The sequence below is a fragment of the Pipistrellus hanaki genome, assembly GCF_964339955.1.
Source record: "Pipistrellus hanaki genome assembly, chromosome: 15".
NCBI classification, from domain to species: Eukaryota; Metazoa; Chordata; class Mammalia; order Chiroptera; family Vespertilionidae; genus Pipistrellus; species Pipistrellus hanaki.
This window is the reverse complement of record NC_140517.1, coordinates 25,214,831-25,284,622: the sequence shown is the minus strand read 5'-3', so window position 1 is coordinate 25,284,622 and position 69,792 is coordinate 25,214,831. Positions and strand designations below refer to the sequence as shown.

Here is a 69,792-nt window from a genome sequence, read left to right as displayed (position 1 = left end):
GGAGAGGAGGAGATGGACCCCGAAAGATTTACGAGCCAAATGCTGAAGTTCCCAGGACCCTGTGTTTTCTTCCCTTCCACATGGGATCTTCACTTCTTGCTGACAGGGAAGGGGAGAGGGGATAACGGAGGACCCAGGGCAGGAGCCCCAGCGGCGGGGAGGGAAAGTGCGGGCTGCCCCGATGCCCTGGCACTCACCTGGTCAGGCTACAGAGGAGCAGACCCAGGCCAGGGCGGAGCCGCCTCTTCACACAGCGGCGAGATGTGGCCTTCTGGTTCCTAGCCCAGCGCTCCCGCTTCCAGGATGGATGTCAACACTGATTTTGGTTACGGTGAAAGGCCTTTTGAACCAGGGCAGGGAGGTCCAGCCAGCCATACACCCCAGTCTGGCCTTGGAGAGAGGTCAGGAGGGCGGTGGTGGCACACCAGCAGCCCTTCCTCCCTGAGAGGCGAGGTTGGGCATCTCTCCACGTCTTACGTGCGAAGCAGAGGCTTCTCCAGCTGCCGCTTCTCTGGACCTGGGAGCGATCGGGGTGCTCAGAGGCCTCAGGGTCTCTCCAGGCTGCCCATGTCTGTCTAAACTGCTCAGAGACACGGTCCAGTGAGAGACACGGGGTCAACTTCCAGGGAAATGGTTTCTGCCATGGTCTTGGGGTTGCTTCCTTGTTATCCGCAGTATCTTTGAGACCTGCAGGACTGTATCTTATTAGGTCACGAAGGAACACAAATGCCAGCATGGCTTTATGCAGACTGCGTTCTGGTGAACCACAGAGGCCCACCAGCCTGCACAGACTTTCAGGCCCTTCCACCCTGTATTTCCTTCCCCCTTCCCGGACAGGCCCTGGGCTTTGGGAGGACCGAGGACCGACTGGCTGAAGGAAAGGGCAACAAGTGGATCTGAGAAGCAGACAGCCTGCGGGCCCAGCACTCAGTCTGTGTGCCTGGGCAGTAGACGTGCAGGGAGCTGGGAAGTCACCAAAAGGCAGTCCCGCTGATGCTTGGATGCCTGCTGCTCGAGGTGTCCTGCTCCTGCTCCAGGATCTTCCTACTCCGCCAGCCCGGGAGAAACAGGCTCCCCGAGGCCCCAGGTCCACATCGTGGCTGTAAGGGCTGAGCTGAGCCAGCTCTGAGCTCAGCGCCCAGCACATGGGCCAGCCCTCTGGCACCCACACCTTGCTTGGCTCCTAGGGCTTCCGACTGAGGGATCCCCAGGTGACCCTCCACACCCCAGCCCTCCACACGAAATGCGATCCCCCAAGTTGCCCATGTTCCCAGGGGAATGAGGAGCCCCTCACTATGTCATGCACCCAATTGGGGGAAACTTTCTGGAGAGCTATCCCCACAATGGGGACTTCAGATGCTTTCCTGAATGTAGAAGATCCAGGGCGTATAGAGGCTGAGCTGGGACTCTCGCCTAACCCCATCCCCTTTCTCTGTCTTGTATTCTCTGCGTGTCTCTCAGAGCTGCTCTGATTGCCAAAACTTAAGATGAGGGTAATCTTTTGGGAGGACTCTTTGAAACACCTGGGGAAGGGAGAAAGCCAGCTAGAATACTCTGGCTTCTCCTGCGGCAACAGCATAAAAGAAACAGGAGCAAAACGAAACCAGCGAAACCAGCCTGCCAGAGCTGGGCAAGGAGCCGGGCTGCCTCTTTCTCTGCAGCTCAGAGAGGGGGCTCTCTCTCTCTCTCTCTCTCTCTCTCTCTCTCTCTCTCTCTCTCTCTCTCTCACACACACACACACACACCTCTCCCCACCCCGTAGCTAGCTAGTCCAAAGCACTGTGGCCTGGGGGCCTGCCCAAGGCAAGCCTGGAGCACTGGGGCTCCCGTCCCTGCACATTATGAAAAGGAATAGAAGGCAGCGTTTTAACCACATGCCATCTCTGGGGCCACAGACTGAAAGAATCTGGGTCACATATACGGGGGAAATTGTTATGATCAAACTTTTCCTAATTCTATCTCAGCACGACCTAGAGACAGAATGCCATGTTTAAAACAACAATACAGCACCCAGGTTATATCTCACGTAGTCGCTGCATCCAGGAAAATCACCTTTTGGGAAATCATCCTGGCTCATAATGTCCCTTTCACGTGGAGTTTGGCCCTGGGGGAGGCACAGCTCACCTGCTGGCATGGGAAACATCCCCCTATTTGGAGCTCCAGCCTCAACATTCAGGCACAGGGACGGACCAGCAGGGGAGTTGGCGGGTTTGGGCCAGTGAAATCGATAACAAAACCGTGTCCCCTTTGGCCACATCTCACCAAATTTGTGTTGCTATTAAAAATAAAAATATGAGATATCAACATTGAAAAAAGAAATAACCTCGTTACTTAAAGTCTGAAAAGGTGGATAAATGTAGAACCCAAGCCCTGGAAATTGTTTTTTGAAGAGCAAGGAAGCTTTATGATTTTTCACTGCAGTAGGGTAAGGATTTGGAAATCAAGTAGAGGTCTGAAATGCACCTCTGAACAGGCCATTTTTGGGATGGTCACTACACGCTACAGACTCGGTCCCCTCTGGTCGTTCACTGGCCCAGTGCAAACTCGTCTCCAAAAAGCCACTGAAGTGGGTGAGTAAGCCCGCATTTTAGGAAATCCAGGCGAAGCTGGACTCCTCCTGGTTTGCAGTTCGCTAACAGAAGACGCGTCTCCTTCCCCACCTAAATCGGGGAAGGGTGGGCATTCACGTGGAATGGCACTGCATGTCTGGACAATTGGCCTGTTTTTCTGCCTTTAGCAAAATGCATGACAGCAAATGACATTCCAGCATGCAGTCCTTCTGGCAGTTGCGTCTAAGCGGGACCGTCCATGGTCTGGTCCGCCTCAACCAGGTTGAAATTCCAAATTAATAGAAAGCCTTTTCAATCATGAAGACAACAAGAGGGAAGGATCCCCCTTGTTCTGTGATCACCTAGATGTGTCTGTCTACACACTTACCCGCCTGTGTAACAGAAATAACCTACGCAGGTGGATTTGCACACCCACCGCGACTTTGTTTTAAATGCGAGAACACAAACACACTGTGCTGGGGGCAGAAAAACAACATGGGTTTATTTTAAGGTACGTACAACAATGAAGACCACGTAAGACAGACACAGGTGACGTTAAATTTTTTAAGGTTTTTTTTTTCTTTTCTTTTAGGAATGCTCAAGGAGAAATCTACTATACAAAACCATCACACTTTGTAAATAAAAAGTATCAGATACTTGACTTCTTTTTTAGGCCAACAGCAACAAAAAAAATAAATTATGTTCTTGTTTTGCAAAAGACCTACAACTGGGGAAAGAATTATATCTGGTAATTGTCCAAGGGGGAAACCCCACATAAGGTTTTATGAATTTTCGACTTGGCAGTTAGAATGGTTGGGCAAGATGAAAATTATCCAGTGAACTCAACTTTAAATATTATATTAATGGCTCTGAACAACAACAACAACAACAACAACAACAACAACAAAAATAGCCTGATTACAAATCCACACGTTTGTACAGCACGGTTAGAGAAATTTAAAATTACACACAGCACATACACAAATCTATAGAGATCCCCATAAGCCTATGGAAGTCTCTACAGAGAGTCATTTACTGGGTCGCTATGGGATTTGGTCCATAATTTAATTTTGGAAACCTCCCCCGAGTGGAGCGGAGAGCACAGCCATCCTGGTAGGGGAGGGGGATTTTAATATTCATTTCGTTGGGCTACGTCCCTTCACCGGGGAGGGCGCTTCGCAAGAACCTCAGAAACGGGGCGGCGAATGTAAGTTACCTGCAGCTTCCCGCTCTGCTCCCGGGTTTGAGAAAAAAAGCTGGCGGTCGCGTTTGGGTTCTTTTCTTCGTCTCTGCAAGGCTGGACTGTCCGAGAGGGTCAGGTCTGCGAGGCGAAGCCGGGACTGTCCGAGAGGGTCAGTATTTGGTGCAGTCGTAGGAGTAGGGGGCGGCGTGGCGGTACAGGGACGGCGTGGATCTGTAGGGCAGCTGACAGCTGGCGTTCCCGCTCACCTGGGGTTCCCCGAGGCTCGAGTTCTCGATCCCCAGCCGGTGGGAGTTGAACATCTCCCTGACGTTGGGGAAAGTCTGCTGCTGGGCCGCGAACGTGTGGCCAGGAAGGTGGTTCAGGTCCCCGCTGTGGTTGAGATACCAGGAGGCCGCCTGGGCCGCGGCGGCCGCGGGCTGCGGCGGCGCCGACTGGGGCGGCTGGGGGGCCGGCGGGGGCGGCGGCGCCTGCGGGTGGTGGTGGCCGTGGTGCGGGTGGTGGTGGCCCGCGGCGGCGGCGGCGGCCAGCGCGCCCTCCTGGCCCGCGGCGGCGAGGTTGAGGGCGCTCAGGGGCGACGTGGGGCCGCCCGGGTGGTCCGAGAGGGCCTCGTCCAGCGCGGGCGGCACGCACATGTGCGCGGGCCGCTCGGCGCCCGTGTACAGGCTCATGGCGCGCATGCTGCACTGGTAGCCGCCGGCCGCGCCCGCCTCCAGGCCCTGCGCGCACGGCTGCCCATAGGCGGCGGGCGGCGCAGCGGCCGCGTAGGGCAGCGCCAGCGGCGGCACCACCAGGCCCGCGCGCCCCGCCGCCGCCGGGCTCAGCTCGCCGCCCGGCGGCGACGTTCGCAGCGTCATGATGTTCTCCACGCTGAAGCCCGGCAGCCCGTTGGGCGGCGGCGCGCCCGCGTGGTGCTCGGGCAGCGAGCCGTCGTCGGGGGAGCCGGCGGGCGTGGAGGCCGCGCTGCGCGGGCTGCCCTGCAGCGCGCTCTCGGGGCTCAAGGTCTCCACCTTGGTGATGACCGGCAGGGCGGGCGACGCGGCCTCGCTCTTGATCACCACCACCACCTTCTTCTCGGTCTCCTTGGGGGCGTCCGCCAGCCCCGGGGGGCCGGCCGGGGCGCCCTTGGCCGCCGCCGCCGTCGGGGGCGGCTCCTTGAGGTGGGCCCGCTCCTCCTTCTCCTTGGGCACGTCCTTCTTCTTGAAGCGCCGCCGGCGCCGCAGGAAGCTGCCGTTCTCGAACATGTTGTAGGAGTCCGGGTCCAGGGTCCAGTAGCTGCCCTTGCCGGGCTTCTTGTCGTCGCGGGGCACCTTGACGAAGCACTCGTTGAGCGACAGGTTGTGGCGGATGCTGTTCTGCCAGCCCTGCTTGTTCTCCCGGTAGAAGGGGAAGCGGTCCATGATGAACTGGTAGATGCCGTTCAAGGTGATCTTCTTCTCGGGCGCGTTCTGGATCGCCATGGTGATGAGCGCGATGTAGCTGTAGGGCGGCTTCACCAGGTCCTTGGGCGCCGCGGGCTGGTGGTGGTGGTGGGGGTGGTAGGGCGCGTAGGAGCGGCCCATGCCCGCGCCGCCGTACTGCTCCGGGTGGCCCGAGTAGACGCCCATGGGGCTGGCCATGCCGCCGTAGCCGCCCGCCGCCGCCGCCGCCCGGTAGTAGTTCTGCTCGCTCAAGTAGGGCACCACTCCCAGCGCGTTGGGGTCGGACACGGAGTAGCGCGCCTGCATGCTGTGTCCGAGACAGGCTCGCCGCCCCTGTGCTGAGCGCACGGACCGCGAGGAAGGCCCTGCGAGAGCGAGAGAGCGAGCGGGAGTGAGAGAGCGAGAGAGGGAGGGAGCCGGCCGGGCGGGGGGAGCCCCGGGTGCTTGGAAGCCTCGGGGACGAGGTTGGAGGAGGCGCCGGCGCTTGGCTCCCGCCTTCGGACGGAGAAGGGGCGCGCTCGCTTCAGCGGACCGGAGGGATCAGCATCCTGGAGGGCGCGACCCGGGCGAGCTCAGCGCCGGCCCCTGCTCGCTGGCTCCCTCGCTCGCTCGCTGGCTCTCGGGACCCGGCGGGTGGCAGCTCCGGCGGGCGGCTGGGGACCCAGCGGGGACGCCGCGCGCGCAGCGGACCGAGGCTGGCCCCCTGGTCGGTGCCAGGAGGGGTATGGCGGCTCTCGGAGCCTCCCGGCAAACCGGTAGCCCTGGGGGTCAGCGAGCCGGGGTCCAGACGGGCTGCCCTGCCGCCGAGCCCGGAAAAAAGAAGTAAAGTCCCTTTTAGGGATTGGGAAAAGTTTCAAAAGTCTTCTTGCTGAAAGCGAGTTTTTACTTTCCTCCGGCCACGCCCCCTCCGGGAACTTTGCACCAATGGCTCCGCGGCTGCGGGGAGTTGGCACCCAATCAGGGCGCGGGGAATCCGTCGGCGCTAAGACCCAGCCGCGCGGAGCCAGGCTTGAACACTGCTCAGTCTCAACGTGAAAAGATTTTTTTTTCAAGAAAAAGAGTTATATCTTATTAAGTTTTATTTTATTATCAAATTTTGGTTCGTGGGCCCACGTGCGCAGAGGGGGGAAAAAGATGCTCCTTTGCAAAAAAAAAAGTTAGTTTGAAAAATAAAAGCGAATTGATTCATGTAGTCAAATCTCTCTCTCTCCCAAAAACCTTATACGTACCAAAGACCCAGGGACTATTTTTCTTATTAATGAGTGATGAGGAGAATAATTAGATTTCCTAATTGCCGGGGCCCAGGTGTAATGGATTCGAAGCAAACGTGCTGGCTTGGCCTGGAAGGGGCCTCGCCTGGATGTTATTATTGAAGCCAATATTTAATAATCAACAGGGAGTTTCCAGGTTCGGGGCCGTCAAGAATAACCTAGGAAGGTTTTTGGGGTGCATTACAGAAATGGAGTGCCCCTTGCCCCCACCTGAGGAGGTGGGCCGCGGTATCTATATGGGGACATGAGGGGAGGGATAGTAATATCTTGGTCCTTTAATCCTGTACACTCGCAGGAGGATTCGGTAATTCGCCGCGTCCGTGTGAGCAGTTTTGTGGAATTTGGGGAATTACGGTGAAACAACTCCGTTCAGCTCCCCCTTCCCCTCCCGCATAGACGCCTGCAGCCCACAACTCCGGCTCCCTTTTCCCGGAGAGAAATGCCCTTGGAACGCGCTCCGAGCGCCGGGAACAAAGCAGCGGGTCCCCGGCGGGCAGAGCCCGGCCCCGCGGCCCGAGTGGAGGGCCGGCGGCTTCCCGCGGGGCCCTCTCCCCGCGACGCGCGCCCCCCGCGCGGGCTCCCTACCTGGCCTGCGCCCCGACCGACCGCCGACCCGGGCCGCGGCTCCTCTCCGCGCCACCGGCAAAGCCCCTCTGGCGCTCTCCAAAAGGATTTTTGTTTTCTCGGTGGGGTTTGGCGGGGTGGTGTTGGATAGGTGGTTCGGGCACCGGGGCTCCGTGGTAGGTAAGTAAGCGGACTGCAAACGGTTTCAGACACCCCCCCAGAGAAGCTGTTCTTGGGGATCAGGACTTGGAACGTAGGGGTCCTCGCCCTTCCAAGTTTTCTTTTTCTCTCTAGGAATCCTGGAAAGTTTGTTTATTTGTGGACGGAATATTTATCCCGTCAACACCTCGGATCGGCGGGCCCCCCTTTGCCCGCTTCCCCTGAAGGGGCGGGATCCCCCTTCCCCCCAAGAAGGGCTAAATGCTGGTCAGAATTCTCCTGGAAGTTGTCCATCCGGTTGGGTGGGGAAGAAGACCAGATACAACATTTGTTTCAGGTTTCCTTTTCCCCTCCTCACCCTCATCAGATAGATTCCCAGGGAAAAGGCGAGAATCTACCATCACACTTGGCTTTTGGGAGGTGAATAGAAGGCATGGGGGGGCTTCTCATTCATTTTCAATAAAAGGGCAAAAGAAAATACATGTACGTGCATGATCGACAAATGATATTATCTCGTGAAAAACTCAGAATCAAAGAGAAAGTGCAGAACAGGTTCCTATTACCTTGACTAGCCTGCTTCTGAAACACTATTTTTTTATGGCTGCTCTGAGTTCTTGTTCTAATTTGATTTTTTTTTTTTTCCCCAACGAAGTAACATAAAGCTTCCCAGACCTTAGCTCACAGGTGAATGGTTTGAGAGTTCTCTCACCCCACCCCCTCAATTCCCACTACGACTTTATTATTTTTTAATACCTCTCTAGTATGTTCACATCCATCTTTTTTTCTTTTTTTTTTAAGTACTCTGGCGAAAAGTGCCTTTCTCGGGGAGCGTGTGACAGGCACTCAGAGCTGCTCACAGTTTTACTGGAAATGCTGACTATTGGTCAAGAAACACTCCTCGGTCTGCAGGCTTCCTGGAGAAATAGTATTTACCCTGCTTTTACGAGGTGCTTTCTTAAAAGCTTTATCACAGGGATAGGCGAAAACCCAAAATAGCCAAGGACCATGGAAAATACATTCAAAAATATCAGTTTCTGCAGAAGTTTGCACTTACCAGGCTGTCCAGGTTTAAACCAATGTCATCTGAAAAGCACTAAGTTGAGTTGCCAAAATTAGTACTCCCCTTTTCCCCCTCCCCTAAAAAAAAAGGTGGGAGTTGGAGGAAAGAAATCCTTATAATCAAGACAGAAAAGGTGAGAGAGACATTTTCCTTTGCCCCTGGAATTAGGTTTCTTCTCCGCTCAGTAGGACTCTGGGAGAAATGTTTGTTCAGGTTATTAAAACAACACCTTCCACACACCTGGGCTTTGCAAAAACCATATTTCCGATCTTTTCTGTAACCTGCTCGGGTATTTTGGACTGGGGGGCTGCTCTCATTTCTTGCTGATTTCTTCCTTTCCTGACCTCGTTATCCATGAGCTGAAAGCAGAATCCAGTCCCAGGAGGCCCTGTGTCCTTCTAGAATAATAAGCGACGGTAAAGACAAAAGATATTCAAGTCACCCAGACACACACCACCACCACCATCGCTACCACCCCATTGCATTCTCTCCTCCGAGCCACCAGCTCAGGCACCTGGAGTCGGCTCGGGTGACCTGGAGTGTTGGCACCCCCTTGAGGCCAACGGAAAAACTACTCTTAAAAAAAGGAGAAGAAAAAAATCAGATCCTCTGGCTACAATGAAGGTGCTGACATCTTATGGATGCAACTTAACATTGCATGGCAGAAATAAAGCCTTCAAAATCAGAAGTAAATAAACTGTGTGCCGTGCGTGGTTTAAAAAACACACAAGTAACACATAACATTTGCCATAGCTTTGCAATGTGTCAAGAACACCATCTGTTGGAAAACAGAAATGTCTTTGAAACTGCTAGGAGAGCATGAAATCCTCTCTAGGGAGATTCTCTTGTGTTTTAAGCAAATAAAATCTGTGCCTCTTAGGTGGCTAAGTCTTTTCTTTCTTTTTCTTTCTTTCTTTCCTCCCTTTCTCTTTCCTTCCTTCCTTCCTTCCTTCCTTCCTTCCTTCCTTCCTTCCTTCCTTCCTTCCTTCCTTCCTTCGTTTCTTGTTCCAGGGCTGTTGAACAAATTGCTCCACCAGGTCTTCCCAGGCAGCTGTTTTTCTGCCCTGCACGAGTTTCAGGGAATTCATCAGAAAAAAAATGTGTGTACTTGATGTGTATGTGGCATTGGATTTAACTTGAAGGAGATTTTTTTAAACGTGTCTGCAGCAGCATCTGTGTTTTGTTTGGCTTTTTATTTATTTATTTAAAATATATTTTATTTCTTTTTTACAGAGAGGAAGGGAGAGAGATAGAGAGCTAGAAACATCGATGAGAGAGAAACATCAACCAGCTGCCTCTTGCACACCCCCCAACGGGAATGTGCCAGCAACCAACGTACATGCCCTTGATCGGAATCGAACCTGGGACCTTTCAGTCCGCAGACTGACACTCTACCACTGAGCCAAACCGGTTTCGGCTGGCTTTTTATTTCTTTAAAAAAATTAATAAAGGATAGGTTCGAGAGTACCTGGGGAAATTTGAAAATGGAGTGCATATTAGATAATTATTTTGTATCAAGGTTAAAATTCTTGCGTGTGATAATTATGTGGCCAAGTAAGAACATGTTCTTGTTTTTAAAAAGTGCATGTCAAAATATTTAGCACTGACAATCATCATCTCTGCCACTTTTAAAAGATTCTGCCAAAGGTGAGGAGTAGGGGAACTGATGGAGGAGGAGAGAGAAGGGTATCTGAAATATAGTAAAATGAGAACAATTGCTGACTTGTGGGTATTCACTGGGTACTCTTCTTGCAATTTTTCTGTAAGTTTAAAAATTTTCAAAATTAAAAAAAAATTGGAGGAAAATACCTTTGCTACTCTGAACATTTAAAAAGGGATGTGACACAAAGTAGACATCTTTCTACAGAATTGCAAACCCTAATATGGGGACCCAACTTGACCTCTGTGTTCCCTCTCCTTGGGCTCTGGAAGTTTCTAAAAAAAAAAAAAAAAAAAAAAAAAAAAAAACAGCCACGGAATTTATCACAATAAGTTGTGGTTGTCAAAGAAAAGAAAAAAAAGAAGCTGGTTTCCTTTTTCATTTATTTATTTATTTATTTATTTATTTATTATTTTTTTAAATCAATCTTTATTGTTCATATTATTACAAAGGTTCCTCATTTCTTCCCCCCTCCACCAGGTTCCCACCCCACCCTCGGCCCCCTTCCCATCCCCCATTGTCTAAATCCATAGGTGCACAGTTTATGTTCAGTCTCTTCCTCCCTCCCTTTCCCTGATAGTAAATCCCTTTTCAGATAGTAAATCAGTTACTTAGCATTTTCTCATATCAATAATACCTCCACATGCCCAAAGATACACTTCATACAAAAGACATTTCCAAATAGGTCAACCAACCTCATCTAGGCCCCACACAAGGCACTCACAGATCAACACCCCAGCGCTATACTAACTCAACACATCCAGATCTAAGCCTTCATCACTTAATTCAGCAGACCCTCAAGTTCCCGCAAAAGTTTCCAGCCATGTCTGAGAGGCAGCCGTGGGGCGGGGGCGGGCAAGGAGCGAGCTGTTCCAGGCCTGGCTGCTCCGGGCCTGGCCTCTGTTGCTCTGGTCTATTCCACAACCAGCTGCTCCGGGTCTGGCCACTGCCGCTCCCGACCTGGTTGCTCTGGGCTTGGCTGCTGCTGCTCCGGGCCTGGCCGCTCCCAGCCTGGCAGCTGCTGCTCCTGGCCTGGCCGCACCCGACCTGGCTGCTCTGGGCCCGGCTGCTCCGGGCCCGGCAGCTCCGGGCCTGGCAGCTGAAAAGCTGTTTTTCTTAAAAGCATATCTATCTTATAATTCAAGCATCGTCACAATTAATACAGTCAAAGATGCAAGAAACCCAAGACTGCTGTATATGTTTTCAAAGGAGAATATTAAAGATATGCATGTTTTTTCTTAAATAGAGTTCATGACATGCTTCTCTGTGCTGCCCATTTCATACAAGTCTTATAGACTTTATGCATATTGCTATAATTGATTTGCTAACATGGTATAACAGTCAGTTAAGGCTGGTGTATGCATAGTAACAAACACCCCCAGTCTCATGATTTGATCTTTTTTATTATAAGATCATTAAATAACGTCATTTATTGTTGATGTTATTACAGATGTCCCCCATAATCCCCCTCCTTGTCCACCTCCACCTAGATCTCATCTTCCCCTCCCTCTGGCCCTCACCATGCTATTGTCTTATCCATGGGCTATGTACACATGTTCTTTGGTTAATCTCTTCACCTTCTTTCATCCAGTACCACCTAACTCCCCTCTAACATATGTCAGGCTGTACCTTGTATCCACGTCTCTGGTCCTATTTTGTCCATCAGTTTACTTTGTTCATCAGACTCCACATATAAGTGAGATCATATGGTATTGGTCTTTCTCTGACTGGCTTATTTCATTTAGCATAATAATTCCAGGTCCATGCTGTTGTAAAAGGTAAGAATTCATTCTTTTTTTACAGCCTCAGAGTATTCCATTGTGTGAATGTACCATAGATTTTTTATCCACTCATCTACTGATGGGCATTCAGCTGTTTCCAGATCTTGGCTAATATAAACAATGCTGCATGAACATAAGGGTGCATATATTGTTTCTGGTTGATGTTTCGGGATTCTTAGGATATGTTTCCAGAAGTGAGTTTGCTGGGTCAAAAGACAGCTTCATTTTTAATTTTTTGAGGAAACCTCATACTGCTCTCCACAGTGGCTGCACCAGTCTACATCCGCACCAGCAGTGCACGAGGGTTCCCTTTTCTCCACATCCTCGCCAGCACTTGTTGTTTGTTGGTAGCCATTCTGGCAGGTATGAGGTGATATCTCATTGAGGTTTTCATTTGCATTTCTCTGTTAATTCGTGACATTGAGCATTCTTTTCATGTCTATTGGCCATCTGTCTGTCTTCTTTGGAGAAGTGTTTATTCAGATCTTTGCTCATTTTTTTGTTTTGTTTTGTTTTGAATATATTTTTATTTATTTCAGAGAGGAAGAGAGAAGGAGAGAGAGATAGAAACTTCAATGATGAGAGAGAATCATCGATTGGCTGCCTCCTGCACGCCCCCCTACTGGGGATTGAGCCTGCAGCTCAGGCATGTGCCCTTGACCAGAATTGAACCCAGGACCCGTCAGTCCGCAGGCCAATGTTCTATCCACTGAGCCAAACAAGCTAGGGCTTTGCTCGTTTTTTATTTTTTAAATATATTTTATTGATTTTTTACAGAGAGGAATAGAGAGTTAGAAACATCGATGAGAGAGAAACATTGATCAGCTGCTTCCTGCACATCTCCTACTGGGGATGTGCCCACAACCCAGGTACATGACCTTGACCAGAATTGAACCTGGGACCTCTCAATCCGTAGGCTGACGAAACCAGTTAGGGCTTTGAACCAAACCGGTTAGGGCTTTGCTCATTTTTTAACTGAGTTGTTTGTTTTCCTAGTGTTGAGTTGTATAAGTTTTTTTTTTTTAAATACATTTTTATTGATTTCAGAGAAGAAGGGAGAGGGAGAGAGAGATAGACACATCAATGATAAGAGAGAATCATTTATCAGCTTCCTTCTACACACTCTGCACTGGAAATCAAGCCCATAACCTGGGCATGTACCTTGACTGGGAATCGAACCTGGGGCCTCCTGGCTCATAGGTGGACACTTAACCCCTGAGCCACCTGACTGGGCTGTATAAGTTCTTTATATTTTTTGGAAATTAACCCCTTATCAGATGTATCATTGGCAAATATGTTCTCCCATACAGTGGGTTCCCTTTTCATTTTGTTGATGGTTAATTCTGCTATGCAGAAACTATTTAGTTTGATGTAGTCCCATTTGTTTATTTTTTTTCTTTTGTTTTGGTGAAAATACTGCTAACCCCAGATCAGAGAGGGCTCTGCCCATCAGAATCACTCTGGAGCCTGCGTGTTCCAAGTTTTCCTCTCCTGTCATCTTGTCAGGGACAAGCCAGGGACATTCTGCCCTGGGAATTGTGCTCCTGCCTGGAAGTGACATGTATCATTTCCATTCCCAGCTCATTGGCCAGAGCTGGTCACATGGGCCCAACACACCCAGGGACAGGGAGTTCAGTCTCCCTGTGCCCAGACACCAGGCTACCTGACATTTGTTTAGCTGCCTACATCTGCCACCCATGCCCTGGGCAGGCGGTGACTCGGCCTTGTTCCCCTCTGCAGTCCCTCTGCCTTGCCTGATACCTTGGCAATAATAGTTGAATAAACGTGTGACTTTTCCAAGATTTCCCTCATATATGAAAAAACGTGATGTGTGCATACTGTGTGCCACGCCCTCTGCTAAATGTTCTGTCTGTGCTTCTTTGGGGGGGAGGAGGGGTGTACTATTCACGTCACTGTTGAAAGGGTGAGGAAACTGAGGTTTGACGATCTGAAATACCGAACTCATTACTTTGCTGTCCCTTTGAAATTAGGGTTAGGGCCTTGGAAATTAGAGGAGACTTAAAAAGTCAAACGAGAAACTTCTGTATAACTAAAACGTCTGTATGGAAACATACCTCCATATAATTTTCTAATGATAAATGCGCAGTCAATAGTGTATTCATGGAGGCATGACTGCTGAACACACGTGACTCAAGGTCTATGAAGCTTCGGCTTTTTACGTTCCCAACACGAAGCCCTGTAATTAACCCTGTAGGGTCCGTGACTCATTATCGGAGCCTGTGAGGCAGGCTGCTCCTTGCGGGGTGTGGGCAGGGCTGGGATAGTCGGGCAAGGCCACGGGGAGAAAGAGGTGAGGTGGCCTGTTTTTCACCCAATTTACAGCGGGTGTGGCGGGTGCTCTGAGCCCTAGGGAATAAGCAGTCACGGTCAGGAGCAGCTTGGGCTGGTGCCTCAGCGTGGCTGCCAGGTCTCTGGGTGGCAGGAGCTGCGACAGGCTCCAGAGGGACCCATCCAGGACAGAATGAAGTCAGCAGCAGCGGCTCTGCCCTGCTGGCACTGGCTGCTCTTCACCTTCAGGAATCCCCAGAAAGCCAAGGCCGTTCGTTCTCCCACTGGCCCCAGCCTGTGCCATGCATGTGCACCCTCTCTCTATAGGGCCTCTGCACGCGCCCTGCCCTTTGCCTGGGTCTCTCGGTTCCTTCCTGCCTTGCCACTTCCTCTGAGGCCTCCCCTTAACACCCACCTACTTCCTCCTCCCCCCCTTACCCACCCCTCACCCTGATTAATTCCACCCTGTCTCATGGGATCTGGCTGCTCCTCTGTTGGTGATCTGCGCCCCACCCTCGCCCGCCTCAGGTTGTAAAGGGCAGGAAGGCAGGCCTTGCGCACCCCACTGCCCCCAGCACCCGGCTCTGCTCGGCATGACTCCATGCTCTGAAATTATAAACTGAACTAAGGGTGTCCCCTGGGGGGCTACAGAGACACCCCTCTTCCTGCCATAACCACAGGCACGGTCTGCTGTTTAGCAGTTCAGACCCAGACTCCAACCCAGACACAAGCTGGCATTTATTTTCTGCACATGGCCCAGTGCTCCCTGGTTCCCAGCTTGGCAGGCGCACCTGCTGCAACTTTAACTTTAGCAAAGGGCGCCCTCACCAGGAAGGCACTGTTCTCCTGACCAGCACCGAGAGGAGCTGCCAGCCGGCCCTCTGCCCCTCCTGTGGGTGCAGGAAGACTCGTTCCTGAGAGCTCCGGGTGCTGTCCCATCTGTGGCCGCCATGCACCGAGAAGGGGGAGGCTGGGGCAGGGGGCAGGGCTGAGCAAACCAAGAGTCAGAAAAGGGAGAAAGAGCCCAAACCGGTTTGGCTCAGTGGTAGAGCATCGGTCTGCGGACTGAAGGGCCCCAGGTTCGATTCCGGTCAAGGGTATGTACCTTGGTTGACCGGTCAAGGGTATGTACCTTGGTTGTGGGCACATCCCCAGTAGGGGGGATGCAAGAGGCAACTGGTCGATGTTTCTCTCTCATCGACATTTCTGGCTCTCTATCTCTCTCCCTTCCTCTCTGTAAAAAAATCAATAAAACATTTTTAAAAAAGAAAAAGAAAAGGGAGATCGAGGAGAGCTTGGAGAAGTGGGCAGTGACGACACGTTGGGCCGTGAGGAAATGGCCTTCCTTTTCCTTGACATTGGAAGTTGTCAGATTTGGTGAGAAAAATGCAGATGCCCGCATTGTGCATCAGACCCACCCATTGTTTCTCTGAAGCCAAATGAACAGGAACCCTGTATTTCATCTGGTAAACCTGCCTTGGGGAAAAAGACTTTCTTCCAGCAGCCTTGGGTTGTGTTCGAGCTTATTAAGCAATCTCACATTTATGAAGTATTAGATGCCGCTCTGAACAACTCTATCAAGAACTGTTGCAATTCAGGAGTCGCCACTCGGCTCCGTTACTGTGCAGGAGACAGCAGTGACCGCCTGCAGCGGGAGCTGGGGGAGAATCACACCGACTTCAAATGAGCATCGTACTAGCCCAGTAGTCTGCAAACTGCAGCTCCTGAGCCACATGCGACTCTTTGGCCCCTTGGGTGTGGCTCTTCCGCAAAATACCATGGCCTGGGCGAGTCTATTTTGAATGAGTGGCCTTGGAAGAAGTTTAAGTTTAAAAAATTTGGCTCTCTAAAGAAATTTCAATCGTTGTACTGTTGATATTTGGCTCTGCTGACTAATGAGTTTGCCGACCACTGTGCTACGTAGCACATCGCCTGGTTAAAACCCTGAGTAGAAAGTCAAAAAAATGACAGGAGCATCTGCTCACCACCCTCTCCCTCTCACAGGACCGTTAGCGCCTGTCACTGTTTCTTCTGGCAGGTGCCCGTGCTTCTGGAAAAAAATAGACTTCGCTGCTATTTCTTTTCTTGGTGACAGTTTCTATGATCCTCTGCCTTCCTGCCCTGTGTTTAAAGATGGTAATAAGTTTACTTAGAAGAAATTGGCTGGTTCCTGTGGGGGGGGACGGGTGGGGCGGGGCAGGGCGGGGGTGGGAAGTGGCCTTTGAAAACATGACCCACGTGATTCCAGTGATGCCGGCTGGGAAGTGTGAATTTACAAGAACGCTTGGGTTCACCTGAGGATGCCAGCGCCCTGGCTCCGCCCGCCCGCACAGCTTCCCTGAGGGCTGTCTGTTCGCTCCTCGGTTCCTGTTGTGCCTGTAAGTAAAGCGTCTTCGCCTTCACTGCTCCCTCCCGCAGCTGTCACGTGTTTGTGGATTCCCTGCTTCCTTAGAGGAGTTTGTTGGTGCCCCACCCTTCCCTCCTAATAGTCCTCAGGCCAACTTGGGGCGGGCTTTCTGACCTGTGAAAACTGGGATGGGGCAGGGCGGCATCTCTGGGGTGGAAAAAACATGAACAAACCCCAGCAGGAGGGGAAGGGCAGGGTGGGGTTGAGAGGGTGTTGTTTGGCTGAGAGAGGAGGTGTGCACCCCAGTTGGCAGTCAAGCAGGGCCTTGCTTGTCCGGGTGAGGGGTGTGTGCTTTGCCAGGTGGAGGCAGTATCGAGCCAGGGTCACAACTGGAAGAATTCAGGTACATGGAGGGTGAGAAAGGGGAAGCAGGGGAGTAGGAAGAGAGAGAGGAGGAAGATAATGAGGAAAAGGAGGAGGAGGAGGAGAAGGAGGCAGGCCCAGAGGGAGGGACATCTTTGGCCTGGGTGGTGCAGTAGGAATGGCAAGGCATCACTGTGACACTTCAGGCATCCTCGTCTTGCCAAAGTACAGTCTCCCACCAGCTGCCACCCACTGACGAACAGGCCTCAGCTGATCCCGGGAGGGGAGAGGGCGCGCAGCACAGAGCAGAGCAGCTGGCAGAGGAATGCCTGAAAGTGGAAGGGCATCTTCGAGCTTCTCAGGAGCAGCCTTTGTTACAGAATCATTCACTTGTTGTTTTTGTGATAGCGCGAGGAGTTGCGTTTGCGAATATGATGCAGAGAGCTGAAAGCTGAATCTGACGTTTCGTGTTTTACGCCCATCCTGTGACGCGTGGGGGGCTGGAAACGCGGGCATTTCAGAAGCCCACGTGGGGAGAGGTTGAGCTCTCAGCACCCAGCACCTTAGGTGCTGGACTTCATCTCTCAACACCGGCACCTCCCGTGCACCTGAGAGGATTGTATGGAAAAAGCAAAGCTGACATTTCTAGCGTGCTCGCGGAGGGCTGGGCAGGTACCAGCCACTCCATCCTCTGGCTGGCTCCGTCCTCTCGCTGACTCTGTCCTCTCACTGACTCCAGTGGAGGCAGCACTCCCCGACATTTTGCAGAAGAGGGAGCTGGACCTCAGAGAGGTGGTGTTAATTAACCTCAGTCACACAGCACTCCATGGCCGAGCTTTTTGCCCACTTACCTTCTTCTTCCAGCCAGCTTCTAACAGGCTGGTGAGAGTTCCTAAGGGCATGCCTAGGACAAGCTTTAAAATCCTCAAGTACACTCGAACACAAATGTTTATAGCAGCTTCATTCCCAATGGCCCAAACTTGGAAGCTAGCACGATGTCCTGTAGCGGGTGCAGAGATTAAACTGGGCCATTGTACCCAGTGCTGCAAGCACATGCAGGAAACGTAAGGGCTCCTACATTACCATCCCAGGTGAAAGAAGCCGATCTGGAAAGGCTGCATGCTGTACGATGCCAGCCCTATGACATTCTGGAAAGGGCAGCACCGTGGAGACAGTGGAAAGATCGGTGTTTGCCCGGGGTCAGAAGGAGTAGATGGAAGGGAGGATTTTTAGGGCAGGGAAAGTACTCTGTATAAACTGTAATAGTGGCTACATGTCATTATACCTTTGTCCACACCCACAGAGGGTACAACACCAAGAGCGAACCCTAATGTGAACGGTGGACTTGGTTGTGTCTAAGCTGGGGCTGCCATAACAAAAATACAGCAGATTGGGCGGCTTAATCACTTAACATTTATTTCCCACATTTTGGGAGGCAACGCAAGGGCCCTCTTCCTGGTGCACAGACAGCCTTCTTCTCGCCATGTCCTCAAAGGTGATAGGGACTGGGAAGCTCTGTGGAGTCCCTTTTATAAAGGCTCTGCCTTCATGACCTAGTCAACTCCCGCTGGCCCCACCTCCTACCGCCATCACACTGGGGATTAGATTTCAGCATATGAACTGGGGGGACACAAACTTTCAGTTAATGGTGATCATTTGTGTTAGTGTAGATTCATCCATTTCAGTCATGTACCTCTGTGACGGGGGTGTTCATAGAGGGGGAAGTTGTGTGAGGAGGAACGGGCTATGTGGGAACTCTCTGTACCATCTAAATTTGCTATGAACTGAAAACTGCTCTAAACAGTAAAGTCTATTTTAAAAAATCCTCAAGTGACCAAATGCAAATTTATATATATAACCAAACTTCAAGCATTTGAGTTAAAGTTCTAGAATATCTTTTTACAAGAGAGCCAGCTAATTTCTTCTAAGATGTCTCTTTTTAAATTATTTTTTAAAAAATATATTTTTTATTGACTTCAGAAAGAAAGGAAGAGAGTGAAAAAGATAGAACATGAATGATGAGAGAGAATCATTGATCGGCTGCCTCCTGCATGCCCCGACTGGGGATGGAACTTGAAACCCGGGCATGTGCCCTGGCTGGGAATCCTGGTTCATTGAGGTAGACACTCAACCGCTGAGCCATGCCAGCCTTGTCCTCTTATAATTATTTATTCTTTTAAGTGCCTGGAGTTTGGGGGTACTTCGAACTTGAAATGTGGGTGTAAAAGAACTAAATGGAATGCCCTTTCCTCTGGCACCACCTGCTTTCTAAATTCGCCCCTGGGGGAGATTGTCCTCGGTGTTTCCTTCCATCTGGGGCACGTGCCAGCCTGGCCACCTGCGGGACTAGGTTATCAGCCTGGCCTCTGCTCTGAGCACCCCTGGCTGACAGTGAGTCAGATCAATTTGCGTAGAATGCTTTGCACCCATTAACTGTGTCTCCTGAACTGGGAAAGGACACTCCACCTCTCTGAGAGATTTCATTTTATAACCTCCACTGTCTCTTCTCAAGCCTGGTCAAAGACCTGGCCCCTTGCATGGAGCATTAAGGCCTGTGAATGTCTTCATGCATCAATGCCAGGGATACCACCTGGCCATGCAGGGTTGTGACCAGGAGCTGTAGGTTTGCAATAACCTCGTCAGGATTGTATCATGCTCGGTCCCTTCCCATTTGGGTGGCTTTGGGCAAGGTTCTTCAACATCGTGAGTCTCTGTTTCCTGCTCTCTGGAATGCCAGTCACATTTGCTGCCTACAGTTGTGGGGATTATATTTAGGTCTGCCCTCTATGGCACTGAGCCCAGAGCCTGGCACTTTAGTAGCATTGTTTAGTACTGGTTTTAATCATGTTCTCTATGGTGGATGCAAATGGATTAGGATCAGTTTTGTGAGACCTTGAATAAGTCACCGGAACACCCAGAAACTCATTTTCCATATCTATAAAGTGAATATTAAAATGCTTTGTCCACCTCTGGCCAGTGTGGTTCAGTTCATTGGAGTGTCTTTCCGAACACCAAAAGGTGGCGGGTTCGATTCCTGGTCAGAGTATATACCCAGGTTGTGGGTTCAATCCCCAGTCAGGGTGTGGGAGGAGGTGGCTTCAATGTATTACTCTCACATTGGTGTTTTTATCTCACTCTCCCTTCCTCTCTCTAAAATCAATAAAAATAAAAATTTTAAAATTGTGCTGAAACCGGTTTTGGCTCAGCGGAGAGCATCAGCTTGCGGACCGATGGGTCCCAGGTTCGATTTCGGTCAAGGGCAAGTATCTTGGTTGCAAGTATCCCCAGTAGGCGGCGTGCAGGAGGCAGCTGATCGATGATTCTCATCGATGTTTATAACTATCTATCTCTCCCTTCCTCTCTGTAAAAAAATCAATAAAATATATTTTTTAAAAATTGTTTTTGCTTTGTCTATTTCACATTGGTTGTAAGGATTGTGTAAAGAACCTTGAAAACTGGATACCCTTTTTGAGTGCTTATAATGCACTACTCAAGTTGCTAAGGATGTGGAATCACTCACAGGGAGTGGTTACTAGTGGCTTAACCCCCCCACTTTGTTTGTGGGAAAGGGATTATTTTCCTAATGCTGCGGCCAAACCGACCCTCCTCCGTCATCTGTCCAGTGAGATTAGAGGCAGGGAGGCCACGGACTTGGTTGTCCTTTCAGCCCCATATCTTCCAACAGCCCTTAGATGGACCCATCCTGTGTTGAATGAATGAGAGAACAAATGAGTGAATGATATAGACGCAGGCTGCCAGGAGATGCAGAGGCCACGGTGAAATCTGAGGGGTGTGGGCTCAAAGTGCGGCCTCCGAGCCTGCTTACCACTCACCAGGGTCTGGGGTGGGCCCGGCCCCAGACCCAGTGAATTCCATTCCATTTAAAAACTGACATTAAAATATATATATATATATCTTACTGATTTTTTACAGAGGAAGGGAGAGAGGGATAAAGAGCTAGAAACATCAATGAGAGAGAAGCATCGACCAGTTGCCTCCTGCACACCCCCTATTGGGGATGTGCCCGCAACCAAGGTACATGCCCTTGACCGGAATCTGGGACCTTTCAATCCGCAGACCAACGCTCTATCCACTGAGCCAAATCGGTTTCGGCTAAAACCTGACATTTTAAACAGGTGCCGCCGCCGGAGCCGGCTCTCTAGGTCTCAGAGGAGAGGCCTATGGGTCTGTAGTTCTGGAGGAGCAATCAGGGCAGCTTCCCGGAGGAGGCGCCCCCTGGGGATAAAGAGGCGGGTGGTTGGGATTGGCGACGGCGGCCAGAGCCCCGGGCTTGTTCACGTCCGCAGCCTCAGCGCCCGGCAAACGCATGTGGGAGCCGAAGCTCCAGGCTGTCGTGCTCCACGAAAACACCGCAGGCAGGGGCTCCCCCCTCCCGGCCGCTCCCCCTCCCCGGTACCCCCGTCTCTGCGCGGCGACCCCTCCCCTCCGGCCCCGCTCCACGGCCAGCACGCAGGCGCGGGGGAGGGCGCACGCGGATGACGTCACTCTGCGTCGACCCGGCCCGGGTGTCGCGCACTGATCGCGTCGCCATGGAGCTCAGGCCGGGTGAGGGTCCTGTCCCTGATCTGGCGGAGGGCCTAGGCTACGGAGGGAAGGATGGGGGCAGGGAGGGCCCATGGGGAAGGCGGACGGGTCATGCGGGAAGAGGGCTAGGGTCGAACGCGGGCGGGATACCGAGATAATGGGGTCAGAGGGAGGAGGGCTGCTGACCGGCCTGGAGGTGACGTCCCTTAGCCCTGTACCAATCATCACAACTGCTCCCGAGAGATCTTCCCTTCCCTACCATTCCTGCTTTACAGAGGGAAACAGGCTCTCAGCCGCTTGCAATGTTACCGAAACGCCGGGGCACTTCGTCCGTCATTGTCTTCCTAACTGATGCTTCGGGCGTCCCAGGCACTGGGGAGGCTGGGCCCAGAGCGGCCTTGGTGACTAGTTGCAGGAGTGCCCGGTAAAGATCACCTAGAGCTCATGGTGCGCAGGGTCCTGCCCTGACTGCACGTGCGGCGTGAACACCGCACAGTAAGCAGTTGCTGACAACGCAGGGGGGTGAGAAAAAAAGACCCTTGGAGGTGCTGCCACGTGCCAGGACCGAGCTCAGAGCTAGAGGGAGAAGAGTGAAACCGGAGCTGACCTGACCTGCAGCCACAGCACAGGGCCCGGCATTTCACACATTGATATATGTCGCCTTTTATTTTTCTGACCATTTCCTATGTTTTCAGAACTTTCCAAGGGCAAGGACCGTGCCCTTGTAGTCTCTCCCTGCCCTCCCAGTTAGCCCAGTGCGTTCTGAATGGAAGTCACTCAAATGTTTGTGATGAATGGACGCTCCAGGGCAGGGCCCCGGTTTCTGCATGTCTTGTGTTCCACACAGAAGGGTCCCGTTAGCGATATTGTAGGACTTCTGGGTTGTTAGTGAAAGTGATGATGTAATAGCCTTAGGATAGTTGTGTCAATGTAATTGTTTCTGTTTTGGGGGAAAAAAAAAAAAAAAAGAAAACTCTGAGGATGCTCTGGGTTCTTTTTTTTTTTTTAATTGATTTTAGAGGGAAACATCAATTTTTTTGTTCCACTTATTTATGCATTCATGTGTTGATTCTTGTATATGCCCTTACTTCAGGTTGAACCTACAACCTGACATATCAGGATGATGCTCTGCAACTGTCCCTAGAGCTTTCCGGGCTTTGGTTCAGCCAGGGCCTCTGGGTGCTTAAAGGAAGGATGACTGTCTTTGAGCACTCAGAGCATGCCTTCTGGGGGAGGTGGTGTCTCAGTCCTGAAGGGAGAAGGGGGGCTGGACCTGGGAGGAGGGGAGAGAGAAGAAGTATTAAGGCCTGGAAATGAGAGAGGTGGGCAGGTGTGGGGGCCAGGGACCATCAATGGTTGAGCCACTTTTTGGATTTGAAGTGAGGAATGATGGGAGATGAGGCTGAAGTGGCCAGCAGAGTTTTGCAGTTCATTCCACACCTTCCAACAGAGGAATCTGCAAAACAGTGGAGCAGAATGGAGGAGGGGAGACTTCCTGGAGGTGGTGCTAAAGCTGGGCCTCGAAGAAAGGGTTGCCAGAGGGACAGGGAGCTGAACAGACTTTTCAGCAGAGGCCAGCAGGTGCAGAGTCCCTGGCAGGAAGTAACAGCTGAGTGCTGGAAGCTGCCCCTGTGGCCCACCCAGCGGACAGCAGCACAGTCTCAGCCTGCATCTTTAGGAAGGTGTGCTCCCTAAGCACAGCGAGTCTGCCCTTTTATTTCTGGAGGGGTTCAGAAACACAGCCAGGCCGAGGCACCAGCAGTGTTCAGGCTGGGCTGCAGGAGGCTCTGGGGTCTGGCTGGGAAGGGCCCCGTATGCATGCTGTGCCATGAGGATTTAGGTCTAGTCTGAGGGCAGGCAGTAGAAACCTCTAGCTGTGGCCCTTACATCTTAGAACTACACATAGACGGTTAACAATTGCTATAAAATGGGGGGAGGAATATAAAAGCATACATCAGTAAAAAAAAAAAAAAAGGCTGGAAACCACCTGCTTACTGCCCATCAGTAGGGGACTGCTTGTGTAAATTTTGACCTGTTCAAATAGTGGGATACTGTGCAACTTGCAAAAAAATATGAGGGTGCTTTTAGATACCATATGGGCTAATCGGCAAGATATTAAGTAAAGGAACAAAGTGCAGAGCAGTGTTGGGTACGTAGGGTACATAGATAGATAGCACTCCTCTTCACAGGAGCTTACATGTGGGCACTGAGTCTACTTCCAGCTTGGTAGTGAGAGTATATCACTGAAGGCAATTAACACATAAATTCTTTCCTTCATAATTCAGTGATGCTGTATAATAAATTGTTATGAAAACAAGTAGTACCCTATTTCCCCGAAAATAAGACAGTGTCTTATATTAATTTTTGCTCCCAAAGATGCGCTAGGTCTTATTTTCAGGGGATGTCTTATTTTTCCATGAAGAAGAATACGGTACACATTTATTGTTAAATGAAAATAAAGGAAATTATTACCTGTATACGGTAGTACGGTAGTTGTCAACACAAACCAGACAAACTGAATCCTACAGTATCAAGAATTTGCTCATTTATTCAATGACAGTCATGTCATCATCTTCTGGAACATCATCATAACAATGTAATTCCTGAATTTCCTGGTGAATTTCTTGTGACTCCATTTCTTTCAGAATCAGCGGACCAAATCTCTCAAGTTTAGCCTAGGGGGGGCTTATTTTCGGGGGGGGGGGTGCCTTATATTTCACTCAGAAGGAAACCTGTAAGTAGGTCTTATTTTCGGAGGATGTCTTATTTTCGGAGAAACACGGGTAGATACAAAGTGATTTGGAACAAATTTCTGTACAAGGTTATCCGTTTGGGCCAACAATAACAAAAATTCAGTGGATATTTTTAAATGTCTCTATTCGAAAGTGCTGGTTCTGTTTTTCTACTTAACAGGAAACTGCCTTTTTATTTCTTTACTCCAATAGGAGTATATAGCCAATGCAAATTTTATTAGGACTGCCACAGTCTAAGTACAGTATATTTGTTGCCCAAAATTGCATTTCCAAAGTTGGACGTAGAAGAAAAGATGCCCACACTAACAAAGGGCGTTGGAGTTGGCAGTCCCAAATAACAGCCGGTGTACACGTAGCTGAGGGCTAAGGCAAGCTTACTGGACTTACAGCAGGAGCAGACCAATCATAGCTGCTTCAAGACCGAATAGACAGTGCTGAGTGACAGCGCTGTGACTGAGCACAACACGCATCCCTGGCGATGCTGGTTACATGGTGTGGGTTGCATTTTGTTCTGCTACAGGTTAGTAGAACTGAGTTAAATATTGGGATTATGTTGAGTTTACTCTGTCTTTGGACTTTAATAATTTGTCATGGATGTAGAACTTCTCACTAACCCTGATTTTATGATGGGGAGTTCAGAAGCTGTTGGTCCTGGTCTGGCCTGTAGAGAGTGGAGGGTGCATGAAGTAGGCATGGGAGCGGCCCTGGGGTGCATGCGCCACGGAATTCCTTGCCGATGTTTAATCAGACACCCTTGTTATGACAGGTGTTTCTAAACAGGGCATTCGGGAGCAGATCTGGGACTACATGGAAGCACAAAATATAGCTGAGTTTCCCTGGCCTGTCCATCGTAGAATTCCCAACTTCAAGGTACTGAAACGTCCCCAGAGCATTCAGGAGGGAAACGGTATTCCTAAATGAAAAACATTAGTGACACCGTTACCACCCTGTTCCGTGGTGTGAAATCCAAACCACCAGGCGGGAGTGTTTCTGTGTTCGGGGTGTCCCTTCACTCTCGGGCCCCTTTCTGTGCAGGGTGGGTTGGTGGGTTGTCTTATCGACGTGGTTCTCAGTCTACGTTTACTATTTGATGCAGAATGAAATGTTTATCTGGCTGAACGCATGGTATTGGGTCCCCCAGGATGGAAAGGGCGATGTTCTCTGAGATGTCAGCCCACTGCTAGCACCTCTGGAGAGAAGGAGGCTTCGCCAGGCCCGGACGGCTCTGGGCCTCAGGTTCCCAGCCGCTCAGAACAGAAGACAGTCAAAGTTGTCTCTGTGTGTGAGAGGATCAGTAGGAACAAGATGAAAAAGGCCACATGCACAGCTCTAATGTTTGGCATTCATGTTTCCCGAGAGAAAAAGCAAGTGCCTGTTGAAAATACACTGTTCTCTCGGCCGGAAGGGTGTGGCCCGTGTGCTTGCCATCACCCCCATTTGGGCTGGACATTCTCTCCCAGCCTGGCTCCTGAGAAGCAGGCCCCAGCCCTTGCCTGGTCCTTACCCGAGCTGGTTGCGAGGCCATCCTGTTCTTCTGAAAAACTGCTCTTTTGGATGGTTTTGTTGCTACTTTGCTTTGTTTTCATGCTTGTTACTCCAGGGAGAGAACTGTACGTGAGTACAGGGGAAGGATGGGAGGTGCACAGAGTCAGTGATAATCTTTCAAAACAACCAGCTAGGACCGGGACGGGGGTTCTGGGCTTGGGCTCTAACCCGGGTCCATATGCTCTGTCTCGTTCAGGTGGTGTTCACAGGTGTGTTCCTTTGTGAAAATTCATTAAGCTGACACATGATTGGTACCCTTTGGGGGAGTGTGTTTTATATCAGTAGCAAACTGGGGCTAGGCCAGCTTTCTCAGCCCCTTTCTACCCTGACTGCTTTCTTAGACGTTTCTTTGTGTGACTCTTAAATCCTGTTTCTCGCACGGTGAGTGCTTCCGCTGTCTGGGAGGGATGCCGGAGCAGGTGCTCGGGCTGCAGTCGTCCTCAGTAACGTGCAGTTGCCTTTAACACAGGGTGCGTCTCGGGCCGCTGAGCACTTCCCACGCTTGCAGGCATTCAAAATGGCCAGGACCATTAAAGTCAACCCTGATGCTCCCCAGAAAAACGCTCGCTTCCTCGTCCTGGACGTAAGTGCAACTCTGTCTGCTTGCCTACCCAGGACGCCTATCTGGCTTGCCAAAACATCAAAGACCTCGAGTTTTTTGCCAGAACGCAGGAAGTTAAAGTGGACCCCGATAAACCGCTGGAAGGCGTTCGCCTGCTGGCGCTGCAGGTAATCCCATGTCCCTGGTACTGAAACGTCCCCAGAGCACAGAGACCTGGCCCTGACCGGAAGGCGCTCCCCACGTGGCTGGTACATGCGTGCTGTCCTGTGCTCAGAAGGCTGGTTCTTCTAGTCCAGGGGTCCTCAAAGTTTTTAAAGTGGGGGCCAGATCACGGTCCCTCAGAGAGCTGGAGGGCCGGACTATATGAACTACTAATTCCTACTGTAACACCTCGGCTGCGCTCACTGCCCAAAAAACCTGGCGGGCCGGATCAGACTCCTCTGCGGGCCGCATGTGGCCCGCGGGCCGTAGTTTGAAGACCCCTGTTCTAGTCCCTCCCACGCAGAACGTGCCCTGGAGTTGTTTTTCCAGGAACAGTCCAGATGTCTTTCACTTGCTCAGCAGTCTGTCAGTCAGAAGTCCTGGATGTTTCCGGAATTCAAAGATAAAAGACATGCAAGATGATGGCATTGAGGCATTCTCAGTTCTGATGTGCTCCATCAGAAGGGGAAGAGTACAATATGTTTCTTTCTTTCTACTACCTTTGTAATATTGCAGTTCCTGGAAATATGATAACCCACAAGTCAGGAATTTCTTGAGTTCCCAAAATATATAAATTAGAACAGTGTTTCTTAATTGTATAGGCCCCCTTTCAGAAAACGTTCTCCAGGGTTGCTTTACATTATTGTAATTCAATAAGTGTAAACATAAAACTTGGTATAAATTTTAATGCTCATAGTTCTTATGCAATGATAACATGAAAATAAACATACTACTAAATTAAACACAAACAAAACTTTAAAAGCAGTAACGTTCATGTAACCACTAATTTTAGGAATGGGTGATGTTTTGCTGAACACATTGCTGCTGATAATGGGAATGCAGTACTGAGAGCAGCGGGGCAGGGTCTTCGGAATTCTGACTTACCCTCCCTACTCCTCTTAGCCGTCCAGAGAAGCCTTCGTTCTATAGGGCACTTTTCAACCCACGTGGTGAAAGGAATACCATAGAGTACCGTATTTTTCGGACCATAAGACGCACTTTTTCCCCCCCAGAAGTGGGAGGAAAAAGTCCCTGCGTCTTATGGTCCAAATATAGCCTACACATATACTGTAAAAAAAAAAGTTTTTTTACTTGCCCGGCTCTGTGTGGTCTCTGTGTGCTTGCCCGGCTCTAAAATGGTTCTAAATGCTGCTGTTTACTATACAGGGTTGATTACATGTGTTTATGACTGTGATGTTGGGTTTTAATGCACATAAAATATTTTAGGACACTATTTGTTTCAGAATCTTTTTTTCTTCATTTCCCTTCTCTAAAAACTGGTGCGTCTTATGGTCCGGTGCGTCTTATGGTCCGAAAAATACGGTAATTTTACCAGGAATGGGGAGAGTGTAGGGATCCTGCACTATCCGGTGTAGGAAGTGTAGGAAGTGATTCTGCCTTCTGTTTGCGGTTCAGCCCCAAGAGGCCTCTGGTGTAGGCTCTTCTGGAAGCATTCTTCCTTGCCACCTTATTTTCCCGGTCAGTAAAGCACTTTAATGAACTAGAGGTGGTGATAGCAGCAGCAGGGAAGGACCCACAGTGAGCAGGTATATATGAAACCCATTTCTTTTTTTCTTTTTCTTTTTTAATATATTTTATTGACTTTTTACAGAGAGGCAGGGAGAGAGAGAGAGTTAGAAATATCGATAAGAGAGAAACATCGATCAGTTGCCTCCTGCACACCCTCCAATGGGGATGTACCTGCAACCAAGGTACATCCCTTGACCGGAATCGAACCTGGGACCCTTGAGTCCGCAGGCTGGCGCTCTATCCTCTGAGCCAAACCGGCTAGGGCTAGGAAACCCATTTCTATCTAAACATTTTCCTGTGTTCATTTAATCCTGCTGACAGCCCCATAGGAGAGATCTCTCTTCCCATGTGACATTAGAGAAACCAGACACAGGTCAAGTGTCTTGACTAAGTCACACGTCAGGAATGGTAGAGACTGGATGGGACACTGAGTCCCCATTGTCACTTTACTTATTTAGGGGAAATAAATAGCCCCTATGCTCTAGGGCTACAAGTTTGTGTAGTGGGTAAACAATCATGTAGGAAGCAGGTAAAACTGCAGGTTCCCCAGTCCCATCTGAGTGCAAGCAGGGACCTGGCTTCCCAGCTCAACCCCAGGCCTTGAATTGGTTTGTGCTTGAGAACCATTGGCCTTGGCTGCACTTGCCAACACTCACTGCACATCAGTACCCTTCCGGGAGCTTTGAAGATGTCTGTCACTGAAGTCAGGTCCTGAGTCAGGCTCTGAGCAGGTCTGGAGTTGCTAATGTACAGATAGGGTTAAGATCTGCTGAGCTACAGGGTGAGCAGCTTCCAGAGAAGAGGGAGTAACTGGAATCAGCCTTCAGTGTGCCCGAGTCATCGGAGACGGCACATGCCAGGAACCCAACACTGGTTAGCGCTCAAAAGGAAAACAGCATGCGGTCATTGCTTGTATGAAATACTCTTCTCCGTGGTTGAAAATGTTTATTTTAGTAAGCCAAACTGATTTCATGGGTCTTTTATTGGCCTCAGGCTGGCTTCTCCTGCACAAAAACTGAGGCATAGTATTTTTTACACAAAAGATTTTATGAATGTTATGATTGCCTGTGGTGATCAACAGAGATGCCCGGGGCAGTGGTTCTCCTGACTGACCAGGTGGGCTGTTAAAGCAGGTTGCTGGGCCGGCTTCAGGTCATTTCTAGCAAGTGCCATGGGTTTCTATGGCTGCTGCCCAGGGGCACCCACTCTGAGAAGCCCTGTGTCCTCTGGCACTCACAATCTGAGACTACAGTCAAACCTGGTTCTCCAACGGCTCCCATGTTGACCAGTTTGGTTCACAGAAAAAAAAAAAAAATCTTATTTGTCAAACAAAACTTTATTTTTCAACCTGACCACCCTTTTATGATCAGCAAGACAAAAAGTGTCTCTTAGGCAACAAAGGAGAGAATGCTTATGTTGCTGGCGATTAGCACAATTTTAAAACATAAAGAGGCCATAGGGAGTGCTAATGTTACTAAGGATGTGAAAATGCTCATAGAACCACAGGCACAGGCTAGTGAATACAGGGAAAACTGTTGTTGATTGGATCAGTGAAAGGCAGTTAGCCTAGGAGAGCATGTTGGAGGCAGTGGTACATAGAAATTTCGTTTAAGGTTAGTAGGGGGTGGTTAGATAAATTTAAGAAAAATGTGTTTGTTTATAGATTAAACAGTACATTAGACATGTACTATATAGAAGAAAGGTTAAAACAGGGAATCAGCTGAAACCGGTTTGGCTCAGTGGATAGAGCGTCGGCCTGTGGACTGAAAGGTCCCGGGTTCGATTCCGGTCAAGGGTATGTACCTTGGTTGCGGGCACATCCTCAGTAGGGGGTGTGCAGGAGGCAGCTGATTGATGATTCTCTCTCATCGATGTTTCTAACTCTCTATCCCTCTCTCTTTCTCTCTGTAAAAAATTAATAAAATATATTTAAAACAAAAACAAAAAAAAACGGAATCATTTGGGAGTCTGGAATGGATTAATTCATTAATTCATAAATAATTTACATTATTTCTAATGAGGAAAATGTTTTAGTTTTCCAACAAATCACTTCTTGAACAGCCTAGTTAGAGAACCGAGGTTCCACTGTAGAAGATAAGGGCTGTTGACACGGATGAATATATAATATTGATTCTATCCAAGTGCTGACCTTTTAGATTGTGATTTATTGAATAGCAAACTAGAGATAAATGCTTGATGGCAAAACATTCTTAATGTAGCTCTAGCAACTAGTTTCAAATTAAAACAGTAACTATATAATGCTGAGAACAGGGAACATGGGAAAGTTATGGTTGGAAATTTTATAAGAACAGACCTTTGTTTGGACTCATGTTGTCATTATTTTGCATGTCACAGTTTTCATTGGCAAGTGAAGTAGAATTAGCCATTTAACAAATGCCCTGCGAAAGGCTGGGGAAAGTAGTGTCTCTAAGTAAAATGAACCCCCACACATTTATTTATTTGGTTGCAAACAAGTCATTTCCTTGGCAGACACCAAGAAATTGCAGATAATAGTAACTTGTTTCACTCCTGAAATGTTAAAAACATACGCAAGAAAGTTCCTATTTCATTTTGTAATTTATCAATTTTTTCTTTTAAAAGAGCAAAAAAACATTGTTGGTTCCAACACCAAGACTGAGAACAGGGTTATTTAATCGGATCACACCACCCCCTGGGGCAACTAAAGACATCCTGAGAAAATGTGCCACCTCTCAGGTAAGTGCAAGAGGAGAGAAATGTTTCAGCTGCAGCTTCTGCTCAGTTAGAATAGCCTATAATTTACCACAATGATGGAAATTTATTTTTATCACAGTCAAATGAACAGAGATGTTGCAAAGTATTCAGCAGTCCTGTCATTAAGGGAGCCAGGTAGAAACATGATGAATACATGGGTTCTATTTTTATACCTTGGTTTCTAATTTTGTACTAAACTGGCAGATTATAAATTCTGTTAAAAGAGAAAAGGAAAAACAAATTACCTGGTACTCTAGCCCCCTCTAGTGTTAATCTGTGATATTTAGTGGTCTGTAGATTTTTATCAAAGGCCATGAGAGCAATTGGGAACACAGGATAGAATTTCCAAAATATGTTCAGTTGTAATGACTCACCAGTTGTGAATTAATTATTGCTTATATATACATATGTATGTACGTATGTATATAAAAATGCACACGCACTTTGAATAGTTATAAAGACAGTATTTATTAAAATTCATTTCAGTTTTTAAATATAATAAAACCTACAGACATAGTGTGTATACATTTGGGAGGGTCACCCTATATATGTATATGTGTATAAATGGGTATGTATATATGAGGATATATATACATTGTATATAAGATATTATTGAATGCCTCACCATGTAATAAAACCAAAGTGTGTAACTATTACATTAGTGTGCATTATAATGGAATTTATCTTGTAGTTTACAGATAAAGAAATATAATTTGGTGGTTTTTCAGACTCCTAGAGTAGACCCAGGTCATTTGACTCTTTTTTTTTTTTTTAAATTTAAGAAATCTTTATTATTCAGATTATTACAATTATTCCTCTTTTTTCCCTCCATAGCTCCCCTCCACCAGGTTCCTACCCCACCCTCTGCCCTTACCACCCCCACTGTCCTCATCCATAGGTGCACGATTTTTGTTCAGTCTCTTCCTGCACCCCCCACTTCCCTTTTCCCCAATAATCGTCAGTCCGCTCCCTTTCTATACCCCTGATTCTATCATATTCACCAGTTAATACTGTTCATCAGATTTTTTATTCCCTTGGTTTTTAGATTCACTTGTTGATAGTTATGTATTTGTTGTTCATAACTTTTATCTTTATCATCTTCTTCCTCTTCTTAAAGAATACCTTTCAGCATTTCATATAATTCTGGTTTGGCAGTGATGAACTCCTTTAGCTTTTTTTTTTATTATATTTGTGAAGCTCTTTATCTGGCCTCCAATTCTGAATGATAGCTTTCATTCAGTAGACTAATCTTGGTTGTAGGTTCTTGCTATTTATCACTTTGAATATTTCTTGCCATTCCCATCTGGTCTGCATAGTTCTGTTGAGAAATCAGCTTACAATCGTATGGGTGCTCCCTTATAGGTAACTAACTGCTTTTCTCTTGCTACTTTTAATATTCTCTCTTTGTCTTTGCTCTTGGAATTTTAATTATGATTTGTCTTGGTGTGGTTGTCTTCGAATTTCTTTTGTTTGGGGTTCTCTGTGCTTCCTGGACTTGTAAGTCTATTTCTTTCACCAGGTGGGGGAAGTTTTCGGTCACTATTTCCTCAAATAGGTTTTCAGTATCTTGCTCTCTCTCTCTTCTTCTGGGACCCCCATAATTCTGATGATGGTACGTTTGAAGTTGTCCCAGAGGCTTCTTACACTATTTTCAACTTTTTGTATTCTATTTGCTTTTTGCTTTTCAAGAGGAGTGTTTTTTGCTTCTTGCAATTTCAAATCTTTGACTTGATTCTTTCAATCCTCTAGTCTGCCTTAGGTCTCTGTATAATATTTTTTATTTCAATTAGTGTATGCTTAATGTCTAGTTGATTCCTTTTTCATATCCTCAAGGGACTCATTTAATTTATCGGCCTTTTCTAGGAAATTCTTGAAAAACCTTATAACTGGTTTTGAACTCTATACCCAGTCTTTTGCTTTCCTCCATTTCCTTCAATTGAGGCCTGCCTCTTTGTCTCCACATTTTAGCTGCTTTCCTGAGTTGATGGAGTGGCTTTGTGTGCTACGTGTCCTAGCAGGACCCAGTAACTCAGCCTCCCCAGTTATCTGTGGTGGACCCTCTTGGTGCAGCCCTTTGTGGGCTGTGTGTGCAGTCTTGTTGTAGTTAAGCCTTGCTTGTTGTTGGTATCACTGGGGAGAGTTGATCTCCAAGCCAAATGGCTGTGATGATCAGCAGTGTCTCCGCTAGGAGGGCTTCTGTGCTCAGCTTGGATGGAGCAGAGTCTCAGAGTGGCGCAGACAAGCTTTGGTTTCCTGTCAGCCCCGCCCTAAGAGGGCCCTGTTCTCCGAGTCTCACGGCAATGGCTGCTGACTGCGTGCACCTCTGAGAGAAGGTTGCTCTCGAGTTTCGCCCGCTGCCAGACAGTCCAATTTCTCCCTGTCTAGAGCTGGATATCAGTACAATCAGGAGGTTTTGTTTTCCTCCCCAACAAGAAAGCTAGCCACGCATTAGCTGCCCAGCAGCATATTCAGCCTCCCGTCCTTTTCGCCCTCAAGATCTCCACACCTCCACAGCTCCTGAGGCTCAGCGTTCTTTTCTCTTTTTTCCTAGTGGATAGAGCTTCCACTCAGCCAGCTTTCTGGTGGTTCTGGATGATGTCGGCTCTGTTTTCCAGTTGTAATTTTAAAATCGTTGTGGTAGGCTACATTTAGGTATTTACCTTATGCCACCATCTTGGTTTCTCCAGTCATTTGATTCTTAATTTGCTGGAATAAAAAATAAAGCAGCAAGATATTCCTTTTTTACAGAGATTTTTCACTTGAGTCTAATGTGTAAAAATTGAATGCTTTATTGTTATTTATTGATAACCTGTTGTATTCCAAAAATGGAGTTTGATGAGGCTTACAATAGTACATAAAATAAAGTAAAATCATAAAATATGTGTGGGAAAAGGTGCAAAGGGAAAATAAGGAAGAAGAATAAGAAGCAGCAGTGGTTCAGGTTGCTGCTCACAACTGCAAGCCTGTGACCCTCTTCCCTTGGCAACCTGGGTTGCAGATTTGAACCCACGTTTCTTGGAGCGACAGGGGATGTGTTCTGTGTAAGTCATAGGCTCATGACAGTAACAGAGTCTTTTCCTGGGATTGAGGTCCAGGTTCGTGCTGCTATAGTGGTCTGTCGAAACAGCATCCCTCTCCCCTCCAAAAGGGGATCACCACTCTGCCAGGAGTTGCCCATGGAGCACTGGCACTGGCTGTCCCACATATGCACTCCTTAAAGCTAAACAGCCCACGAGAAGCCCAGACCCATTCCCATGGCTGAACTTTAATAAGGATTGAACAGCAGGGTTTGGGCGTTTTATAGCATGAGATACTGGATCCAAATCAGAGATCCCGAGTCATGAACTTCAAAAAGATTTTCATTTCCATTTGGTTTATGGCTAGGGAAAGTGGTGAAGTGGGGAGAGACATGTCTGCACACAGATACAGATTTTAGTGCGATCATTATTTTGTTTGCCAAAGCTCAGTGGCAGAAATACTGCTGCAGTGTCTATCTACTCTAGGAGGCTCCGGGGGCTTCTTATTTCTTGGAAGATGAGTCTCTGAGTTTGTCCTCACCTCAGCCTCCTGACACCATCACACCCAGCCATCTATGTCTGTCATCCTTGTCGTTGTATTTGCTCGGACACAGGAGTGTTCTGGTAACCACCCCGAGGGCAGGCAGAAAAGTGTGTCAATCACATGATAAGTCCGTCTACCCATCAGTGACTCTTTTTGTTGATTAGAACATGACTTTGGAGAATCGGGAGACTCCTGCTTGCTCATGCTCTGTCTGGCGAGGCTTAGCAGGTGAGGCTGGCTGAGTGAGGGAAGAGGAATTATGACAGAGTAACAGCCCAGAAACCCCACACAGCTGTTTGCTCACTGCGGCTGCCCAGCACTGAGCTCATTAAAACTGAGTTGGGGACAAGGGCTGTGGACATGAGATGCCTGCCTCCGTGCCCTCTGAGAGTGAGGAAAACAGGTTTTCCGCAGTGGGAACACCGATGCTGTTGACTAGTTTGACTGTTGGGAGTCCCCCAGACTAATCTCATGTACTGATTCTGTTTGTGGCTTGTCATATGGTTGTAGACAGGGGCCAGGGGCCAATACCACACCCAGAGATTCACTTCTGCCAGGTACTGCTCTGAGCAGCGTCCCAATCTTGTTTCCTAAATTAACTGTAGCCCTTGTTATGGAATCACGGCCTATCAGCTTCCCTATTCGTTAAATACAGGCCTCCACTAGTTAGCACACATGCGGGTACTTTCAGTGCACTTTGGTTGAATAAGTAATATTTCAGAAGTGAGTGTGCTATACACCAAGGTAATGGCCTCCAGCCTTTCATACTGCATGAATGTGGCCACGTCTTAGGTGCCAAATGCTGTACCTCCGTGTTATCGTTTCATCGTAACACCAGCCCAGCAACCCTGGGTGGTGCCCCTGTCTGAAAGACGAGAAACTGAAGCCCAGAGTGCGCGCGTCCTCCTGCTGAGTCACAGGGCAGAGGGAGCTGGACCCGTTCAGAGGGTCTCCTGAGCCTGCCTGTGTTCTGATCACGGTGCTCTTCTGTGGCATGGAAAAGGGTTTGCTAAAAATCATGAGGTTAATATCCTATCTGTTTGTGCTGTCAGTTCCTCTTGGCGTCTTTCCTGGGATTCCGTCTCTGCCATCGTTGTAGGGCTGCGTGTGCATCTGTTTCTCGCAGGAGGTTGATTCCGACTCGCAGTCTTCTGTGAGCTGTGAGGTGGGGCAGCCGCTCGCTGCGGGGAAGCTCAGGTCTGTGTTTCTGTCCGCAGGGCGTGAGGGACTACAGTGTTCCCGTGGACTTGGACGCCAGGGTCCTCGTGGACTTGGTGGTGGTAGGCTCCGTGGCTGTTTCTGAAAAAGGTAAGATTAAAAACAGAAACCCCAGTGTGATCACTTAGCCTGTAGTTTGCTTTCCACTGGCTCTGCTCTGCTTCTGGGCACCAACAGCAAGGAATTTCAGCTTCTGGTCACATGCCTGGCTTCCAAAACCAGTACATCTATCATTCATTTTGAAAAGTTAACTCCATCCCTCCCACTCCTGGCCCCACTTAACACTTTTACAGTATTTTCACTCTTCTCAACAGGAAAAATACAGTAAGATGTCCCCTTCAGGTGGTGAAAGGTTTTCCCTCTGTTCTTAACTGGCACCGAGCTGAATTTATTTGCAGTATGTCAGTAAATTGCTGGTTTTGGGGAGCCTCCAGTAAGTGGGAAACCTTAACTGCTACACCTTTTGTTATGGAGCAGCAGCATTCTGGACAAGACGTGCCCTAGGCCTGGTGCTTCGTGGTGCAGGCAGGTGAGCTGCGAGGCTTGGTGCTTTGGGGTGCAGGTGAGCTGGGAGGCCTGGTGCTTCGTGGTGCAGGCTGGTGAGCAGTGTGGCGCTGGCCCTCTGCCTGGCACCCTCGGGTGGGCCCCTGTGCTTCTCAAGGGACCTCTTCCCCCTGCACTGCTCTGCCCCAGTCCAGCCTGTTGCTCTTTGAAAACAATCTGCTGATTCTTTGCTGGAATCTCAGACCTGCTTATACAGTGTGATTTGGGTCCCACTAGGAAAGTGTTCTCTCTCCTCTCATCTCCAAAACTCTTTGTTTTTATTTAAATATGTCTTCATTGATTTCAGAGAGGAAGGGAGAGGGAGAGAGAGAGATAGAAATACCAATGATGAGAGAGAATCGTTGATTGGTTGCCTCCTGTAAACCCCACACCAGGGATCAAGCCCATAACCTGGGCATGTGACCGGGAATCAAACTGTGACCTCCTGGTTCATAGGTCGACGCTCAAACTCTGAGCCATGCAGGCTGGGCACCCAAAGCTTTCTCTTTGAAATTAATTGGTCAAGGTCCAGCTCTGTCTTCAGGAGAGGTTTTCAGTAAGTAGTTGGTGAGAGATGCTCCAAGGCAATCATTGAGCTTGGTGTTTTTAAATGCTGGTCCGCAGCATCTTCACCTTCAATTTACTTTCTGTCTTTTCCCAGCTCTGAGCTAATATGGAAGATGTTTTGTGTTACCTGTGCACAGTTACAGATACTTTACCTGTCACAAGGGGGTTGCACATGAGCACACCCGTCCTGCGTGCCTCACAGGGGCCAGAGGCCAGGCCAGCGGGGTGTTCTCTGCCCGGGGCCCACAGTGAGTGGGAGGAGCAGACAGCAGCCCAATTGCAGGACCATGTGCACAGCATCGGGTGGAAGTTAGGACGGGCAGCAGCGGGGTCAGAGGAGGCACCTGTGAGCCTTGTGCAGGGCATCATCTCAGAAGTGACACCAGGGCTGGCCCTTGCACGCCTCTCTTCCCACCGCCTTGTTAATCACAGAAATCATCCAACTGTAATGATTTGCCCATCTGATGGCATTTCATGTGCCCTTTGATTTGCATCAGTTAGGAGTGAAATTCAACATTCTCATCTGTGTGCTGTCCATCTGCCCATCTCTTTCTGTGGATGGTTCATATCCCTTGCTATTTTTCTGTTGAATTAGTCTTTCTCTTATTTCTTTGCCTGCACTGTTGAAGGCTTTTAATTGTAAAAGTATCATGATCAGATCTGAATCTCAGGTGCACGAGCAGTGATGCTTACTTACACTCTCGGTGGTGAGGCTGATGTGAAGTAGAAGTCAGAATTTCTGCACTGTCTGTCATGGCTGCTACCCAGAGGACTGTATAGGCTCAATTTGGGAGCCAGAGGCATGTTACTGCTTACTGTCCTGCTGTGTTCTTTCCTCCTGTATCCTCGGATAATAATCCCTTTGCTATGCTACCATTTACGAATTAGCAGAAATACCACCCTCCCTCAGGAGCTGTAGGGTTGATTGGGTAGCTGTGCCATCTTAAATCACATAGCCCTGATTTTAGAGCTTTTATTTTCCCTTCAAGGAAGGAGATGAAAAAGATTTTGCCTTTAGTAGGAAGTTACTCTTAGTCCTTTTAAAAACAACTCTTTCATTGTTTTTAAATGGAGCCCTGATAGCACAAAGCTCACATAAACGCAGGCTCAGTTACCTTTTGTAGCATGTTTAATCGGTTTGACTTTCACTTCATTGTTGTGTTAGCCACTGTACTCAGTGTTGTTACTCCTCTCTGATTCCTCTTTAAGTTAGTTCTCAGTGGGCCACCTGTGGAGTTACTATGGAAGGCCAGGAATATGGGGTCCATGTTTCTCCCTTCACTGTGACGTAATGAAAAGTTTACTCCTGAATGATTACCCGGACCCTGCTCAGATGTTGATTCTCTGCGTTGTCTCCTAGGCTGGAGAATTGGGAAGGGAGAAGGTTTTGCTGACCTTGAATATGCCATGATGGCGTCGATGGGAGCAGTCAGCCAGGGGACGCCAGTGGTCACCATCGTCCACGACTGCCAGGTGCTTCCTGTGGCCAATGAGCCACTGCCGTGCTCCTCTGAGAGAGTGAGGGGTCGTGGGGACGGAGGGGACGGTGGGGGGGGGCCAGACCAGTCCCTCCCTTTAGTCCACACTGTGTCATGAGTGCCATTGATCAGCTGGGGCTGGGCCTGTTTAGTGAGGGGGCAGCTAGGCCGCTCCCAGAGGATCCGGGGAGATGGAACCTCCACTGCATGGTGCCGTGCACACTGCAGCGTGTTCCCGTCAGCTCCTTACCACTTCTGTTTGCCTAGGTCATCGACATACCTGAAGCACTTCTTGAGGATCACGACCTCACCGTGGACTATATTCTTACTCCAACCAGAGTCATCACCACGGGGTGCGAGCGCCCAAAGCCCACAGGAATCATATGGTCTAAGGTGGGTCAGCGTGTGGCATCGAGGGCAGCCACAGCCTCCCGTGGCCAGTGCTGGCCACAGCTTGGAGGCATCTCTCTTTCCTGTGTTCTCCATCTAACATGGCTGGACGTTCGAGTTATCGTGAGCTTTTCAATAATTCAGCTCCTGAATCGCTGTCTCCAGGCACAGACGTAAGAATTACTTTGCACACCCGTGGGATTCTGATTACCAGCCAGGTTCAAGGTCTCTTTCCACAAGTCATCTAGCTATAGACAGCAGAAATGAGCCGATCACTAGGAGGGCTAGCGACTAGGATTTATTTGCCAGCTGGTTTATAGCATTATACTTAGAGATACTGTAATTAGAAAGCTAGTGGGCACTTGAAGGCATGGGTGGCATCTGGGGAAGACAGCCCATGTCCTGGCTTGTCCTCCTCTGTGTGCGCTTCCTCTGGAACCTTTCCACCTGGCATTTGGAGGGACCTCAGAGCACTGTCATCAGTGATAAGCTCTAGTCTCACGCAGAAGGGTTGTATTTCCATTGGAAATACTTGTGGCTTTCTGTTCCTCTTTGCCGGCAGCGGCTCAGACCTGCCCTAGCATTTTAGAATGGAGGGGATTTTAAAGACCCCATCCTTCTCTCCTCATCTCTGGTTCAGGAAAGCGAGAGCCAGAAGGAAAGCCACGTATCCAAACCGTAAAGCCTTGTGTGGCTGAGGTACAACTGGAGCCCAAGGCTCTTTTGGGTTGACAGCAGATGCCTGCCGTGTCAGATCCCTGATTTATATTGGACTTACATGTGTTTGTAGGGACAGGAATCATTAAAGGGCACATGAGTGACTGATATCTGTGTGCTCCAGTGAAGCGTGATTGCAGCGTATAAAAGAAAATCAAATTCGCTCTTTGCTATTTTTTTAGTTACACAAGGATGGAAATATGTTTTTATGTTTGATTAACAAGCAACATCTTTCATTGCACATGGCACAAATGTTCCTAATTGCCAGCCAGGAAAAACAGTAGCACTGCCGTGGAGCTGTCCTGAGTGTGATGTGCGGCCGTAGGTTGGCTCACAGAGGCCTTTCTGTCCGCGTGGGGAGCCATCGCCGAGCCGTCAGCATCGAGCACAGAAACGGCAGGCAGCTGGCAGGAGCCGCCTCGCTGCCGGGGGCTTTTCCGTTTAGAATTTGGGGGGATGTGGAAGATACGCTGATGTTAGCTTGTCACTCCTTGTACCCAATGAACATCCTGCTCTTGAAGCAATCAGTTTTACGTGAAAGCACGCATCCGTCATCCCAGTTTCTAAAGGCCCTTTGCACGTGCTGGTGCGAGGGTGCTGCAGACTCCCCGCTAGTGTGCGCTGTGGGTGAAAGCGTTTCATATTCTCCAGCTGGTTGCAGGTGGTTCGGTGCCAGCCTAGAGTGTGTGCAGCAGGACGTATTTTTGCTTCATGTGACATGTTTTAAAATGAACTTCTGTCGCCCGAGTGTAGAGCCTTGCCCCGTGGGCCAGGTTTCCCGAGAACACTTACTTCTGCCTGAGGGAGCTCTGTGGTTCCACCGGGCAAAACCCACGGGGGGTACAGCACATGAGGGGTGGTCACCCTCCCCCGGCCCAGACAGCAGGGGCTGAGGCCTGCGGTTCCCGCTGCTGCTGCTTGCCATGGAATGGCTTTAGCTCCTCCACATAGGTATAGTCAGACTTTTTCTCTGGTTGTAATTGCAGGTTTTGATCATGCTTTCTATATACCACATCTAGTTACCTGAAGAATCTAATTATGATTAGTTTAAGTCAGTTTTTTATTTTTTATTTTATTGATATTTTACAGAGAGGAAGAGAGAGGGATAGAGAGTTAGAAACATCAATGAGAGAATCATAGATCAGCTGCCCCTTGCACACCCCCCACCGGGGACATGCCCGCAACCAAGGCACATGCCCCTGACCGGAATCGAACCCGGGACCCTTCAGTCTGTAGGCCGACGCTCTATCCACTGAGCCAAACCGGTTTCGGCTTAAGTCAGTTTTTAAATATTCTGAAAGATTACAAAAATCTGAACTTCTTAAGAAGGTAGAGTGGGGACATGGGAAGGAGTCGGGTGGGCTGGACTTAGATAATCTTTGGGATTTTGGGGGACCTAGAGCCTCTAGGCCTGTGAGTTTAATCACCTCTTGATGAATCCGTTCAAAAGAATTTTGGAGGGACAGTGGGCAAAAAGTTTCTGTCAATCAGAAAAGAGTAGTCACATCTTGTGGAAATCCCATGGCACAGACATGATTTTTTCCTATGTGTCTGAACAGTGAGCAACATGAGAAAGAGCAAGCCTGTCTGTGCACCATCTTTCCATGGCAGCCGAGTCTGTGCCATTCTGAAGCCCAGAAGGACAAGTGCCGCTCGCAGAGGCTTCTCTAAGGGACTGAGAGTGCGTGCTTCAGTGAGCGTGATTGTAGCATGTGAAAGAGAACCAAATTGGCTCTGCCAGGGAGCAAGGCTGGTGTCCACTGGGAGAGAGCTCTGACCCACAGAGGGGCTTTGCCAAGGGGGGGAGTGTTACTTGGACCAGGTACTAAATTAAGTCAGTAAGAAGGCGCTAGGCTATTCTTAGGTGTTTGTTTTCTGTAAATCTTACTCTGATTCATTGCTTTTTAACCTGAGGCCTGAACACTTCTTGTGGTTTGGAAGTCCATGAACAGACACTGTGGAATTGTATACAGAATTGTGGGAACCCCAACCTCTGCAGGAGGTGGCCGGGCCAATCGGGAAGGTGCTGCCCCCCTCAACCCGCCACTGCTGCTGCCTCTGGCCTCCTCTGTGAGAGGCGACTGAGTGATCAGGGAAAGGCGCCACCCCCGTCACCCGCTGCTGCTGCTGCCACTGCCCACCTCCACGATGGCCTGCCCTTGGCCCTCACAGCTGCGGCTATTTGCCTGCCTTTGGCCTTGCACCACTGCGGCTTTGTCCTGGAGACGTCCAGTCTAATTAGCATATTACTCTTTTAATAGTATAAATTCTGCCCCAGCTCAGTGGTCCAGGCTCAGGCTGACCCACTGGCAGCCCTAGGGTCCCTGCCCAGCAGGACAGAGCCAGCCGTCTCCACACTGCGGGCCCATGGAAGCAGTTGCAGCCTGTTCAGGAGGCTCCACAGTTGAGCCTCATTTACTGGGACACCTACCTTTCCTTTGTTGTAGGTTTCAGGAATTATCTGTTGATTGATTAGGCCAAAAAGCCAAAGATGTCCTTTGTATAGAAGTCCTGTCCATTGAGACTTAACGTTGTGTGTGTGTGTAGTTTTTGTTATTTTACACTCATTGCTGAATCAGTTCTATTTCAGAGAAATGCTTCTTTTTAGTGGAGGGTGGAGAGCAGGAGGGGATCCCTGTTGCCTATTACAGACCTCATCCTGCCCAGTGGCATAGGTCAGGGGGAGGGGACAGATACAGAGGCAAAAAAGCCATTATCCTGGGGAGCCAGCAGGGGACATGCCATTTGTGACCCTTAGCCCTCATACTGCTGACCGCAGCTGCCTCCTCTGTGCGGGAGGTCCTCAGTTCTCTGCTTCTGGCCTCTGGGAGAATAGAGAAAGCTGCCCGTTCTTGCCAGCTGCTACGGCATGTCCTCAGCCAGAGGCTCAAAGCTACTGAGAAGGAGAGGGGGAACCCACATCACAGGGCTTGTGGCTTACGTGCAGATAGAGAGCACATGTGGCAGAGGCCCCTGTGGGGTTTTCATCTCCTCCCTCCTGACCAAGTCACGGTCCCTTTGGACACCCTGACCAGCTGGAGCTGCTTTACCTTTTCAGATCAGCTGTTCGATGATGGGAAGAATCCCAATACTCAGAAGCCTTCGCTCCCGAGAGAAGCAGGCCGGGAGAGACGTCACGCTTAAGGATGAGCAGCCGCACCTAGAAGCCCGCAGCCAACACGCAGCTCCGCCAGGCACTGTAAGAAGACCCGGGGGCCCAGCCCAGCCGGAGGCAGGTTCCCCGAACGGGGAGGATGTGCCTTCTGACACTGTTTATGTGGGGAACCTCCCCCAGGACACCCGAGTGAGTGAGTTGAAGAAAGCCCTCAGAGAACGGGGCGCAGCCCCACTGCGGCTCACCTGGCAGGGCCCCCAGCACAGGGCCTTTCTCCATTTCCTGGACCCAGCCTCGGCCCAGGAGGCCCTCTCCCGCTTACAGGGCTTACACCTGGGTGCCAACACCCTGAAGGTGGAGCTGGCCGGGCAGCAGAGGGCCAGTGACCCAGCGGGTGGCCATGCTAGAGACCCACACCCAGACCATTGACTGACGGTGACAGCTGGACCTCCAGAGGCCCACATAGTAGGATGCGGCCCAACTGATGCTACACGAGCTGCTTTGACAAGGTTCAGGCCCTGCCTGGTGACCTCCTGACGAGTAGGAAAGTTAACCAGTGCCCTTCCTACACTCCGGAGGCTGACTTCCCCAAGGATTCAGTTCTCTTTGTCATTGCCCTTAGCCCACTGGGTGGTATAGCCAGGCTGGTCCTCTGGAGAGACAGCAGTTGGAGAATTTAGGGGACCAATGAGCAATAAGCGAGTGGGAGTAAGTGGTGACAGTGTTTAGGAGAGTCTGAGGCCCCGGCAGGGACCAGACGCAGGAGCACTGTGGGCAACCAGGCATGCGCTCGTGCCCTAGGACCCTGCCTGGCACTGCTGGAGGGGAAAGCTGCATTCATATCGCAGAAGCCAAGTACCTCCGCCTCCTGGGTACAAACCACTTGTCTCAACTCAGTCCTGGTGTCAGAAATGGAGAGCTGGTGCGACCTGGACCCTTGGTTGTGTGGGCTCTCCTGCTCTCCTTACCTTTCTAGCCCTTCTCCTCTTTCTTGGCTTCGCTCTGCCCTCTGTCAGTGCCGGCCACACCCCCTTCCCTCCCCCCTGCACACAGCAGGAAGCACTGGCTCGCAGGAGACAGTGGCTTTGGAAAGTGAGCCATCCAGGCCTGGGTCACGGGCAGTCCCGCAGGTGTGCTCACACTCCCATTAGCCCAAAGCCTGTGTTTTCGAGTTTTTTCCTCTAGTTCCTTGTTCCTAAAAAGGAAGCTGGATTTTGGCTGAACTATGCTTTCCAAACAGAAGCACTTTTGCAATTGATCCTGGGCACAACGTCAAAATAAGCATTTAAGTGGAGGTTTTATTTTCTACAATGTACACGCATTGGAAATTTTATTTTTTCACCAGAGGGTCTTACTGTGTATTTTAAGTACATTATTATGCCTCAAGAGGCCAGGCCTTGCACGAACTTTCAAGAAAATATTCTTAAAGCACTCAATCACCCTTGGAAAAAGCATTTTCTTTTTGGTTTTACAATGAAAATTCTGTGGAGACTTCAGAAAGAAAATCTACCCAAATAGATATCCAAATAGACATTTCTTTAGCAAAATGGGACAATAAGGAAGAACAAAGAATTGTAATTCGGGCAAACCATGTGAAAGCCTTGAGAAACAAAGGAGAGGAATGCTCTTTTATGGATTTGGGAGGAGCTGTTGTAAACGAAGAGTCCATTGGAGGAAACTGAACGATGGAAGTGTAGTGACTTTTCGTTGGCTGAGTTATGGAAGCCTCCCATTGGCTGAGCTGTTACTAGGCCAGAAGGAATCCTTTCTTCCTCCTGCTGAGGCAGCAAGTAGACTCATGCCCTGTCAGAGAAACGGGGTGCGTCCCTCCTGTTGGGGTCAGTAGTGTGCATAGAGTGACACGTGTGAAAGACCTCTCTTCCAGCTTCTGGACTCCACTTTCAACGAGGTTTCTGTTTATTCATTTTCACCATCCTTAGATTTGTTCATTAAATGCAGACTCCTTTTCCAAGTTGTCATGAATAAAAGAGTAAACAAATATCTTAAAATTGACCAGGACCTTCCCTGCCTTGGGACCTTGAGGCTTCTTCTGTCTTGGCCTGAATGTCCACCTCGTCTGCAGGACTGGCTTTGTTTTGTCACTGGGTGTTCAGCGGGATGTCAGAGGCCAACTCTGGCCACCCAATCCAGAGCAGCGAGCTGATCATCTTACCTCCTCACTCTGTTGCCTTTTGTGTAGCTTTTCTCTTTTTCCTGAACACCTCTTGTATTCGGCATGCTCTTGTTTGTTTTTTGTTGACGTTTTCACTGTTGACTAGCACTCCAGAACAGGAAATGTGTCACTGCCTATCTTTTTCACTCCTGTGTACCCCAGCTGCGAGCAAGTCCTGGCAAATACGTAGCAGCTCCGGAAACGAATATGTGAATGGATTCATCCAAGCCCAGAGAGGGAAAGGAGAGCGTGATGATACCACCCGAGGCCCTGTGTCCAGTTGTGCCTACACCAGCCCGCCGTGGACTGTGACACCCATCAATAGTGATCCCTCTTGGTTAAACCAGGTCACTTGGGTATTCTGTCACTTGCAGCCAGAATAATCCAGATGTATTGATATACTGATCATCTGAATGAGTATTATCATGTTTATATTTGTGGGAAAGTAATATAAGGAAAACTAAAGACCATGTGTCTGAAATATAACTCCCCCAAATGTACCAGCCTAGGCCCACCTTTCATCCCTCCATCCTTCCTCAGAGCCGCCAGGAAGAGCACTCAGATTGCAGGGCAAATGCTGAAGACCCAGCTTTTTCTTCCCAAGATTTGAGTACTTGTCCGAATCAGAATTATATAATTTACATGACGATAATGAGGTTAAAGAACGGAAAATGACCACTTGACAACTTGCTGAGCAATACAGACATCTTTTAAGTGGAGCTGTCTTGGCTTGTGGGTCCCATCTGTATTTTCCTAAATGGTGGTGTGCTTTGCCAGTGGATTTGCCTCGGGCCAAAGCTGCAGCGGCACAGTTTCCAGAAACTCACCATGAGTGCTGGCCTCTGAGAGCCCAGCAGCGCAAGTTTCAATATTATAAAGTTCTTATTTCTTCATGTATTAAGATATTCTATATCTGACAATCAAAATCCCAAAGGATGTTTTCATGGAACTTGATAAAGCCAATGTCAAAACCTACTCTAAAGTGTCAGTGCTGAAAGCAGTATGGTACTGGCAAATCAGTGCATCAATGGAACATAACGCCCCCAAGCAGGTGGGATTCTAGAATATATTACTAAGAGTAATCTCAAAGCTGGGAAGGACTTGCTTCTTAAGAAATGGGATGAGAGCTTACTAGCTGGTGTTTTGAAGGGTGAATAGAGCAATTTGGATTTCATACCATACATAAAATTAAAATCCAGGCTAATTTAATAGACATAAAAAGAAACAAAAGAATTTGGAGATAATACAAGGGAATGTTTTATAACATTGGGAAGGGTTGCATAAACAGCCTGAATTTAAGGATTTTGTTCCTTAGTTCCCTCTCAGAATGTCAGATTTTGATTGGTACAGAATCCAAATGACCCCAAGATGAGCCATCTGAAGAACATTATCCAAGTAGGAAAATTGACTAGTGCATTTCATGCATTTAGTGGGTATTAACCTCTTCAAAGCTGCCTAATGCAACAAACCTTGGCTATCTGTAAATCAGCATGGAAGATTCTTTATCTTTCTGTGGAGTTTGGGAGCTGGCACCCAATTCATGTCATACTGTTAGCAAAGGCAACTAGGAGTTTACAAAACAGAAGGGACCCGGCTGGCAAAGCTCAGTGGCTGAGCGTTCACCCATGAACCAGGAGGTCATGGTTTGATTCCCGGTCAGGACACAAGCCCGGGCTGTGGGCTCTTTCCCCACTGTGGGGTGTGCAGGAGGTAGCTGATCAATAATTATCTTTCATCATTGGTTTCTGTATCTCTCTCCCCTCTGAAATCAATAAAAAGAGAAAGGAGCTAGACTGGCTGAGCCTGATTAAGTCAGGAAGTTACAGCTTCAGACACCAGAGGGAAGCCACATCCTCTGCCAAAGGGGACTTAATCCCTGGGAGATCCACTTTCCAGTCTCCCAGGGAACAGTCCATTAGCCAGATTACCAGGGCGGAAAAGGGAGGGGAAATTCATTTGCCTGGCACATGTGCAATAAGAGTCCAGATGGCGCCCATAAAGGGAAGGTATCTAGCCTGAGAAAAGGATTGGATTGGATGAGGGCACGAAACCCCAGAAGATCTAGGAAAGAGATTGGATGGAAAAGGACCCAGCACAAGCCCATGAGGCATTAGGAAAGAGATGCCTTAGTTTGAAAGGAAGCCGGCTCTCTCCCAAGCCAAGGCCTGTCTCATAGTGTGCACCTGCTCATTTGTTGGCCTATTTGCACATGTTCTCTCTCCATAGTAGCCGTAGCAGCCGTGGAGCGCCACGCACAGGTCATTGCAGCTGTGCACCTGGGCAGCTGCACAGGCCCACCTTGGGCCTCTGTATGGCAGCTCAGCCCCAGCCAGAGCAGCGGCAACAGATCTTACACTCACAGATGGGGACAGAGACAGCTGGACTAAGCATTGGACTAAACTGAACTACAGCAGCGTCAGGTGCCCTTCTGATGCTGAGTCATGGCACAACCTCTCGGGACCCTGACTCTTCTAGGCTTGGTGAAGACAAGGCTGGACTTCTTTCACAGCAGGATGGAGCTAAGCCGCCTGGTCATGGATGAGACACGGGCCTGGAGGCAGTCCTTCATTTTCACTTTGATAAATCTTCCCACTGCACCTCATCCTCCCAGGCAGGGGTCTCCAAAATGCTTTTCTTGTGACTCCGTGAAGAGCCCCATTCCCACCACCGCCACTTCTGTTCTAAGGGAAGGAAGGGGAGCTTATAGTAATTCCAGTTTTAACACCTGGAAAAGAATTTCATCTCCAGGAGGAAACCCAAGCTTTTGGTACCCAGTCTCTTCCAGCTCCTTTTCCTTCCACAGATTTCCCCTGCATTTTATCGCATTGCCCAGTGAAATGGGCGGGATGCAGGGCCAACTGGCCGGGCCCAGGCATCTTTTTGCTGATGCCCCAGCACACCCTGCTCAGCCCTGTGAGGTGGGAGTCTGTAGGGAGCGGCCATAGGGTGAAACCTCAGACTGACCCGTGACAGGTCCCAGCTTGGAGGGCAGAGCCCATAATTAAGCTTGACCTTCTAGTCCTCCCTTGTTCCTTCCTGGGTAGCTAATGGGCTGTGGGAGGTGCAGCAAGTGCTGCCAATATAAGGCGAAACTCCTAAGAGCATTGTAAACGTGTTGACCGCTCCCCTTGTTTTGCTTTGTGTGCTCTGACTGTAAAATAAAGCTTCTGCCTGCAGGCTGGGTCACTGCTTCCTCATCCAGGCACAGTGATGGGCCTAGCCCCAGCTGTATTCTCTTGTCTGTCTTTAACCCGTCACCGCCCCTCCTCGGGCTCACCGAACCTGGCCGAGCTGGTGCAGCGCAGGAAGCAGTGGTCTCCCCACCGTTACAAATGGGGAAGACAGGCGGGTCAGGATGAAGTGGTTCCCCAACCTGGTCCTACTGCCCGTTCTGGCAGAACTGCACTTTACAGAATAGAGGTCTTCGCTGCAAAGCCAGTGTTCTTTCCACTTCTGCACCCGCTTCTCACACCCGGGCCCCCCTGGGCTGAAGACCCCCAGTGGGCAAGAGCTCAGCCTTGTAAGAATTCCTTACCTGCCTGAACCCCTACACACAAGGCTGTCCTCCAAGGGTTATAGGACTTGTTCAGGGTTCCAAACCCAGGCCGAGGGGAAGGACCCCGGTGCTTGCTGTCCATTACTTTCTCCGGGAGCGGAAGAGCAAGGACAGCACTGTTCACACCCATCCTCCCCGCCCCTCTGGGTCTCTGCTCTCCCAATCCTTTGGGAATCGTTTGGCCTCCCCATCTCACCCAGTGACCCACACAGACCTCGCCCCAGACAGCACATAAGGAGAAAGAAGCTGATGACACAATATGGCAGATGAGAGGCTGAGAACAAAACTACCCAAGAAAAGAGCCAGTGCAGCTAAAACCACAAAAGAGCTTGCATTTGGCGAGGAGATTGGCGAGAGGAATCCCATGTCAGATGGGAACAATTAAAAAGAGGAAAAGCCAGGACGGGATGGTCACGTAGTGAAAGCACTCTCCACCCACACCCTCAGACACCAGTGACCATCCCTGCAGGCCTGCATTTTAATGTGCCAGGCCATCTTGTTTGCCAGGAGAGAACGAAGCTTTTTGCCAAAGGAGCAAAAGTGAAGATTCCTTCCTTCACCTTCTGATCTCACTGGGCGCATTCCCACACATCATCGCCTGCCCTCCCCTGCCGCCCCGGAGGCACCTGGCTTACAGATGGCTCCTCAAAATGTTGATTTCACCCTCCCTACCCCCAGCACAAATAACTGAGTGGGTGTTGCTGAACTTCCCCTTTGCCTGGGTCTAATCTAAGCTGTCTTCCAAATAGAATAGATACCCCTAAAACTTAAGGGGCTCCAGTCATGTTCAAAATGGTTTTCTCTTTGGGGCAGGGGTTGCTGGGACACCTTTTTTAAAAAAATAAGCCTTACATAGAGCCCCACGCAGGCAGCAGGCGAGAGGGTAGTGTGTAGGTGAACAGGTAATCACTTCCCGGAAGCATTCCTTGACGGGTGCTGCCTCCTAACCACATCCTCAACTGGGGTAGCTTCTTTCACCTGTTGACACTTTCTCCTTATAATAATGACTCCGTTTATGTTGTTCATTCTATTCCACAAATGAATGAGATCAAGTGATGTTTATCTTTCTCTGCCTGGCTTATTTCTCTCCAGGTCCATCCACGCTGTTGCAAATGGTAAGAACTTCATTTTTACAGCAACATAGTATTCCATTGTGTAGATGTACCACACTTTTTTAATTCACTCATCTGCTGATGGACACTTAGGCTGTTTCCAAATCTTAGCTATGGTGAATTGTGCTGCTATGAACACAGGGGTGGATATATCCTTTCTGATTGGTGTTTGTAGCTTCTTGGGATATATACCTAGAAGTGGGATCACAGAGTCAAATGGGAGTTCCCACAGTGGCTGCACCACTCCGTATTCCCACCAGCAGTGCAAAAGGGTTCCTTTTTCTCCGAATATAGTGAACAACATAAACTGATGAACAAAAACAGATTCAGAGACGGAGAAGCATCGATCAGACCATCAAACCTCAGAGGGAAGGTATGGGAGGGTAGGAGTAAGGGGGAGAGATCAACCAAAGGACTTGTATGCACACATATAAGCCTAACCAATGGACAAAGAGAGGGGAATGAGAGCATGAGTGGGGGTTTGGGGAGTAATAAGGGGATGAGATATATAATACCTTAATCAATTAAGAAATTAAGAAAAAAAATAATGTCCCAGATCTACTGAGCTGTTCTGAATGCTGTGGGAGTAGTGAAAGTTGGCCTCCGAGTGCTTTGACATACCTTTCCTCTAGAGAAGGGGGCTATGCCCTGAACCCGGGCTCTGGGGCTGCCTGGTTAATAGGCGGCAGCAGAAGTGCCGCTGTGAGCTTGCATGAGGAGCCTAGGAAATGCTCAGCTTCTATTTTGTCTTTAATGGACACTCTTGGAACCCAGCCACCATGCTGTGAGGAAGCCCAAGCTGCCTGTGGAGAGGGAACCGCCAGCCAGCACCACCTCGCCAGCCATGTGGGCACACCATCTTGGAAGTGGGATCCTCCAGCCCCAGCGGAGCCATCTCAGCGATGCCTCCTGGAGCAGAGGCAGGCTGCTCCCGCTGAGCCAGGCCCACACCGCAGTCAGGAGTGAAATGAATGACTTCTGCTGCTTCAAAATTGGGAAATGACCTGTTCCTCAATAATCAGTTGCATAATTGCATTTATATTAGAGATAATGATATTCACATGTAGATTATATGATGCATTTATATGTAAATATACATTATTGAAGATACCATCTACAAATGGAAATTATATGCACAGAAACACAAACATGTACTTGCAATCACTTTGAGGGACTATTTCATAGACACAGCCGAGGTGCCGAGAGGGGAACAGACTGGCAGTGAAGCTGAGACGCAAACTGCAGAAAGGGGCAGAAAAGCCAGGGCCCTTCCAGAGTCCAGGGGTGGACGATTTCCCAGGGTACCCGCGTGCCAGTGGCAGAAACACCTTGAGCTCAGGTGGCCCAGCTCAGAAGCCTGCAGGAGAGTCTCCTGGCCATGGGCAGCAGGCTTGTCCACTCTGTTCCATCTATCCTGCCCCTTCAGTTCTGATCTGCACATCTCCAAATAGCTACCCCGATGGGAGCCCAGTGCGTGGCGGGCACTGGACCAGCTTTGACTCCTCTGTGGATAAGGAAACCGAGGCACCGAGCATGGTTCCCTAGTGCACGGCAGAGTTCTACTGCTCCCCTTCTGACACCCACCCCTTCCTTTGAGTTCTGACCATTTGCCAGTCCTTGTCCTCATCCTAGGTTTTCACCTGAGACGGCCTGGGCGAGCTTTCAAACCAGCAGAGACTTCTAAAAAGTGGGGCCCACACTCCTGCTCCTCTGACAGGACAGGGTTTCTCCCTGTAATGACCCTTCTACTTTCAACGTCCATAAATCACAAAAGTTAAAATGGGAGCTGACATGTGACCATGTAATGTGGACATTTTGCACTTTGGATAGTTTGGAAGCAATAAATTCAGGCCCCGAAGCGCTGAGTTGTGAGCAAACTGAACAGCCCTCCCTGTCTCAAAGGGCGGGTGGATTAGCTCATTTAACCCCATGAAGAGTGAGAAGGATGTGGCTCAGAGAGGTTACACAACTTGCTAAGGTGACACAGCTGAGCTGGCCTTAGCCCCAGCCTCAATCAGCAAGGGAGGAGTCTGTCCTCTGGAGAAACTCTGATGGCTCATCTCTTGACCACCAACAGGGCCTTGGGGGTAATCGGAAGCCACAGTGGCTTGTGGGGAGCACCAGAGAGATGAGTAATGATGGAGGAATGTGGTGGGGAGGCAAAGCACACCAGGTTTGCAGTAAATTCACCTCGGACTTGTACAAGCTGTGTATCCTTGGGCAAAGTGCTTACTTACCCTCTCTGTGCCTCAGTTTCACCTGTAAGCCCTTCATAGGTTTTATTCATTTAAGCCTCACCATAATGCTTTGAGAGAAGTGCTCCTACCATTATCCCCATTTTATGGATGTGGAAGCTGAGGCTCAGAGAGGAGGGCATCTGCCCAAGATCACAATGTTAGGAAGAGATAGACTCAGGACTCGAATGCAGGCTCTCTGATTCCCACATTTCCAACCACTGCATTTGTTTTCTGCTTCTACTGAAACCCACACAGCTGTCTTGGGAGGGCCGGGGGGGCGGGGGGGGAGGGGCGGGGGCAATGTTTGCTTTCTTTTCACTTTTCTAAGGTTTATTTGTTTTATTTTAAATAAACCCTATCATTTGTATAATTACTAAAATACTAATTTAGTTTGACCCTCTCCCCCCCAAAAAAGGCAGCTACCCCTTCACAAAGGTCAAAGAGCCCGAAACACCAAAATCAGGTTCATCTGTGCACATGGCTTGCTGTCCAGACTGTTGTGAAATCAATTTGCCTTGGCCGGGTTTATTTTTGTAAGACCCTGCTGCTGTCTCAAAGCAGACAGCAGGTGGCGCTACCGCCTCATAGAGAAACAGCCAGGGTGTGACATGCCTGGGGTGGCTGGTGTGCCTCTCTCTCTTCTTGGAAGGAGCATAACGGTGAAGCCCCCTGGAAAGTTAACCGGGTCCCATTGCCCTCACTGGCCACGTCCGACACCGCTTCAGAAGCCTCTGACCATTTGGACAGAGATGGCCCAGCCCTCCCTGCTCCACGGTACTGACCACACGGAAACGTGATGTGCTGATCTGTGGCTGCTTTAGAGGAGATTTCCAAACACAAACGTTTTTATACCTTTCAGGGGCACACCTGAGAACCTGGCCCACTGCCCTGTGGCCATCAACCCTGCACACAGTAGGATGTGTGGTCCAGGCCTCCTCACGGATGTGATCTCACTAGTTTAATACGGTGCTCGAAGAGGCTTGTCACCGCTGTTTCCTCCCAGACCCCTGCCCACGGGCACCGTTTCTCCCTGCTCTGCCATCATGCTGACACAAAGCGTTGCAGGAAATGAGCCGTGGGTGTGGCCTGCATCTGGCCACATCAACTTAGTCCACTCTGGACAGGCTCGCTCTCTTCCACATCCCTAGCCCCCACTGCAAGAGCTGGAGGGGCACCCTGGCGATTGTGCTCGCCGTGGGGTCCTCCTCCTTTGGCTCCAGTTTCCTTGACCTTGGTGACATTGTCCCTTTAAGGATGTGGACATGAACCTCACCCTCACCCCAGTGTCCTGGTGCTGGAAAACACTGGGAACAATGCACTGGGCCTGTCATGATGATGGGGCGTGTCAATCACTAAGGCTAGTCTAGTGCAGCTGCAATGGCAGACACACAGTAGGTGCTCAATGTCTCCTGCATGAATGGGGCTGAGGTGGTTTTTCCCGTCTTTCTGTTCTTGCACGCCAATAATATTTTATTCTAGCAAACATCAGTTGTCCTCTTTCCCTGCCCAGCCGCAAAGCACATAATGGAATTGCTAAGGCCCATGGTTCTTGGTTCTACGGTAATTCAGTGCAACGATGTACGGACCCGGCTTTTTCCCGACTGTCCAGGCTGCTGGCCACACTGCTTGCCAGCGGAGCTCCGCCTCAGGGTGTGCCTGTAGCCGATGCTGGACCGGGGACATTCTCCTTAAAACAGCCCTGAACTCAGAGATGTTGTTGCCCGGGACATCCCAGAAGCAGAGCAGGGAGGCCCCAGCTGGCGTTTCTCACCCTGAGCTTCAACTTATGAGATTTTCTCTGATGGACCCAGGGGGCCCAAGGAAGTCAAGGGAGCTCTCACAAGGGGCCATGGTGGGAACGCATGAAAGCCAAGTCCATTGTCTAGAGCAGTGGTTGGCAAACTCATTAGTCAACAGAGCCAAATATCAATAATACAATGATTGAAATTTCTTCTGAAAGCCTCATTTTTTAAACTTAAACTTCTTCTAACGCCACTTCTTCAACATAGACTCGCCCAAGCTGTGGTATTTTGTGGAAGAGCCACACTCAAGGGGCCAAAGAGCAGCATGTGGCTCTCGAGCTGCAGTTTGCCAACCACAGTCCTAGAGGGAGAAAAATGTCAGGGGGTCTGAGCTGGGGCTGTTGTGCCATCTCCCACCCCACCACATGGCCTCCCCATAGCTTGAAGGCAGGGAGGGGTGTGCGAGGCGCTGTGTTGAGAGACCCTGGACCCCTGTGTGGTTCCTTCCTCTTCTCGCTAGTGGAAGCTGACAGCCACAGAAGCTGGTTCAGGATCACACTTCAGCTTCCCCCTTTTTTTCACTAGACACCACAGCTGGAGGAAAATGGGAGACAGGGAGCCATGCAATACAATGGTTAGGGACATGGTCTTTGAAGTCAGAAAATCCTGGGTCTGAGTTTAAATTCCACCTTTTACCCAGTGTCTGGAGCAAGTCCCCTAACCTGTCCAAGCTCTATGTCTGCATCGAGAAAGCGAGGGTCAGGATAGGACCTACCGGAGGGCTGCCAAGATGAACTGAGCGGGTGTGCCCAAGGGCTCACCAGGGCCTGTAGAGGTCAGCTTGGTAAATGTTAGTGGCCTGTGAGTCCAGGCTTGCTGGGCTCCACCTTCTCCCCATCAACTACTTTTACTAGTGCACTCACAGGCCGCCCCGGCTGCTGGCGGGAGGGGGCAGCAGAGGCCACGCCGAGCTGCCTCCTCTGGAGTTTTCTGGGGAGCCCAGAGAAGAATGGAGGAGAAAGAAACTTTAAACTTTAGCCCTCACCAGGGCCACTTGGGAATCTGTAAAGACTGGGATTCCTGGGAACCCCCTCCAGAGATTCTAACCCCATGGATCTCCAGGCCCTGCCCCACTCTGAACTCTGCAGTTGGAGCGGACCACCCAAGTGTTCAAATGAGGGCGGTTTGGGGGCTGCACTCTGGGAACCACTGTCAGAAGCGAAGCCACGGGCTCAGGGGCCTTCTGACCTGGAGGTTAGGAGATCCTGGGGATGAGTCCTCCTCAGAGCCCCAGACTCAACTCCAAATTCCATCTCTTGAACCCCACAGATGCCACCCTCCTCCCCAAGTGTGTCACACCAGAAGATGGGGCGGGGGGGGGGGGGGGGGGTTCAGTGGTTCCCAAAGAGGGTGCTGATAGGAAGTGCCTGAGCAGGAGGCCTTGTCAAATATGGGTTCTGGCACCTGGTATGCCGCCAGCCACCTGCTCACACCTACAGCAGCCGATCTCTTGGGGGAGGAGGGAGAGACATGTGTGGGTCACACGGCCACTCCTGTTGGTGCCACCCCCTCCCCCAAAGGCCCTTGAAGACAGCATTATCAGAGATAAGAAAACCGAGGCTCGGAGGTGACGTGGATGGCTTGTTTAGGTGGCCGAGGCACAGCCCAGACTCTAGCTCCGCATTTCCAGTCCCCTCGGAGAGAGCCTGCTATTGGGGCACTGGCAGGCGGGGAGCCAGGCTTTGGGGCCACAGTGCTGCCTTCCCACCCCCAGGCCCCCAGGCCCAAAGGGAGAAGAAAACGGGACACCGCGGAGCTCAGGCGTTCTCCCATCAGAAATGGGCACCCAGAGTGTCTTCCAGCGGTCCCCGCTGTCCCCGCGCCTGCGTCCAACGTGGGCCCGGCAGTGAGCTCCGGGCGGCGGTGGCCTGGCCGCTGGGACTGCAGTTCTGTCCACCTAGGCCTGGGGAGCCCCGAGGCCTCGCTGGGGCGCTTCTGCTCCCAGAGAGTGCAACGGGCCGGCGGGCGGGCTGCTGAAGCTCAGGTGCGCCCAGGGCTTCGGCCCAGCGTGGAAAACCGCGGAATCTGTGATCCAGGAAGGGAAACCCAGTCGCACACATCCTAGCTACTTCCCTGCCTCTGGGCCTTTTATTATCGACGAGGGGTGGAACTGCATTCATTTAGGGGGTGGAATTGCATACATTTAGGGCGTGTTAAGGGCTGCATTGTTCCAAGACAAACTTCCTAAAAGCGGCGGCGCAAAGATTTTTAATGGATCCTGTGGAGGATGTCCCTCTGCTAGAAGGATTCCCACGTGTGTCCACAGGGCCAGTGGTTTTGCACTGGACTCAAAGGAGCCTTTGCACTTTAAGCTTGTCACTTGCACGTGACGGTCACCCTTCCATCGCAGCGCACGACAGCGGGAGCTTCGCCCTGCAGCCCCTGGTGCGAGCCCAGGCCGAAGCGGGCCTTGGAGACCCAGCGCAGGCGAGTTCTGTCCTGCGCGGCAGCAGTGGCGGCGGCGGCGGCGGCGGCGGCGGTGGCGGTGTGAAATCTCGGATGAGGGTGTGGAGGCAATTCTGCCTTCGGAATCTGGCCCTCTCAGGTTTGCCCGGAGCCAGCTTCCCTCGCGGGGAAGGCTGGACTTTTCTGTCACCCCCCAGGCCCCAAGTCAAGCCAGAAAACAGCAAGTAGGCCCATCCCAGGGCTCCGGGAGGTTTTCCTGCACCCCGGATGGGGACGCGCTGGGAGATCCCACCGAACTGCAGGCGCCACCGGGCGATGAAGGGGAAGCCGCGAGCCGCTGCCGCCCTGGAATCTGGCACCGCCGCGGCGCCAACGCCACGCACCGCCGGACGCACCTCGGCCGCTGGCTGGCGCGCCAAGGTCCGAGCGCGTGGGCAAGGGGTCTGGAGAGGCCGCAGGAGCCCGGGGAGCGCCGGCGGGGCTGGCATTGGGTTTCTCCTAATCAGCCCCGCTTCCCCGGAGCGGAGCCTCCGACTTAATTGGGGCGCAGCCTCCGGGAGGCAGGAGGCCGCCTCGCCTGCGGAGAAGGTTGTCTGGGTGAAAGCGCAAAGTTCCTGCGCTGGAGACCTGGGGGCTATTCTCTGTGTTTTTTGTTTTTTGTTTTGTTTTTGTTTTGTTTTTCCCTGGGCTTCCGTGGGAGGCGGGGGAGAGGAGAGATGGTCCCTTCCGGAGCGCAGCGCCTTCTCCATCGCAGAGACCCTCCTCTCGGAGCGCAAGGCCAACTCGCGCCGCCGGCGACAGCGCGCTTCGCCCCGAGACCCAGCCGCCGCCGCCGCCGCCGCGCCTGCCCGGGACCCCGGGGGACACTGAGTCACCAGCCTTTTCCTGTCCCCTTTATCTCCCATTTATAGACAGCTGTTAGGTTGGGACATTAATTGCCCGGGCCGAGTTTATTGATAATTCTGATGTAACAGAGCACCGGAGAAATTACCCTCACGTCCAACATGTCAACTTTGAGAAGAGCCAGGTTCAGAAGAACTGCGGTGGGTCCTGAGCGGCCGCCGCAAGGACAATGCGACTTTATTGTGTTTGTTTTCCCAAACAGCGGGGATGGGAATGGAAAGAGCGTGATCGGCCAAAGACACGGGCTCTTAGAAATGTCCTCTGGTCCCTGAGGGCGGAGAGGGACACGCTCAGGGACTGGAAACATGCCTATCCCCGTGCTCTCCCACCAGCAGCATTTTTCTGCGCCCTTTTTACTCAATTCCTGATTTGGGAAAAACAAGTGTAGGGCACCCAAGAAATAAAAAAACAACTACAAAACCACAGAGTTCTTTCATGATGTATAACCGCTGGAATATTGGAACGGTAAAGTCTGAAATTCAAAGTAAAACTCTCATTTGTCTTGGAATGGGAAAAATATAGTTTTTATATATTTATGTATATTTTACATATATATGATCTTCCCTGGGAGAAGGACTCTAGTTTTTCTTCAAACGTTTGTTTCTTTAAAAAGAGAATGACATTTAGAGGGGCAAAGGGCTCTTCTTAAAAAACAGAAGCCAAGAAAAATAGTTCTTCGTGTCCAGATTTCACTTCCACGTGGAATGAAGAGTGAAAAGGAGAGGATTAGCAAAAAAAATAATAATAATAAAAATAAAGAAAAAGTATTGAGAATCTCCCATATTTTAAATACAAAAATAAAATAAAATGAAATAAAATAAAATAAAAAGTCTAACTATCCCAGGCTGGTTTCTGTCGATATTTGGGGTGGAAGATATTCTGCAATCCCAATGAAATACTCATGCGATTTTATTTCTAGTTGATACAATGTTAAAGGCCATGTACAAATGTTATACATTTTTATTTTTGTTCTTTTTTTAGGAAAAAAATACACAAAAGGCAACACATCCTCAAATTGTCATTTTATACAGTGCAGAAGGAAATTTAAAATACGTGTCACAAACGCTGCACCCCAGCAGCCAAAATACTAGGAAAAAAGGGGGGGTAGTCCTTCATTTTATATATATATTTATATAAAACATATGGGGATTTGTTTTTACACACATTGGACTTTGTTTCAAATTTACAATGGATAATCTAAAAAAAATTCTACGCGGCAAATATTGCCAACAAAGTTACACCATTAATACTGATAAACGGAGGAGCCTATGCGGTGTTTCGATTACTAGGGAAAGAAAGAATAAATAACAGGATGAGCCTTGCTATAGTTTTAAAAAGTGCCTTAACCTTTCTGCATCGCCGCAATCCTGAATCCGCACGCTGGCCGGCCTCCGGTCCCGCGTCGGGCCGTGTATGCGCCGCTTTCGCACCAGTTTACAGTAGAGGTCGGGAGACAGCGGGTCTCGGGAGAAAAACACCCTCCAAAAAACTACACGTAACATTGGAAACAAAACCAAAAAGACTGCAGGGAAGGAAGAAGAGGAAGGCAGAGGGGGGTGGCAGAGGCCCCGAGAGCTGCCCGCTTCTGGGCTCCATTGGTTTCTTTTTTTAAAGAAAAAAAAACAACGAACAGTGGCTTCAGGAACATGCAAGTCGTGTGCACAGAGATCCACCTGCGGCTGCAGGGCTTCCGAGGTGGGGAGGAGAGCTCGGCCTCTCGCCCGCCCCCCCCTCCCTGCAAAACGGGGCTCTACCACTCGACTTGCGCATTCCAAGACATTCTTCCCAAGGAAAGTTAAAAATAACAACGATAAATACTCAGCCCGCCTCCCAAATAAAAGCATTTGATAATGACGGTCTCCTACGTTTGTCTTTCTTCTAAAAAAAATCTCCCCCCTTGACTTTTTCCATTAAAGGGTTAAGGGTGGGGGAGAGACCTCAGCAGAATTTTTGTTTAGATGTTGAGGGTTTCCCCCCCAACACAGCACCTTCTCAGCCGGTTTCAATCGGATCGAAAAGAAGACATTTATTTACCAACAGCTGCAGTCAGATGAGGCCTGGACGCCACTACCGTTCGTTTTTAAAATATTTTGAGGGAACAGGAGAGGAGGTGCAGACCTCTGTGCCGCTTCTTTGCCCTGGGGGTGCCTTTTGCAATAATCCGGTTGGGGAGGGGGTCAAACCCTTTTTTTTTCTTCTGCCGATGGTTATACCTCGAGAAATAAAGCAGTTTCTAGGGATGGGTCCGGGGCTCCGCGGCGATGGCCGCGCAGAAGGACCCGCAGGCTCCGGGCTCACATCACGCAGGGCTTGATGTCTTGGTAGGTGACCTGCTGGTGGTAGTAGGAGCCGCCGCCCGCGGAGTGCATGGAGGAGGACGCCATGGTGTTGAAAGAGAAGACAAACTCCTTTCGGTCACACATGCTGGGCGACTGCGAGTGATACCGAGGGATGCCTGTGAGGGAGGTAACAAGGGGCCAGAGTTCAAGATGGAGAAGCCTTCTGCCCCGCTGAGCTCTGGACACGGGGGGGCCCTGTCCTCCCCACTTTCCACACGCCCATGAACAGAGTCCCCGAGTTCCCAGCCCTGTCTGGGCCCTGGGCTTGTGCGCCCCAGGGGATGATCCTGGGACACCAGGACACGTCCCTGCCTCCGGGAGCACTCTCTGCCAGGGCCTGCACCCGCTTTGGACACAGAGGCTGGCTGGGGGGCTTCTGATGCCTAAAAGGAAGAGGTGGGGTGGGGGCCCCCAACGGGTCTGCAGACTTCACGGAGGGCTCTGGCAGCCTCCACCTCCCGGGCAGGCGGGCGGACAGGCGGGCGGCCTGGCGCCAGGGCAGCCACTTCCCCAGCTCAAAGGCTGCGGAGGCCTCAGTGCAGCCAGAGGCGGGCGCTGGGAGCAAGAAGCACAGGGCCATCACTGAGTGAGGGGGGCTTCTCCGGAGGAAGCCCCTGTTGGAGAACAGGGCCACCCGGGCAGCCAGAGCCCCCTGAGTTTGAAGCAGCCCAAGCAAGGCAACCCCAGAGCCCTCCAGAGAAGTGGCCTTTCAGCCACCAGGCCCGGCTCCTGCCTCCCACCGGAGGCTGCTGACAGCTGACCCCTGAGAGGCCCCTGCTAAGCTCCCTCCAAGCTCCTGCCAGAACAAGGCGGGAGTTCAGGGAGGGAGGTTTTTTTCATCTTCCTGAGAGCTGGGGAGAGGGCACCCGAGGACCCCAAAACCTGGCTCCTGAGAAACAAAGGGTCTGTCTGCGGGGCCTGCAGCTCCAATCCCTGCTCTGGGCCTGGCACAGACCCTCCTTTCTGCCTGTGTCACCGCGAATGCCCCCAGCTCAACAGTCACAACGGCAGGCCCGGTCCTCGGAAAGGCCAGGGCGCCGAGCCTCTGCGCACCAGGCCCAGGCGGCGCTGGGCCTAACCCTTCTGTTCGGCCAGGGCAAGGAGCAGAGGCAGGCGACTCTCTGGCCGCTCTCTGACCGACCACCCCCCCAAGGGGGAGCCGGCTGGCCAGGCTGGACCCCATCTCCATCCTGGGAACTTGCTGAGGTGTGAGCGGGCCTAAGGGACCAGGAGCAATGTAGGATATTTGGATCCGAGCCTTTTGGTGGGACCTGGCCGTGCTCCCGAAGGAAAAGAAAATGAGAAACGACATGTTGACCCAAATCAGGACCTAAGTTGCCTTCACCCCCTCAAGGGCGAGAGGTGGGGCTGAGAGACACCCCAGTGTGGGGATGGCACCCAACAGAAGTGGCTGCAGGCTCTAAGGGCTGTCAGCAAACCAGGGTGCTGGGCCCACGCAGCGCACTCACAGATGCCGGGCTTCCCGGGGACGTGAACCGCTCTGGCTCCCCACTCACCTTGCAGCTCCGCTGGGGCGTTGTGGCTGTTCTGGTGCAGATAGGGCTGGTCCAGGGAGTGTGTGGAGAGGCTGCCGGACAGGGGGTTCGCTGTGGGGTTGCAGGGGGACAGGGGCTGCTGCTTGATGTAGGAGGCGCCGCTGTTGAGCGCGGCGGAGGCCGAGGGCGGCCAGGCAGCCGCGGAGCCCGAGTAGACGGCGTGCGGCTCCATGACCCCGCCGGCGGCGGCGGGCAGCAGCGGGGAGGCGGGCACCGAGCCGTCGTGGTGAGGGTACTCGCCGGCCGCCCCGCCGCCGCAGCTGCCCATGTACGAGTGGCCGCCGTTGGCGGGCAGGTGGGGCACCGAGTGGCCGGGCAGAGCCATGCCGTCCACGTTGCCCGGCAAGTGCCCGTTCATCATGCCCAGGCCGCCCTCGAGCGCCAGGCTGTTGGGCGGGCACGAGAGGCCGCCGGCCGAGCTCTGGAAGCCGTAGGTGTCCGGGAGGTGGTTGAAGCCCAGCCCGTTCATCATGCTGTACATGGGCTTGAGCGCCTGGCATTTCCTTCGGAAGCCGCGGGGCCGCCGCCGAAAGGAGCCCTCCTCGAACATGAACTCGCTGGCCGGGTCGATGGTCCAGTAGTGGCCCTTGCCCGGCCGGCCCAGGCCCTTGGGCAGCTTGATGAAGCACTCGTTGAGCGAGAGGTTGTGGCGCACCGAGTTCTTCCAGCCCTGGTAGGAGCCGCGGAAGAAGGGGAAGCGGCTCTGCAGGAACTGGTAGATCTCGCTGAGCGTCAGGCGCTTGGTGGGCGAGCTCTGGATGGCCATGACGATGAGCGCGATGTAGGAGTAGGGCGGCTTCTCCGGGCGCCGGATGCCGGCGTTGGTCTTCTTGGCCTTGGACGGGCCGGACGACGCGGGGTCCATGGCCGCGCCGCCGCCTCCCCCGCCGCCGCCGCCAACTCCGCCGCCGCCGCCGCCGCCGCCGCCGCCGCCGCCGTGCGGTGGCTGCTGCTTCTCGGGCGCCGAAGACATCGGGTGGCTGCTGCCGCCGCCGCCGCTGCCGCCGCTGCTCTGCGCCGCCGGCCAGCGGGGAGGAGGAGGAGGAGGAGGAGGAAGAGGAGGAGGGGGGGCTGGGCGAGGGGGAGGGGGCTGCGCGCGCGGGGCTGGCTGCACCTCTGCCGTCATCGGCCACTGCTCCCGAGCGAGCCCGGCGCGCCCTCCCCCGCCCGCCCGCCGGCCCGTCCTCCCCGAGGAGCTGCTGGAGCGGCCGGTGGTTGGCGCAGAACCCCCTCTCTGACCAGTCCCTCCTCCCCCACCTCTATCTCCTCCCTCTTTCCCTCTCGCCCTCCCACCAGGGAAGGAGCCCAACGGAGGCTGAGGGCAGCCTCTTGGCAGCAGGGGCGGAGGCTGCGGGACCCCCCCTCACCACACACACACACACACACACACACACACACACACACACACACACACCGGTGTTTTAGGGGAGGCACCGACTCCGTGCGCCCCCGCGGGGAGCGGCGCTGGGTCCCCGCCGCCCGCAGCGCGCGGCTCCGCGGCTCCAGTGGAGGGAGGCCGTCCTCCCCGGACCTCCTCCCGGCAGCGCCTCCGGGGCCGTGTAAGACCCTTTGCCCGGGCGTCTCCTCCCCGCCCCGCTCCCTCCGGCCCCCACGTAGGTGGGCGCTCACAGGGCCCCCACCCTCGCCGCCCAGCGGCCGCCGGCAGGACCCGCCCCGCCTCCACCGACCTGGCGAGCGAGGGTTACTGCGCTCTCCGCCCGCGGGGCAGCCCCGCCGCGCGCCCGCCCCCCGCCTCCCCTGCCCGGGCGGCGCCTCCCAGGGACACGCGCCCCGGGGCCCGGGCCCTCCCCGCCAGGTACAGACCCGGGGCAGGTCCCCACGGCGGCGTCGGCGGCGGCCTCCGGATCGTGGCCATCCCGGCGCAGTGGGCTCGGCGGTCCCCGAGGCCGGCGGGCGTGGGTTCGCGCGAGGGCCCGCCTCCCCGCTCTCCCCGCCCCGGGAAGGACTGCGCAGCGCCCGGGACTGTTCGGACTCTCTGGGCAGCAGCTAGCGGGCGGGCCTGCGGGCCACGGCCCGGCCGAGCGAAGGCGGAAAACGAAAGTGAGCGCGGGTCGCTGCTGCTTTTGTCTCCGGCTCTGCGCGGCCAGACAGGAGCGAGGGAAGAAGGCTGGTCTTGGGGGATCAAATCCTACAGGCTCCCAGAGCAAGCGACCCCGCTCATTCCCTCCCTCATGCACACACATGTGCAAGCCTTGATGCACACGCAAACCCGGTAAATGACTGGACTCACATGTGTAATCTCTCTTCTCTTCTATTTGTGCGTTACTCACGCACTCGGCTTGTGCGTGCCCACTAATGCGCGCACTCACGCACACACAATAGGCCCATAGGAACTCACATTTCACCAACTCACCCTCACATGTGCACTAGCCACGCTGGGGTCTGAACCCACTCGTAGTCCAGTGGACTCCCCCCCGCCAGCCCCACCCCTCCCACACGCTGAAAACCCTATTATCTGGCCCGCAGCCCTGATGTGTCCCCACTTTCCAAGCGCAGGTTCCGACTTCCCATGGATGGTGAAGGCCCTGGCAGGAAGTTTATGTGGCTCAATGTAAACATGTTCGGAGGGATTCTTTAATAATAATAATAGAGGATTCCGCGTGCGCGGGCGGGGCGGGGGGAGTTGGCCTACTGCCCCTGTGGGCCGGCCTGCCGCCGCCGCGACGGGGCCTCTGCCTCTGCGCGCCCGGCCAGGTTCCGGAGGAGAGCCTTCTGCGCGGGCGGGGAGCGCAGGCTCCGGCGGCCCCGGAGCGCCAGGCTGCCCGCAGCAGGGGTCTCGCACGCACTCCTCCTCCCCCTCTTCCCCGCTCCAACATCCCGGCACGGCACCGGGTTGTGGGCCAGGACTGGCGAGGAGGGGCGGCGGCGCCCAGTGCAGTTCCGCGCAGGAGCCCGAGGGACGTGGCACCCAGGGACCCAGGTGAGTGCCGCTGGCGCTGGCGCGCAGACTGGGGCACCAGGCTCGGCCTCTCCCGCTGGGGCCTTGGGTCTGGTGGAGGGAGACCAGGGGCGTTTTTTGCGGGTCATCGAGAAGAGCCGAGATGCAGTTTCCTGGCTGGAGCTGGGGTGAGGGGCTTGCGCCGGGCTCAGAGAGCGGGATGGCGCCGCTGTTCAAAGCCCACCGACCTCTCCGTTTCTCTGGCCTCCTGGTCTCCTGCGGAGGCCGCTCATTCACTGGGTGGTAGACGCCTCGTTGCCTTTGGGGCGCCTGGCACGTCCTTGAGGGGAGCTGGGGGCTCGCTGGCTGGCGTTGTTTGGCTAACGGTCACCGCCTGATCTAGCGGAGCCGCACTCTTGGAGGCGGGAGAATCACCTTCCCTGCCCTGAGCTTCCCCCGGGCTCTCCCGGCCTAGGCTCTGAACAGGCAGCCAGCCTACCTAGCCTGGGGAAAGGATGAGGGTAGGAAGTGATTGCATTAAGCGTCACGCGTCAGTCCTAGTATTTTCACACAGGTAGTTGCAGATGCACAGAGGCAGACCCACCTCCTCTTCTCTGGGCCCAGAGAGCACCCATAGACCACAGACATCCTCCACACCTCGCCTGCCTCCAGGACACCCCCCCTCCACACACACCCAGCTCAGGTGCCCCACCTCTCACAGACGCATAGGCCTGTCCACCGCTGAGGACACCCTTTATTTAGGTTAAGACGCTCCCCAGCACTGCCTGTCCTCCCACGCACAGCCAGCCGTATGCACCGCAATCGCACGCCCTGCGCTCTGCGTGTGCAGGGACCCCGGCACATTCTCTCCATCACTTTTTTTTTCCTCTGCCAAACGGCAGCTGCAGGCGAGGAGGCCCAGGCAGCGCTGGGAGGGAAGCTCCTGAGAAGGGGTCGCCACCACCAGCTGCTGCGAGTACATCTGGCCTTTGCAGAAGCAAGCAGGGGAGGCTGCTGCTGGAAAGCCATCCAGGGGTGCAGCACTGCCCAGGGCTCCCCAAAGCGATAGGAATACCTTCCTTTCTCTTGCTCCACCTCCACCGACTGGAGCCTCCAAAGTTTCCAGGAGCCCCCTTTCCTCTGAAGTCCTCTACAGGTGGGAGGGGATGCAAGTTGCATCTTGGCCGAACCCCCAGAGCAGGCTTCCTCTCTCCTACACAGCCAACCTCTCACCAGCTCTGCCTGGGGGCCCCTAAGTGTTTTGGGGTGGGTGAGCTTATGCCTTCGTGAGCCAGAAGTGTGAGGTGAGACTCCACCTGGCCTCCACTTAGCCTGCAGGTTCTGACAACAAACCAGGCTCTGCAGAGGAAGGACAGTGGTTACAGTCCTTTGCCCACGGAGCGGGGTCCCAGTGGGTTCGGAGCCTCAGAAATGTAGCAGTTGGAGGTTCCTCCCATGCTCACATCAGCACCCCGACAGGACACAAAGGGGGGGCATGAGAAGGAAGGGAGGAGGAATGAGCTCCTAGATCTGTAATTTGGGGTGAAACCCCCCTCAAATCTGGGGAAAACCACAGCCAACGTAAGGAGGGCTTTTTCACATGCCCAGGAACTAAGCTCTTATCTCTTAAGATGGCCCACCTCACTTTGCAATTTTAGGTTGGGGAAACTGAGGCACAGGGAGGACCTGGCCTGGGTCAGCCAGTGCTGACCAGCAAACATCTCTTCATCTTGCCTCTCCACCCCGAAGAACAGACTGTCATTTCGGTTGACCCTCCCAGATGCCTCTCTGAGGCCGCAACTGCCCAGGGTGGGATTTTGAAGTGCTCCACCTCTGGCTTGCCTGGCTCCCTAGGCCCCAGGGCCCCGGAGACCTGGTGGAGAACTGATGGTGATAAAAATAACAAGCACCACAAACAGTGTCAGCAGGACTTCTCAACTGCTGATCATGCCCAAGTACTGCTCATCACCTTATTAACACCCCTGGGTGTTCTCTGGGCTGAGGGTCCCTTTGGCCAACTGTTGAAAATTACATCCAACCCCTACCCCCCCCCCCCCACACACACAGAAGGCACATACATTTGTGGAATGGTTTTCAAGTTTTCACCAAACATTTTGAACCCACGGGTGGGAGCCAACCATGAACCCAGGCCCCAAAGATACTTGTTTAATCGCCACAGAAGTCCCACCTTTTGCAGATGGGGCTCAGTGAGAATACACTGGTCCTGGCTCACCCTGGGTTCCGTTGGTGCCAAAGGGTGAGGGTCAGCGGTATGGTCGGAGCAAAGACCCTTTGCCTGCAGATTTGAAATCATGGTCAGGATTTGAACCCATCCTCCCCAGTGTAGGGATGTTGCACGAGCTGTTTGTGCCTTAGTTTCACTTTGGGGTGGAGGGGGCAGAGGAGAAGGAGTTGTTATTGGTTTATTTCTGCCCCAGCTTTTTTATTGATATAGAAATCAAACATGACCTTGCTATGTTTAAGGTATATGATGTACTGATTGAGCCTATTTATATGTTGCAAAATGATTACCACAATAAAGTTAGCGGCCACCTCTACTCCTTCCACACAGTTAATGTGTGTGTATGTGGTGATTGCATTTAAGAACTACTCCGTTAGCAACGTTCAAGGATATGATACAGTATTATTAGATGTAATCACCAGGCTGTCGCTTAGTTTCTTCATCTAAAAAGTGGGACGAATAATCGCACCTTTTCTTCTGGGCTGCTGGGAGCGTTGGACAAGACTGTGCAGAGACAGACTTAGGCTATCCAGACAGACAAACAAACAAAATCGGCTTGAGGAGCAGTCGGAGAAAATGCAGACTGGGACGTGGCAGCTTTTTGCTCTTAGCTGAAAGCACCATAAAGACCCCCGCACCAACCAAATCCAATGTGCGCCCCAGCCCAGCGCCAGCCCCAGGAATCCCGAGATGGGGGCGGGGGTGTAAAAACAGACACGCCTGCCATGACTCCCACTCCCCAAACCCAAGGTATTTTTACTGGCTAATTGCTTAAGTGAAGCCGCCCGGGCGGAGAGCGCGCAGTAACCCGAGCAGGGAACCAGATCCTGCTCCGATTGTGCCCGGGCTGGCCTCAGGGGCGGGGGCAGAGGCAGCCGCCGACCACCCACCTCGAGGGCGGCCCCCTCGCCCCGCTGCGCCCCTGCTCTGCATTAGCGCCTGGCCAGCACCCCCCTGCCCTGCTCCCTCCATCCCTTCCAGAGGACGTCCAAAGGCGACCCAAGGTAGTGCGGGCTGGTCCCCAAACCCCTGGCAGGTCCTGGGCAGTGAGGGAAGCCGGCTGGCCAGGGGATATCGGTAGGGAGGCTGGAGGGATGGATGGGACATCTATGGGTGAAAATGCAACCTGCAGACAAGGGACTTTGGGGAGAAACGTCAAAGTCAGGAGGAGAGAGGGCATTCTTCCTCCCTCAATCATAACATGATCTGCGCACAGAAGGGGAAAATTTCTCTGCAAACTCTGGATGTGCACACACATCACCATGCCAGTCTGTAGAGGGGCAGGACTGTGGGACTGAGTAGTGTCTGGCAGGCACTACAGTGTCAGGTGGGTGCCAGGGTGAGGGCTGTGCACAGAACAGCTGAAATACACAAATATGACTCATTTGCTGCACTGAACACTAGAGGATGTAAGTACTGTGTGGTGTCTTCGTGTGCAATTAGTATTTTAAGACGTGAACAATATAGCACATTACGTGTGCAGAATATTCACGGGCAGTATGAGGGGGCCGTATACAGATCTTTACAGAGTGAGGTTAGAATAGCCAGTTATGTGCATGGGATGGTCGGAAGGTGTGTACAATGCACTGTATTCCAGACACAGAATATTGTGGGCTCTGAAGAGAAGAGAATATGGAATTCGATTGATGGTTGTGATGATATATACACATATATCATATGTGTATGATATAAAGGGGTGTATTAACATGATATATATTGGATTTACATGAACATTGTAAAATATGTACAATTTGATGCCTCTGGGCACAGAGCATCATGGGAAATGTGTTCACAGTGCATCTGGGTACAGCCGGTTCGGAGGAGAGGAGTCTACCCTGGGGAGCTCAGTCCCCCAGACTCCAGGCAGCGTGTTTGCAGCAGAGGAAGGCTGTCAGGAGGTCTGCATGAATCTAACACGCGGTAACAGAAATGCAGAGACCACTCAGCTAAGGGTTATTGAAGCCTGACTGTGTGCTCTTCTGAGGCCCCTCAAGGTAATTACTAGCTCATGCAGCCCTGCCATACCAGGCTCCAGGGAAGCCAAGGTCCCAGGAAGCCAAGCGGCTCTCCTACAGATTTTTGTAGCGTTGGAGCACATTGCTGTGCTGGGGAGCCAGGGCAGCTCTGGAAGTGCTGTAGAGTCTGGGGGACCGTGTGTCTCCTGTGCTGGCCTCCAGGAGGTTGGAACACAGGACCCTGTAGTCCTCCATCTGCAGCCGGTACAGGGACAAAAGGTGTGGGTACGGGGTAGCCCGCCTGGTGCACTGGGGCCACGGAGAAAGCTCCCGATCGGAGCCCACACCCACATTTTGGGGTGCAGTATCCCACGTGTGCCCCATTGCTGGCCGACTAAATTCCAAACCAAGGCAGTCCTGTTGTCAGTAGGAAGCTGGTCTCTGGGTCCCCCTAAGACTCTTTATGGGGTGTTACCCCAAAATGAGGAGAGAGCCATCACCCCCTGGCCCATAGGCGGGGCTCAGAAATCCCACCTGTTTGGACCACCGGGGCCACGGTGGGGGAGCAGCAAGGGAGGGGCCCTCCCGGCACCAGGCCCGGCAGTCCATCTCCCTGTCAGCTGTACATTAGGGAGAGGTTCATATTTTGGTCAAGAAAAAAAAAAAAAAAAAAAAAAAAAAAAGGCCCGCGCTTGCAAGGCTGCAGCCCTGAGCCTGCCCCTCATTTGGCCCTTTTACCCAAAAGCACACATTTTCCATGACGTTCTTCAATGAAATATTGGACAACATTGCAGCCCAGGAATTTACAGCCTTCTCCCCCTGCGAGATTTTTGGGAGTTTTCTGGCGTAAGAGACAGAGACACTCTGGGGACACGGAGTGTCCCTCGCTCCCATTCCGGATGCCTGGCTGGTCAGCCACCCTGCCGCTTCCCACAGAGGTTGCTCTGAAGCATCCGACGTTTGTGCCCCACTGCCCCCGCAGCCGTGCTCAGAAAGGTGGCGAGAAGATGTTCCTTCCCATGTGGGGTGTGGGGGGTGTCGGGCTTGTTTCTGAGCAAAGGCTCCCGGGGGAAGGAGGGAGATGATGCCCCAAAGCTGCCACAGAGAGGGAGGCTGTAGCTCAGTGCCTTCTCAGGGGTGGGGTGGGGCTCCCAGTGTGTGTGTGTGGGGGGGGGGGCGGGGAGGCAGTATAGAGAGATATGAAAATCAATTCTGTCTGAGTTTCAATAAAAGGAATATATCAATTTAATTTCAGGGGTTAGGTATTTCCTAGTTTTTATTTGATGGAGAGAGAAAATAAAGACAGCCAGGAGCCAGGGACAGATGGACACACACACACACACACACACACACACACATGGCCTGCCCGCCCATGGGGGAAGAGGGAGCTAGAACTGAGTGAGACTGGGAAATGAGGGCCAGCAAGGCAGGGCGACACGCTCAGATTTGTTTCTTAATCAAAAGCAGCTCCCAGGAACCTGCCGGTGTGCCTGCTGCGATCTCCCCTCAGAGCTGGCAATGCTCTCGTCTAGTTCCATGTAGAGGGCCTTGAAAATGATACAAACACGTGTGATTTTCATCGAGAAAACAAATTCGCTCAGCTCCTGCCCGGCTCAGGGAGGGATCGAGGGAGGGGGCCGCCCTGGATTTGCTGAGAAAGTGGAAGTGCCACCGTCTCCCGCCCTCCCCCGAGGCTGGTTTGGGTGCTTTTGTCCCAGGCGGGTTGCTCCAGACACCCCTGGGAGAATCCACACTTGGATGTGGGGGACTTTCGGCTTTGCTGGACCTGTTCTCGGCACGATTTATTGTAGAGCCAGTTGTTGTGTGTGTGTGTGTGTGTGTGTGTGTGTGTGTGTGTGACATGGGTGAAGGTGCCACAGATCCTGGGAAGTCAGAGCTGGCGGGGTGCTGGGCATCCTGCCCTGTGCACTGGGGGCCTGGAGACAGAGATCCTGTCCTCCCCAGAGAGAGCCCGTACTTGGTCACCAGAACCCAGAGACACCTGGAGTCAGAGTCCCACAGAGTGGGGCCCTGAGAGAGATGGGCACACACACAGTGACTCAAAAGTTTGCTTACGGGGGTGAGAGAGACACAAAAGGTTTGAGAGCAAAGCCAGGTTGGGGGTGGGTGAGAGAGAGAGAGAGAGAGAGAGAGAGAGAGAGAGAGAGAGAGAGAGAGAATATGAATCTGACTGGGATGGACAGAGTTGTTTGGTCTTCTGCTTGGGGATTGGGGTTGGCACCTAGAAAGCAGGGAGCCTCAGATGGAGTGGGGATTGTGCAAGAGGGCGGAAAAAACAGAGAGGGAGAGGGAGAGACATGGAGAAGAAGAAAGAAGAAAAAAGAAGGAAGAAAGAGGGAGGGGAAGGGAAAGAAGGAGAGAAGGGAGGAAGAAAAAAAAAAGGAAAGAGACAGAGAGAAAGGAAAAGAGAGGAAGAGAAGAGACATGCTCAAGGATGTGCCGGCAGTGACTGCCCTGACGCTGTTTTC

General features: G+C 51.5%; 3 protein-coding genes across 5 annotated transcripts; 1 reads left to right on the top strand and 2 right to left on the bottom strand.

Annotated features, from left to right (window-relative positions):
- Positions 1-3,026: 3,026 nt before the first annotated feature.
- FOXC2 (forkhead box C2) lies at positions 3,027-6,012 on the bottom strand. Its single transcript, XM_084905125.1, has one exon. The coding sequence runs from the start codon at positions 5,475-5,477 to the stop codon at positions 3,903-3,905; it is 1,575 nt and encodes a 524-aa protein (XP_084761251.1). The 5' UTR covers positions 5,478-6,012; the 3' UTR covers positions 3,027-3,902.
- Positions 6,013-21,169: 15,157 nt separating this feature from the next.
- On the top strand, positions 21,170-47,473 carry MTHFSD (methenyltetrahydrofolate synthetase domain containing). Of its 3 annotated transcripts, XM_084860694.1 has the most exons (9): positions 21,170-21,231; positions 24,730-24,833; positions 25,978-26,091; positions 26,181-26,237; positions 30,403-30,516; positions 35,313-35,403; positions 37,784-37,896; positions 38,169-38,294; positions 42,067-47,473. In XM_084860694.1, the coding sequence occupies exons 1-9, from the start codon at positions 21,216-21,218 to the stop codon at positions 42,550-42,552; spliced, it is 1,221 nt and encodes a 406-aa protein (XP_084716820.1). In that variant the 5' UTR covers positions 21,170-21,215; the 3' UTR covers positions 42,553-47,473. The 3 variants fall into 3 exon arrangements, with proteins under 3 accessions (XP_084716820.1, XP_084716821.1, XP_084716822.1); XM_084860695.1 differs by lacking the exon at positions 25,978-26,091 and having other exon boundaries at positions 26,124-26,237; XM_084860696.1 differs by lacking the exon at positions 26,181-26,237.
- Positions 47,474-57,202: 9,729 nt separating this feature from the next.
- FOXF1 (forkhead box F1) lies at positions 57,203-61,453 on the bottom strand. The gene is given in 4 exon segments (XM_084906790.1): positions 57,203-58,767; positions 60,169-61,228; positions 61,230-61,285; positions 61,288-61,453. Coding segments are annotated over 4 exon segments (1,323 nt in total). The 5' UTR covers positions 61,334-61,453; the 3' UTR covers positions 57,203-58,606.
- Positions 61,454-69,792: the final 8,339 nt, after the last annotated feature.

What these genes read in the sequence shown, in the direction of transcription:
- MTHFSD (XM_084860694.1), top strand. An exon ending in CTCGCTTCCTCGTCCTGGAC is followed by an intron (nt 26,092 to 26,180) that starts GTAAGTGCAACT and finishes GCCAGAACGCAG; the next exon opens with GAAGTTAAAGTGGACCCCGA. An exon ending in TTCGCCTGCTGGCGCTGCAG is followed by an intron (nt 26,238 to 30,402) that starts GTAATCCCATGT and finishes TTCTTTTAAAAG; the next exon opens with AGCAAAAAAACATTGTTGGT.
- FOXC2 (XM_084905125.1), bottom strand. Translation starts at nt 5,477, where the DNA reads ATGCAGGCGCGCTACTCCGTGTCCGACCCCAACGCGCTGGGAGTGGTG.